The sequence below is a fragment of the Mastigoproctus giganteus genome, chromosome 4, assembly GCF_048544385.1.
Source record: "Mastigoproctus giganteus isolate SK-2022 chromosome 4, ASM4854438v1, whole genome shotgun sequence".
In the NCBI taxonomy this organism is placed as follows: Eukaryota; Metazoa; Arthropoda; class Arachnida; order Uropygi; family Thelyphonidae; genus Mastigoproctus; species Mastigoproctus giganteus.
The window spans coordinates 240,059,254-240,125,940 of NC_143578.1; the positions used below are offsets into that span (position 1 = coordinate 240,059,254).

The following is a 66,687-nucleotide window of genomic DNA, read 5'->3' on the forward strand; positions in this document are numbered from 1 at the left end:
AGAGAAAACGGGATAACCAATTACAAAAAACAGTTGGCAAACCATAAGACGGAAACTTGTTCAGAAGACCTTTATGCCAAACACGACCAAAAGCCTTTGAGATGTCAAGAGCAACTACTTGTGTTTCACCGAACCGTTCCATTGAATTAGTCCATAAATGGTAACATAAGCCAGAATATCACCAGTGGATCGACACTGACGGAATCCATACTGGCGATCGTTGATCAGACGGAAGGTTTCTAGGTAGTTTAAGAGTTGGCGGTTAATTGATTTCTCCATTATTTAGAAAGAGTAGAAGTAATTGCAATGGGACGATAATTGGATGGGAGGGATTTGTCACCCTTTTTTAGGAACTGGATGGATATGGGCAAATTTTCAAGCAGAAGGAAAAACACCTTTGGAATAAGAAAGTGAAAAAAAGGCGGCAAAGAATAGCAGTAAGTTCAGGAGGCACAGGTTTTGAGAAGAAGTGGAGAAATACCATCGGTACCTGGAACTTTCTTAGCATCAAGATTCGTCAAAATCCTTCTGACATCCTTTTGACGGAAGAGTACAGGAGGCATTGAATGGAGCGTGTTGGGAATGGTGGGAGGTGTTTTACCAAGATCATTAATACATGAGTTGGAAGAAAAACGGGATCCTATGGGATTATATCTACCCATATATTTATTATGTGGCAAATCGTATTATTATGATTTGCCTGTTTTGCTGTACGAAAAAACCCCAGTTCTTGTGGAGAAAAACCTTGCTATCTACGCCTGAGACCGGCTAAATCAGCCACGGAGCGAAAAAAGCCCATTAAAGTTCCTCGCTTCATCGACGGGATTCGAACCCGGGATTTTTCTACCCGGTGTGGGGATGACGGTGACGATACCACTGTACTACCGCGCCATGGTTGGTTGGTTGTTATATCCAACTGGTATTATTATTACCGTTGGAGGAACTCTCAGACTATCCTACAGTTATTCATGATCGCTGCTTACTGGAATAACTTTTTGGTATTCTCTGCGAGGCCTATTGTTGCTAGTTTCTAATGTAGGCTCATTGGCACAATATCCTTTGTTGACTACGATAATGGGGATAGTCGTTTCTTGTTTCATGTGCCATATTCTTTTGATTTCTATCTAAGGTTTGTGTGCTTCTTGAATTTTAGGGTCCGTAGTCTAACGAAGGATCCTTATAATGTCACTCGGTTGTCTGTCTGACCGTCCGTCTGTCATAACATTGTATCTCTGGAACCACTCAACCTACTGACTTGAAATTTTGGTATTTTCTCGCTAGCTTCTGATGTATTATCCTGGCTACCTGGTCGTGTCTATGAGTGTACTCAGTCTGGGTGATCACTTGCACACCGCGGTGATGTGTTGGATTGATTCTAAGGCCAGGTGTCATCCTCGACACGTGTCATCTGACATTCCGGGCTCCTTTGAGATGTATTTTCTATAGTTTCTGGTGTTGATTACCTGGTCTTGGATGGCCAGCATGAATCCTTCAGTCTCAGACAAGAGCGTTCCACTTGTGAGCCATGCATTGGAAACAATGTTATCGATGTGATCTTGATGGAGGTCATTGTAGTATCTGCCATGGAGTGTCTTCTTTGCCCATCTTTCTAACTTCGTTTCTTGTACCGTTTGTGCGGGAGGTTTCCTCGCTTAGGTTGACGGGGATATACCACTTATCTATCTTCCTTATGGACATGTGGAGTGGTGCTGTGTTGTTCTAGAAGTAATCCTTCAAGTTAACTATCACTGTTTTCTGTTGTTCTATCAGGTCTGGAGGCCTCATTTCAAGAAGGATGTAGAGCTGCTGGAACGAGTACAGAGAAGGGCAACAAGATTAGTGAATGTAACAAAGGGTTGCTCTTATGAAGAAAGGCTTAAGTTGTGCAAATTACAGTGTCTGGAGACTAGACACCTGCGAAGTGATCTGATTGAGGTGTAAAGCCTTGAATGGTTTGAGCATGTTCAATGCTGATGGGATTCTTCCTCTTGCTCATAATAATCACCTGAGAGGGCATAAATTCAAATTGAGAAAAGACAGATGTAGGATAGACATGAGGAAATTTGCCTTTAGCCAGCTGGTGGTTGGTTGGTGGAACAGACTTCCATCCCTTGTCGTGGAAGTTGATAGCCTAAATAAGTTTAAGGCTCAGCTGGACAGGTATTTCGAACGAACAGAGGGGTGAAGTGGTAGTGGTTATTTTTTATTTATTTATTTTATTATTATTATTTTTTTTTTTTTGCTGATGCTGCGTAAGCTTGCTTTCTTGCATCAAATGCTTCTACTAATGCTAATGCTAATGCTAAAAGGTCTATCAGGTCCCTTCCTCCCTCTTTTCGAGGTATTGTTATTCTCTTCACTGCTGACTTCGGGTGGGTGGCATTGGCGACTTTTGGTCATCATTGTCCTGGTCTTTCACATGATATCTTCTATCTCGGTGTTAGTCCAATCTATGATACCGAATGTGTATGTTATTACTGGAGCTGCATAGGTGTTTATGGCTTTAACTGTGTTCTCTCCGTTCAATTTTGCTTTCTGCAGGCTTCTGAGTCTCTGAAGATATTTTTCGGTCAGGCACTTCTTGATTTCCTTGTGTTCTAACTGCTGAGCCTGCATCATCCCTAGGTATTTCTAGGTCTCTCCTTCTGTCATAGATCTCTTTACTAGTCAGCAGCTGGTAGTTTCAGCCAACCAATTTTCCCTGGTGCAGTGTGTGGGTCTTGCATTTTTCTAGACCAAATTCCATCCTGATGTACTTGCTGAATTCTTCGGTGTTCCTGGGTAGTTGCTGGAGCTGCTTCTTGGTTGCCGCGTAGAGCTTGATGTCATCCATGTACATCAGGTGGGTGAGGGTGTACAGGTTCTTTCTTCCTTCTTTGAAGTTATATCCATACTTGCTGCCGTTGAGCATGGTGGATAGCAGGTTGAGTGCTAGACAGAACCATTGTGGGCTCAGAGCATCTCCCTGAAAGATTCCTCTTCTAATGGGGGATTGGCCTCGTTGTGACGTTGTCGACCTTAATTTCCATTAAGGTAGTCCATTTCGCCATTGTTGTTCCTAGGAAGTTTGTCACTATCGGATTGGCCTTGTAGATCTTCAGGGTCTCTATTAGCCAGCTATGAGGTACGGAGTCGAAGGCCTTGCGGTAATCGATGTAGGCCGTGTATAGGTTGCGGTGCTTCTTGAAGGTTTGTTCCATAACTGTGGCATCTACGGTTGATTGTTCTTTGCATCCTTTGCTCATCCGCTTGCATCCTTTCTGCTGTTCGATCATTATGTTCTGAGTCTCTAAGTGGTCTGATACCTTCTCAGTTATGCAGCTGGTCAGGATCTTGTACATCATTGGGAGGCACGTGACTGGCCTGTATTTCGCCGGGTTTCTTGCGTCTTCATCTTTAGGCTTCAGATATGTGACTCCTTCAGTGAGAAACTTCGGGATTGTCTCCGGATATCTTATCATTCGAGTGAACTGCTCTCCTAGATGCTTGTGTGTGCAGGTTAGTTTCCTGTACCAGTAGTTGTGGATGTTATCAATTCCCGGGGTTCGCCAGTTGTGGGTGTTCCTGATCGACTGTTTTACTTCTTCTCGAATCTCCCACTCTCTCATCTTTTGTATGTTCTTTGTTTTCTTCCCTTCTACTTCTATCCAGGGTGCTTTGCTGTTATGTCTTACCTCACTGCTGCAGATATTTCTCCAGAATTCTTCGATCGTCTTCTGCTCGGGTGGTCCGTTTCTTGCTTTCTCATGTTCACCCAGTTTCCTGTAGAAGGCTCTTTGATCCTCATCGAAAATTCGGTTGTATAAGTATAGTGCGAAAGCATCAATAATATATAGCCAAATCTGAATGAACAGAATATTAGCAAAGCGGCATCGTTTTAAGTTACATCTCATATTGTGAATACCTTCACAACGAGTTGCCCTAAATGCTTTATAGTCTAAATACATCATACACCATCAGGCAGCTCTCATATTGTGGAGTTATACTTCATAACTGTTTTGCCATCATTGCATCACTCGGGTACCTACCCACCCACCGAAGAAGGGCCAAATAGCCCTGAAACGGTGCCGTCTGGGTGGTGGTATCCATCTGAGAATAAGTAACATTAGTCTTCTCCTCAGGTGAAGCGTTACTTATTCGGAATAGTGCAATATCATGGCAACTCGTTGTGAAGGTATTCACAATATGAGATATAACTTAAAACGATGCCGCTTTGCTAATATTCTGTTCATTCAGATTTGGCTATGTATTATTGATGCTTTCGCACTATACTTATGCATAGTCTCTAGACTATGCATAAGTATAGTGCATAGTCTAGAGACTAAAGTTTATTATTATTATTATAGTCTAGTATAGACTTTTCCATAGCTTGAGGCTTACGCCCTAAATGCTTTATAAATTCGGTTGTTTATTTCCCTCTGGTTGTTTATTTCCCTCTGGGAAATAAACAACCAAAGCTCTCTTTGTATCGGTGTAATCTCTTGCTGATTGCGAGGAGGTTCTGCTTCAGAGTGTCCAAGTATTCTCCTATTATCTGATTTCTGGTCTCATGTTTGCTGTGGACGCTGTCTCTCTTGAGGATGCTCTTCACCTTTCCAATCAATTTCTTACTTCTATTACCCTGTTGGTACTGGGTCAACTGACCTATCTTGACTCTTAATTCTTCTATCTTCTATCTTCAAGCTGGCTGTTCCTTCTGTTTTCGGTTCTTCTGCTGCTGGCGTCTTGTTTCTTTTCCATTAATCCTAGTGGCTGCTATGGCAGCACAGTATACGGCTTTGTGGATAGCCTCCAGCGTTGCACCATTCTTGTAATGTGGCATTATTTGCCGATTGATGTGGTCTGTTACTCTCCACAGGATTTTATTTGGCCTCTGCTTAGGTATCACATGGGTCCTTGTGCGGTTCATCCCTTCGAATTCTGTTAGGGCTTTCTTCCACTCGTCTTCTGTTAGGGCTTTCTTCCACTCGTCTTCTGTTCTGGATAGCATGAGTTCATCTTTTTCCACTTCAGCTACTCTGGGTTGTATTTCTTCTTGCTGTTCCTCCTCCGGTTCCATGGTACGCTGTTCCTCCTCTGGTTCCATATTGATCATATTCTTTGTGGTTTGTAGCAGATCGCTGACATCCTGCTTGATTTTTTCCAGATGACAGGATCTATTAGGTTCTTCGTGACAATGGTCCTTCTTTGGTCTGCTAATCGCTGTTCGGTGACCTGAATATCCGGATATCGTTCCAACCACTTGGTATGTATTCGCGATCTGTACATTGTCATATCGGTCTCCAGCCTGGTTATTTCACGGTATGCTCGCATGATGTACGTATTCATTTCAATGCTCCACTTCATGCGTTGGCGTTTTCTTCCTTCCTGGGTGGTCACTAGCGCAGTTGCACAGGAAACACTTCCGGTTGGTGGGGCTGGATGGTCTTGCCCTTCTCTTGTGGTAGCCTTACAGGGGACAGCGCCACTTGCTCCACTGTCTTGCTCGGGAGACTGTCTCCAACTTTTCGTACCGACCCCTCTGCCTAAGGCCTGAACGCGAGTGACTTTATCCTGCGCCACACTCGATGCAGTATGAATAATATTTATCTGTGACATCATCCATCTATGGAGGTGGACTTGTTTAGCTTCTGCTTATGTCCAGTGGTTTATTTAGTTTATTTAGTTCTCACGAGTAACACCAGATGACGCCACTATCTGCCTCAGCCGTCACTCCGACCTTGGGGAAGGTAAGTCCAATGGGGTAACTTTCGCGATGTTTTTTTTTTTTTTTTTTATCATTTAATATTATTATTATATCGGTCTCCCAGCGTAATAGACCCGCGTTCGCTTCCACCAATGCGGGATTCAAACCTGGGTCCTTTAGGCTGGGTCCAGTGTCTTAACCACTGGGCCATCGTGCCCTTATTATTATTATTATTGTTGTTATTATTATGATTAGCTGCATGGTGCAAGGAAGTCTGAGGCTTATGCTGCACCAGCCAAAAAATAATAATTCCCGAGTTTACCCTGAGAGGGATGGAGAGAGAAAGAGAGTTACACCATTGGAAAGAGCTTAACGAGTAGGTTTAAAATATAATTTTAAGATATTTTTAAAATTAAGAATGGCGGCGCCAGACAGGAAAATGCGAGTAAATTTCGTGTCACCCCCCCCCCTCTATTTCCATCGCTAATGGAGTTAAAAATTTAAAAATAAAATTAGCTATGCGTTATTCGATGCTTATAAAGGGAAAATTATTCCGATTGAAATCTATCATTTACTTTTTTGTGTTAAAATTAAAAAAAACAATTTTTTATTTCACTTCGATAGCCCGCTTCTTTGTACTAAGTAACTCTCCTTTTGATGACAAAAGGTTACTAAATAGTTATTTAATAAGTCTATAAAGGTCATTTATAAATTTTGCGACGAGAAGTATTTTTTAACAATTTTCAAAGCTGGAGTTGTCCGGCAAGGAGGTACTCAGAGAGCCAGTGTTGAGGCAGCATTGGTGGTGGGGAGGCGCCTGCACGGCCCTCACCTACCAGTCGGTTCTCCACCAAGACTTTAATCGCTTCTCCAGGAAGAAGTCGGTGTCGCTTCTCCCACCCTTGTCATTCACAACAAGTGGAAAGACTCAAACAGATAACGTTTTCATTAGTTCCTCAGTTTTAGACCAAGCCAGGGTATTGGAAACTTTTTTTCAGTTACCATAAAGCTCTCTATTTGAGATACTTCACTAACGACCATTCGTGACTACGGATCCTTCATCCTGCATGCCCGGCACTCAGTAGTTAACCGATTTATTCCTCTTAGGTTTTCTTGGAATTTGTCAGTTTTAGGCACTGCTATGTTGACCACGTAAGTTGTGTTTTCTTTCTTGTCAGTGCGGGTTATGTCTGGTCAGTTGTGTGGGAGTTATCTTGGACATTCTTGTAGCTCTTTCCCAGTGCAGTTTGTGGTAGGAGTCTACAAATACGGCTTGGGGTTTGTACTTGTAATATAGTATTATTTTTTTGATCAACTGGTGTATCTTCGTTACCTCCTCTGCCCATTTTATTGTCTTTGTTTCTTCCATTTGACTGGGTGGGTATCACCATTTGTCTATCTTTTTTATGGGTACATTGGCACTTTTCTGGAAGCAATCCTTCAGGTTCTCAATCGCTTTATTTTATTGTTCGATGAGGTCCGCCAAATTAATTCCTCCTTCTTTCCTAGCTAGTCAGCCTCCTCTGGTCTCATCTCGACGACAGTTCAAGGCCGGATTTTCCATTAGGCACCGTAGGCATAGTGCCTATGGCCTATGAAATTTTTAGGGCCTATGAAGGAAGGGAAAAATAAAAAAAAAACAACGCTTCACTCTTTTCACTGTGACTAACGAAGAACGAGCCGAGAAAACATGACATATGCGCAATCGACTCTAGGAGCTTCAATTCAATGCACATATGCTATCAGCGACTGTTCTCGAAACTAGAAGACTAGAAGTGATGGTTGCTCCGTCAATTGAGGCAGTTTATCATTTATTATAGTTGAAACTTGAATCACGCTAATCAATGCGATTCGCAGTCAAAGTGTTAAAATAGAAGAAACGTCCCCCCCCCCCTTTGAGCACATTTCGGAATAAAAGTGCCTAGGGCCTACAAACACCAAATTCTGGCCTAGCGACGACTGCCAGTGGATTGTGTTGGAAACCCTTGGTCATCGTGGTTCTGGTCTCGTGATCTCCCACAGCTTGATGTTAGTCCACACTTTGATCCCGAAGGAGTAAGTTAATACCGGGACTGCATAGGTGTGTATATGGTCTTAATTGTGTTCCCTCCAATTACCTTTGCTTTCAGCAGGCTTCTGAGTTTTTGATAGTATTTCTCGTCTGGTTAGTCGTCATCCAAGATACTTGTCGGTCCCTTCCTCTGTCATGGCTTCCATATATTTTGAGAATAGAAGTGAAACCGGAATTAGTTCACTATGTTTATAAAATTTCCAAGCCGCATATATTTTTATAAAATAATCAGCACATCAATAATAATAAAGAAATACTTACTTTTCTGTAATTTGAGGGAAAAAAATAATCAGATTCATTGAAACAGGAACAAAAGATGTCTGAAAATTAAAAAAAAAAAACAATTTTGACAGTAGGACAGTGTTTTATCAATTACAAGTATGACATTGGAAAACTATTAGCAGAACTCGACGTAGGTGGCGCTGTAGTGAGTGGAGTACATGTGTGATTTGGTGCAGCTGCAACATCAGTTGGGAAGCTGTTACCGGTATGTAGTGTAATCAGGAGTTCTTCGTGCCCATCTGTTTTCAGGTGATAACTTCGTTATTTATCCTTTATCCGCATCACCGTGAAAGGGGTGAAGTGTACAGCATTTGTATAACAAGGAAATGAAAGGAAAAGGGGACCATGATGATGCCATGTTCACAACGGTTCACCTTGCAAAATTTGAGAAATTACCCGAGAAACGCGCTCATCTTCACAAAAAATATGAACAAATTAACGATACACTAGAGAACACGAAAGGATTTGAAACAACCCCATACTTCTGCAGTTCTCAAAATTACTCCAGACACCCCGAAAATGTTTCATGTAAAGACGGGGATTTAAGGAAGGACTTATTGAATCAAAATGACAGTGAAACCACCGTATTGTGTTTCATTAAACTGGATCACCTAAGTTATTCTTCTAAATTTGTTGTCTGTGTGATTGTAATATTTGCTTTCTTTCTTACGTATGGTTTCTTTCAGGTAAGGTTTTGATTTAAGAATTTAAATTTTCATTTAGAAACCGTTCCTCATAGGCACAGGCAGTCGGATCTCTGGGTGATCTGATCGAAGTACTGACTACATTACCTCTAATAATCAAGATTATACTACATACAAATTATTGGAAATATATTTTATTTAAAATATTAATTAACAAAGGGGGATGCTGTTCTTTTATTTATGCATATTATTCATAACACTAACCATTGCGACTTGCACAATGATGGATGACTCTTGCCAACAGTCTCTTGTCATTTCCTGGTTCCTGTAATACATGTGCTGCAGTGCCGGACCAAGGTATTTTCGCGCCCAGGGATGAAAGATTTTTCGGTGCCCCTTTACTAAGAATATATATATATATATTTTCATGATTTGTAAAATTTGGAGCCCCTTGAAGAATGGTGCCCCAGGCAAGAGCCCTGTTAGCTCGTGCCGTAATCCGGCTCTGATGTTCAGGAATATTTCAACTGCTATCACTCTTACTATTTTCAATTACCCTCCTTCCTTTAATGCCTTTTTTTTTTTTAACTTCGATTTAGTTGAAAATATTTCAGTTTGTATTACTCTGAAGCATTGTCAACAACAGTGCTGTGTTCTTGCTGTTAAAAGTTCTTTCTCTGTCACACACACACAGTGAATGTGCATATTGCAGTTTAAGCCATTTATTATACTAAACGGGTGGGAATATGTGGAGGTATGCCATAGCAATTATTTAAGAAGAAAAAAAGATTATTTACAGTATTTGAAACTAGGGCAGGCCTAGGCAGGGGTGGATGGGACAATATAAGCCCCCCACCCCAATAACATGGTCAAAAGTAATATGAAATCGGAATTTTTTTTTACTGCTACATGGTGATTAAGCTTAATGATTCCCCGAAACACTGTTTTAGATCCCACCTCTGTTTGAAACCATACTCCTAATTCTAAAATCCCAATACGCTTGTGTCAAGTGGCTCATACCCCTAGTCCAAAAATTTCATTTCTGTCACTGTTGCTAAATGTCTAATTTACTCTTCTGTGCATTATTCTTATAAATGTGTTATTATTAAGCTTTACAAAAATTTCCATGTGCATAGTTATAAATCCTGGGATCATAGAAACAAGAAATTCTGTTTCGTTTTTGGGAATCCTCAGGAGGTACTGTAAACTTGGGCTACCCTGGAATGAAATGTGGAGAATCTGGTTTTCTCTTTTTATCAAACTTATGGTTTTCTTCTTAACATTATATTGTGTTGACTTGCCTGAGTTATGGCTGTAATCTTGTCTTTGAATCAGGACTACATAGTGGTATCTAGGACATAGTTGGTTTGCCTCCCTCCTCTTTCTTTCGATCAACTTTGTTATAACCATTTAAGAAACATTTGGGATGGGAGGGAGTTTTGTTTTATGTCAGGGCTGGTCTGAAGTGGACCATTTCCTTTAAGTTGATGGCTTTGTTGTGAAAGTATTTTATGAAGAAGGATTCTTTGAAATGCTCTGCTGTGGTAGTTGTTTTCTCTAGACATCATGAAAGTGTGTCATTGAAACCACACTCCAGCTTGCATTACAAGGCATAAGGGGTTGTGAAAGATTTTTCACCCCTTCCATGCTATGTCTTTTTTTGCATTCTTCTATTCTGGTGTAAAGGTATTTGTAGAATTCTGCAACCTATACTTGTTAGCATTTACAGACTACTATTAATATCCAGACAACTGCCTTTAGACAAAAAAGGAGCTTTTATTGTGTCATTTAATATTTTGTGCTGAAATCTTTTGCTTTTATGATAACCTTCAGTCTTCGTGGCATGCTCTTAACCAGCTTTTTATAAGTGTCAGCTGATATGTTCCTCCACTTGGCCTTTGACACAGCCTCCATTTTGACCTTGTTCTTTGGGCGATCTCAATGTGCACGTACCCGATGATCCAATTCATCCCAAGGATGCTCGATAGGATTCAGATCAGCTGTCTGGACTGGCCAGTCCAACTTTTCCATATCCATGTACTCAAACCACTCTGTTATGACCCAAGAAATATGGCATGGCACGTTGTCTTGCTGATACAGGTATGGGCCTTCCCCGAAATATTGCCATAATGTTGGAAATGCATAATTGTCCAGGCTGGCCTGGTATTGCACAGCATTCATGGTTTTGTCGATAACGACTAATGGGCCCAAGCATTACCATGAAAGGAACCCCATACCGTGACACTGCCTCCACCAAACTTCATTGTTGGGAGGATACAATCATGAAGGAACCGTTCCCCCTGGCATTCGCCACACCCAGGAATGGCCATCAGACTGGTAGAGTGCAAACCTCGATTCATCTGTCCATAGGATTGTTTTCCATTGCTCTTCAGTCCAGGATTCGTGCTCCTTACACCATTAATCGGCATCTAGCATTTGTTGAGGTGATAAATTCTGTTGAACTGTTGAGGTAATTCTGTTGAATGTGTCATCTTGCATGCCCACTTTTGCAATTGTCTGTTCGAAGCCAATTGCAAAAGTGTCAACATGTCACAGAACCTGCATATTTATAGCAGGTTCTGTGACATGTTACGTGCATAGGACCTGTTTCCCCATCCATGGAGGGGTGTTTGGATATTAATGGTAGGGCAGTGTATGTTTATGTATGGGCCTCTGATATCTCCCAAATTCTTTCTGTGGCTGTTGTATGCTCTTCACTGAGCTAAAATATGTATATGGAGATGTATTACCAGGGATGAACAAACCTGTGGCACATGTGCCACTAATGATATGTGCAGACCTTATTAGTGGAATGGCTCCCAATATGAATAAATAACATAAAAATTATACAACCAAAACTGTTTGAAAAATCAGAAATGACATCTTTTATTTCCAGCAATTATAACCGAAGTTTAAATGTAATGGGAACCGAACCAACAATTCATATTTACTGCCTTTTAGCAAAAATTTAGCAGACTAAATATGGGTTTTACTGAGTGCCTAATGACATAAATTCCACGAGGATGAACATTTATTTATTATTCTATATTACAGTAATTATACTATAAACTTAAAACTGTTAATTTTTTTATTATAGGTGCTTAGCATAAAATGTTTTTAAGTAGTTAGCAAAAATATTTGATGGTGCCAGGCACAGATCAGTAAAGATGGGTGAGTTGGGAGGAATTTGTTTCTACCCAACTCTAAATCAGTTACTGGGGGGTATGTGGTTGGCCACTCCTTTGTTCTGCTCTTTGGCTTTTTTAGCTATCTATTAGTTTAGCTTATTCTACCTACTTTATATGTTGTCCATTCCTTTTAAAGAATTTGTCTCATCCATCTTTAAATTTATTGAAACTACCCACCTCCCATAACAGTCTTTTTTTTTTTTTTTAAGGACTTAATGGTTTCTTTTATAATCTTGGTAATCAAGTTGTTGGAATATTCATTATATCAGAATCATAGCTATGAATCTGATATACTGGAATTTGCAGTTAAGATCTACTCCCTGACAGTTAATGAGGGCTCTCAATACAAAACTTCTCATTACACTTACTTTTGTGGATACGTATAGCTGATTTGAAATTTAATATGATGCCTGTATCAGTCGGTTTTCTGTAGACTGATTTTTGCTATTAGATTGTTCCCTTGCCTTCCTGTTCTCAAGCATTATATTGGGACCAACTGATGGTGTTACCAACAGCAAATTCAAAATGGGAAGCATTCAAAGAACTTATCTTGGAAGCTACTAGGCGTTACATACCAACTAAGAAATATTGTTCAAGGTTTAGGCCTAAATGGATGTCAGATGAACTAATGAGACACATGGCAGAGAAGAAAAATGCATGGGATACATATAAATTATTGACACAGAAGCCAATGATAGATATAAGCTGGTCTGTAACCAAGTCACAAAGGAGATTAGGCAGGCAAAGGCAGATTATGAGAAATCGTTGGCAAAGGATGCAAAGAAAAACAGCAAAGAGTTCTTTACTTATGTAAACTCTAGAAGGAAGGGGATGAATCAGATTGGTCCACTTGATATCGATGGTTCAACTGTTGATGATCCTGCTGAGGTAGCTAACAAACTAAATGAATATTTTGCATCGACATTCACACGTGAAGAGTTATTCAGCGAGGGGAATGCCAGAGGTGTATTCAACTCTGGCAGTAAGCTAGATAATCTTGTAATAACTGAGAGTAAAGTGGAGGAGAAACTGTCGAAGATAAACACAAGAAAGGCACCTGGGTTGGATGGGATCTATCCAGTTATATTAAAGGAGGAAGCAAAGGAAGTAAGCAAACCCTTAGCCATAATTATGAGAGCTTCCTTAGACTCAGGGGTGGTACCCATAGACTGGAGATGTGCAAATGTGATCCCAATTCACAAAGGAGGATCAAAGGCTGACACAAGTAATTATAGACCTGTGAGTTTAACTTCTGTTCCAGGAAAATTAATGGAGGCACTGGTTAAAGAAGCACTGCAGAATCATCTAGACCAGACTTCAGTTATAGCTCGGACACACAGCATGGTTTTGTTAAGGGGAAGTCTTGCTTGACCAATTTGATTAGATACTATGATGCAATCACAAAGGCGCCTCCGTAGCCAGGTGGGAAGGAGCAGCAGTGCGTAGCACACGCTTCTTGATTAGACCGAGGTTCCAGCCCGTCACCACCAAATACGGAGGATGTGAAAAGGTCAGGGAATGACCACCGCATATCCCGGAGCAATATGGCCTTAGTTGCTAATGCTCCTCAAAACATTACCAAAACACAATAAATTATCGTAATAAAATACATAAGTATTTTATTACGACTATTACGTAATAAAATATTGCTAATGCTTTTGCTTCTATCGTAAGCAAACTTTTTTTTTGTTTGGTTTTCTATCCAAACAGATGACAGCCGTTCCATCTCTTCCAATTCTTTGTGTCTTGATCTGATGGATTTTAATTACACTTTGAGTTGTTCCTGCTGTGAAAGTTGTTTTTATGCATCTTTCTAATTCTCGGCGTTGCCTCATTTAGGGCTGTAGCACGTGCAATATCACATGGTCTTTCATTTTGCTCAAAGCGTTTCACAATTTCATATTTTTTCTCTATCGACAGAGGCAGACTGGCCTTACTGGGGAAACTTCGGTGGGCCGGAGGCCGGTGTGATTTTGGCCATAAACCATAGTATGAGGCCACTACAAATTTTCCTGGGTAAGAATTTTTGATCCAGTCCGCCTCTGTTTATCGATATTGCTTTTCTTTTTCTCTCTGAATCTGCAGTGTCTTCACCAGGACACTTCCTTTTCACACCTTTTAAGAATATTATTCATTTTTAGGGAATAAAGCACAATACAAAATGAGGAGGCACGCTTGATACACGTAAACAAAGCTGCGTGTGTGTATCAACTGAATAAACAACACCGTAAATGCAGAGATACACTATTAACACCTCACATTTCTAGGAGTTACTACCATAAAACAATAAAAATCCAGTTGTGTTTCTGCTAGTGAAATCTGTTATAAACTGGTAGTAAACTCGATCTAATTGCATTTGTGATAATCCACTGTCAAGCTGAGCTTCTTCAGAGAGACCTAGATAGACTTCAAGAATGGTCAGAAAAATGGCAGCTGTGCTTTAATCCAACAAAGTGTAAGGTATTACACCTGGGAAACAGTAATCCCAAAATAACTTATTCACTTGGTGGAGCTCAACTAAACCCAGTACTGGAGGAAAGGGACTTGGGTGTTACGATACGGTCAGACATGAAATTCTCTGAGCATTGTAAACAGGTTGCAAGGAAGGCCCATGGTGTCCTATCGATGATCTATCGAACTTTTGCAAGTAGAGATAGGGACGTGATAATCCCATTATATAAGGCCTATGTTAGACCACACTTGGAATACTGTGTTCAAGTATGGAGACCGCACCTAAAGAAAGACATCGAGCTTCTTGAAAGGGTGCAAAGAAGGGTAACTCGCCTGGTGAGATCGGCAAAAGGGCGTCCTTATGAAGAAAGACTTTGAATATGTGGGTTGCAGAGTTTGGAAACTAGACACCTTAGAGGAGATTTGATTGAGGTGTTTAAGGCTCTGAGAGGCATCAGTAAAATGAATGAGGACAAAATTTTCAAGATTATAAATGAAGCTAGAACTAGGGGACATAAATTCAAGTTACACGGGGAAATGTTTAGATTGGACTGCAGGAAGTTTTATTTTAGCCAGCGAGTTATAAATTACTGGAATAAGTTGCCTTCATGGGTGGTAGAGGCCGACAGTTTGGGGAAATTCAAAGGTCATCTGGATAGTACTTTCGGGTAAGGGAAGCGCATAGGATGATAGGATTAATTTCCTTTTTATTTAATTTTTAATTTCATTTTATTATTTTTATTTATTTATTAATTATTATTATTTATTTATTTAATTTTTGTTTTTATCATTGTTTTGTTCGGATTTTTTTTTTTTTTTTTTTTGGCTGGTGCAGCATAAGCCATAGGCTTTCTTGCACCATACGGCCGTTACTAATACTAAATACTAAATACTAGATAGCTGGACTTGTGTTGGTTTTTACGTTATGGTGAAATGTGTTTCCTCTTCACTGATATAAAAAAACATAAATACATTTTAAAAATCTTCTCTTCATTCCTATCGTGTTGCGTTCAGTTGGGGTGATTCCACATTCGATTGCCATTTCTTGTAAACAGAAAGGCGAATCGTGCATAAGCGAATTCGGTTTGTGTTATATACGATATCGTTCCCCTATTTATAAATCGTGTATGATCGAATTCGTGTAGTGTAAACACGTGTTATACGAGGACTGACTGTACTTCCTTTTCTTCAACATTTCAACTTAAATTTGGTCTGTAACAAATGTTAAATAATTAATGTAAACCTAATTAATGCAATATTAGCAACTAAGAAAGACATATACGAAGACTGTATGCATCGACAGACACACGGTGGGCGTGCATACACGCACATAGCAGCGAAAAGGTCAAATTACACACTTCAACTGTTATCTAAACTGTAGGACATGTTTGAACATACCTGGTTTACACTCGTAGTCAGCATGTCTGTTCATGTTAAAAGTGGCCTACTAGGCGCTGATTTGCTGGATAGTTTGCCAACTACTTTGCACAATAGTCTGTCCACAGCAGGACTGTGATCGAGTGCGATCTAGCGACAGGTCTAATAACTGCCGTAATTTCAAAGTAACGATGAGCTTAAGTGATTTTTCGAGATATGCAATAACTATAATATGATATGAAAATATCTGTTATTTCTATTGGTAACTACAGATACAATTGTAATTTATTACATGCATTCATAAGTGAAGGAAATTAATGAGTTGATTTTTTTCCCATCCAAGCTCACGGACCCCCTGAAATCCTTCCACGGACCCCTGGTTAAGAAACCCTGATATACAGGAATTTTCTAGCAGGGATAAGGTGATTATTCCTTGTATAAGGCAATGGTCAGGCCACACCTTGAGTACTGTATACAGGTCTGGAGGCCTCATTTCAAGAAGGATGTAGAGCTGCTGGAACGAGTACAGAGGACAACAAGATTAGTGAATGGAACAAAGGGTTGGTCTTACGAAGAAAGGCTTAAATTTTGCAAATTACAGTGTCTGGAGACTAAGCACCGGCGAGGTGATCTGATAGAGGTGTATAAAGCCTTGAATGGTTTGAGCATTCTCAATACTGATGGGATTCTCCCTCTTTCCCAGAATAATCATCTGAGAGGGTATAAATTTGAATTGAGGAAAGACAGATGTAGGATAGACGTGCGGAAAGTTGCCTTTAACCAGTGGGTAGTTGGTTGGTGGAACAGACTTCCATCCCTTGTTGTGGAAGTTGATAGCCTAAATAAATTTAAGGCTCAGCTGGACAGGTATTTCGAACGAACTGAGGGGTGAAGTGGAAGTGTTTTTTTTTTTGTTTTTTTTTGGCTGATTCTGCATAAGCTTGCTTTCTTGCATCATATGCCTCTACTAATGCTAATACTTTTCTTTTTTTTTTTTTAAGGACTTAATGGTTTCTTTTATAATCTTGGTAATCAAGTTGTTGGAAATATTCATTATATCAGATTCATAGCTATGAATCTGATATACTGGAATTTGCAGTTAAGGTCTACTCTCTGACAGTTTATGAGGGCTCTCAATACAAAACTTCTCATTACACTTACTTTTGTGGATACATGTAGCTGATTTGAAATTTAATATGATGCCTGTATCAGTCGGTTTTCTGTAGACTGATTTTTGCTATTAGATTGTTCTCTTGCCTTCCTGTTCTCAAGCATTATATGGCTAGTTAATAACACTGGGTTGTTAGCTACTGTAACAAATTTATTAGAGTAATTTGTACACAAATGCTGTCATGATGTTACAATTTAGTTATGTTAGATGCCATTCAAAATGGCTTCTGTGCACATCTTTGCATATTTCCAGACTTTGCTGCCTTTTAGATTTTTAAAAAAATTTTTTTTTGTTTTTTTCCAATGTTTTACCACTACTAATAATAATACTAAATTTCAGCATTTCCCCTTATATATGTATCTAGAATCTATGATTCAGTTCTTCCTCCCCAAATGTTATTTATTTATTTTTTTTTTTTCTTACACTCAGATCCTTCATATGTTTCCACAGTTGGCAATACATATGTCAGTACCACAATCTGTGGCTGACAGATGTTATATTCAGCATAATTGAACAGTGCAACTTTATATGTGCTGTCATATATAAAGTACAAATTCTCTCATACAACAAGCACAGAATTTGTTTAATGGACAATTTTTGGTATACATGTGCACTCAAATTTAGCAGGTCTGCACACAAACTCACTGCTAAAAATCAACAGGTTGTATATGCTAACCATTTCCACATTCACACTGAAATGTTATAAATGTGTACGAAGTTAATATTCAGATAAACTCACATTGCTACTAAGATATAAGGAATTGCACTTGATGTTTTTGTAGGCTTTTTTGTGAATTTATTTATTGTTGCATTATTTTTGTAGGAGCTAATATTCCGCTTGGATGGCTTTAAACCATTTGGCATGTATTTAACTCTAGTCCAGTTTTCATTTTATATTCTTCTATCCTCCTTGGAAAGATATTTCAAAAGCGATTACCAAAGACGGTAAGTATTTACTTAATATTAATTAAGATAATTTGGTGTACTTTGTTGTTCCCTTTTTTTTTTTTTTTTTCTAAACAATAGCAGTGAGAAGCATTATGGGCAGACAAAAAAGGATACCCTCAGAATGGAAAAGAATATATGTTAAAGGTACTCTTGCATGCTGTTCGGCTGTATAATCAAGAGAACATAATTCATTATTTTGATTATACTATGGCATAATCAAATCAAATGATATCCTGTTTGATTATGTCATTTGAACGATATCATTCAATTATGATTTAAATTATCACTTTCAATTGTTTCTTCTGATTATATAATTTTAATGATTTCTTTTGAATATTTCATTTGAATGATTCCATTTGAATTATCTATCTGTCTATGTTCGACTTAATACGGCAGATCACCACCTTGTTGTTCCCATTTTCCAAAGTTGCCGGACGTGAGCATCTTCAGCTTTCAAATTTCTCTTTCTCATGACTGATAGTGCACTTTCCTGCCATGTTTTTCTGGGACATCCTTGCTTTCTCTTCCCTTGTGGTATCTATATAATAGATATATAATTTTAGGCCATTTCACTTCATTCATGTGTAGCAGATATGTCCAAACCATCTCAACCTCCTATTTTCTATTCGTTCTATAATATCTTCATCTGTGTGCATACGTCTTCTTGTTTCCTTATTCATTATCCTCTCTAGCCTAGAAACCCTAGCACTCTGATGTAGGTAATACAACTCTAGGGCTCTAAGCTTCTTTTTGTCACCCTCTTTCAGTGTCCACACCTCACATCCGTAGCAAAGTACCAATACCACTAACAAATTCCACTAACGACTGTCCAATAGGTTTTTTAGTTCTACAGGAGATATTGTTGTATCACCATATAGAGTGTAGGGCACTAAGAATTTTCCTACTTTGATGAATTCTTGTGTAAACTTCCTCTTTCCCCAATCCTTCTTTAGTTAATCTACATCCAAGATATTTGAAAAAGTCAACAGGTTTTATATATATATAGACTGTGTAACTTTCAATTCATCAGGATGTTCTGCTGTGCTTAGGTATTCTGTCTTTGTAAAATTTATATTGAGGCCCCATTGGTCATATGGTAATCGATGGACGCTGCTCTTCGTGGATTAATGTTTTTAGTGGAGTCCCTCGGGGTTCAGTGTTGGGTCCATTGTTGTTTTCTGTATTATTAATGATATTGATGATGGTATGTCAGGCTTAATGTCCAAGTTTTCAGATGATACTAAGGTTGGCAGGGTTGTTAATAACTAATCACAGTATGCTGCTGAAACAGGATCTAGAAAAGTTGAGCAGATGGGCTGAGAGGTGGCAATTGAAGTTTAACATTGACAATTGTAAAGTACTGCATATGGAAAGCAGTAACCCCAGAGTAATGTATCAACTCTGTGGTGCTCCACTGACAGTGGTAGAGAATGAAAAGGACCTGGGGGTAATTGTGCAGACAGATATGAATTTTTTTTGAGCAGTGCAGATGGTCTGCAAGAGTAGCTCATGGTGTCTTGTCAATGATATACAGGAATTTTTTTTAGCAGGGATAAGGTGATTATCCCCTTGTAAAAGGCATTGGTTTGGCCACAACTTGATTACTGTATACAGGTCTGGAGGCCTTATTTTAGGAAGGATGTAGTGCAGCTGGAGTGAGTTCAGAGAAGGGCAACAAGATTAGTGATTGGAACAAAGGCTTGCTCTTACAAAGAAAGGCTAAAGTTTTGCAAATTACAGTGTCTGGAGACTAGGCACCTGCAAGGTGATCTGCTGATTGAGGTGTAAGAAGCCTTGAATGGTTTGAGCATGCTCAGTGCTGATGGGATTCTTCCTCTTGATCAGAATAATTGCTTGAGAGGGCATAAATTCAAATTGAGGAAAGACGGTTGTAGGTTAGATGTGCAGAAGTTTGCCTTTAGCCAGCGGGTGGTTGATTGCTGGAACAAACTTCTGTCTGTCGTTGCAGAAATTGATAGCTTAAATAGATTCAAGGCAGACCTAGACAAACATTTGGAGCAAATGGATGGATGAAATTAGATGATTTTTTTTTTTTTTTTGACTGATGCTATATAAGCTTGCTTTCTTGCATCTTGTGCCTTTACTAATTCTAATGCTGATATGTAAGATGCAATTTTCTCAACATGTATATTCTAAATTATAAGGTTCTTATGCAGTGACAACCTGATCATCGACAAAATTTAGACTCCAAAGATATCTTTCATTAATTAGTACTCCCATTCCATAACAGCTTCTTTTCCATACTTGTAAAGCACACTCCAAGAAAACATTAAACAATAAAGGTGTTAGGCTACATCTTTGTCTCAGCCCTTTGTTGGATAGATTGGGTTAGATAAAGTATTTCCAACTTTAATATATGCCATATCTTGTTATCATACAATTCCGTAATCAGTTCCACAAACTCTGGATCAACTGACATATTTTGAAGGGCTTTCCATAATTCCTTTCTTGGAATGGAATCATAAGCCTTTTCTAAATCGATGAAGGCAAAGAAGGTATCTTTATTCTTTGCTTTTCTTTTCTCCACCAGCTGTTGTAGAACAAAAAGATTGCCCACACAAGAGCAACCTGACCTAAATCCACTTTGTTCTTTACTTATCTTATCCTTTTCCTCCTCTCATAATTTTAACTGAAATACTTTAGAGTATAGTCTGGATATAGTGCAATTAACACTTAAGCCTCTATAGTTTCCCCGATCCTGCTTATTTCCTTTTTTTTTTTTTTTTTTTATTTGAATTATATCATTTAAATCATTAGTAGCTAGTAACAATTAATCATTCAGTTATTTTGATTATTATTATTCTTATTATAATTAGCCATGTGGTGCAAGGAAGCCTGCAGCTTATGCCGCACCAACCAAAAAAATTCACGATGAGAGAGAGCGCGAGCTATCTCTTGATTACTAATCATTCAATTATGCCCATCACTAATTTTACCTAAGGCATGTATAATACATAGCTGGGATTGAGATTGCATTGGGAAGCAATAGTGTGCTGGCCATCATGCTGGTACTACACTTAGGGAGGTAGAGAATGAAAAAGACCTGGAGGTAATTGTGCAGTCAGATATAAAGTTCTCTGAGCAGTGCAGATGGGCTGCCACAGAAGGTCATGGAGTTTTGTCAATTATCATATAGGAATTTTGCCAGCAGAGACAAAGAGGTGATTATTAGCATTAGTAAAGGCACGTGATGCAAGAAAGAAAGCTTATATAGCATCAGCCAAAAAAAAAAAAAAAAAATCTAATTTCACCCATCCACTCACTCCTAATGTTTGTCTAATTCTTCCTTGAATCTATTTAAGCAATCAACATCTACAATAACAGATATACTAACGGAGGGGTGAAGTGGAAGTTTTTTTTTTTTTTTTTTTTTGGCTGATGCTGCATAAGCTTGCTTTTTTGCATCATGTGTCTCTACAACTAATGCTAAGTTGTGCATCATTTGGAGACTAGGCCCCTGCGAAGTGATCTGATTGAAGCGTTCAAGGCCTTTGAATATTTTGAGCAGGCCCAATACTGATGGGATACTTCCGCTTGCTCAGATTAAGGACCTGAGGGGGCATAGATTCAAATTGAGGAAAGACAGTTGTAGAATAGATGTGTGGAAGCTTGCCTTTCACCAGTGGGTAGTTGATTAGCATTAGTAGAGGTATATGATGCAAGAAAGCAATCTTATGCAGCATCAGCCAAAAAAAAAAAAACTTCCACTTCACCCCTCCGTTAGTTCGAAAAATACCTGTCCAGCTGAGCCTTAAATTTATTTAGGCTATCAACCTCCACAACAATGGATGGAAGTCTCGTCCACCAACCAATTACCCACTGGCTAAAGGCAAATTTCTGCACATCTATCCTACATCTGTCTTTCCTCAATTTGAATTTATGCCCTCTCAGGTGATAATTCTGAGCAAGAGGAAGAATCCCATCAGAATTGAGCATGCTCAAACTATTCAAGGCTTTATACACCTCTATCAGATCACCTCGCCAGTGCCTAGTCTCCAGACACTGTAATTTGCAAAACTTAAGCCTTTCTTCGTAAGAGCAACACTTTGTTCCATTCACTAATCTTGTTTCCCTTCTCTGTACTCGTTCCAGCAGCTCTACATCCTTCTTGAAATGAGGCCTCCAGACCTGTATACAGTACTCAAGGTGTGGCCTGACCATTTCCTTATACAAGGGAATAATCACCTCCTTATCCCTGCTAGAAAAATTCCTGTATATCATTGACAAGACACCATGAGCTACTCTTGCAGCCCATTTGCACTGCTCAGAGAACTTCATATCTGCCTGCACAGTTACCCCCAGGTCCTTTTCATTATCTACCACTGTCAGTGTAGTACCACACAGTTGATACGTTGCTCTGGAGTTACTGTTTCTCATATGTAGTACTTTACATTTGTCAATGTTAAACTTCATTTGCCACCTCTCAGCCCATCTGCTCAACCTTTCCAGATCCTGTTGCAGCGGCATAGCGTCAGTAGTGTCCTTAACAACCCTGCCAACCTTTGTATCGCCTGCAAACTTGGACATTAAGCTTGATATACCATCATCAATATTATTTATAAATACAGAAAACAATAATGGACCCAACACTGAACCCCGAGGGACTCCACTAAAAACATTAGTCCACGATGAACAGTGTCCATTGATTACCACTCTGTCTTCTCCCCCTTAACCACCCCTTTATCTATAGCAGCAATTTGCCTCCAATGCCACACTGCTCCAATTTGTGCAGCAGTCTTCCATGTGCAACAGTATCAAAAGCCTTTCTAAAACCAAGTATATAATATCAAAGTTATTCCCTGCATCCAGCTTTTTTGTGACTGCATCATAGTATCCAACAAATTGGTCAAGCAAGACTTCTCCTTAACAAAACCATGCTGTGTCCGAGCTATAACTGAAGTCTTGTCTAGATGATCCTGCAGCGCTTCTTTAACCAGTGCCTCCATTAATTTTCCTGGAACAGAAGTTAAATTCACAGGTCTATAATTAATTGTGTCAGCCTTTGATCCTCCTTTGTGAATTGGGGTCACATTTGCACATCTCCAGTCTATGGGTACCTCCCCTGAATCCAAGGAAGCTCTCATAATTATGGCTAAGGGTTTGCTTGCTTCCTTTACTGCTTCCTTTAATATAACTGCATAGATCCCATCCACCCCAGGTGCCTTTCTTGTGTTTATCTTCAACAATTTCTCCTCCACTTTACTCTCAGTTAATACAAGATTATCTAACTTACTGCCACAGTTGAACACACCTCTGGCATTCCCCTCGCTGAATAACTCCTCATGTGTGAATGTCGATGCAAAATATTCATTTAGTTTGTTAGCTACCTCAGCAGGATCATCAACAGTTGAACCATCGATATCAGGTGGACCAATCTGATTCATCCCCTTCCTTCTAGAGTTTACATAAGTAAAGAACTCTTCGCTGTTTTTCTTTGCATACTTTGCCAAAGATTTCTCATAATCAGTCTTTGCCTGCCTAACCTCCTTTGTGACTTGGTTACAGACCAGCTTATATCTATCATAGGCTTCTGTGTCACGTGTTAATTTATATGTATTCCATGCATGTTTTTTTCTCTGCCATGTGCGTCATTAGTTCATCTAACATCCATTTATGCCTAAACCTTTAACAATATTTCTTAGTTGCTATGTAAAGCCTAATAGCTTCCAAGATAAGTTCTTTGAATGCTTCCCATTTTGAATTTGCTGTTGGTAACATCATCAGTTGGTCCCACTGTATAGAATTTAAATATTGTCTCAGACCATCGTAGTCACCTTTACGAAAGCAATAACCCTTCCCTTTACCTCTGATGGTAGTTACCTCTTTGAGTAAATCCCTCTTCAGCACACTGTGATCACTGCCACCTAGTGGTTTATCTGCAGATTCTTAATGCATTAAGAATCACTTCTGATAATCAAATCAGGTATATTACTCCCTCTAGTTGCCTCCCGAACATGCTTATGTAGAAAACAATCATCCAAAAAATCCACAAAATCCTTGCTAGTGTGTGAGTGACCAACCCACAAATTCCAAACAATATCTGGAAAATTAAAATCCCCCATTATAAGACACTCTGATTTACTGGCCCACTCTATTTCCTGTACATTTTCTTATTATACTCATCACAGTCATTAGGCCTATAGCACACTCCTACTCTCAATTTTGATCTCCCAATGCTTATGTCACACCAAACTGACTTGACATTGCACTGTCCGGCGATGGCGACTGACTTCACTTCCTTGGATTTTATGTGTTTCTTAACTAATAGCATAACCCCCCCTCCTCCCTTCCTATCCTGTCTATCCTTTCTGTAGACGTTGTACTCCCCAAATTCCAGTTCTGCATTCCTTATATCTGTGCGCCACCACATCTCTGATATCCCAACAATATCCGCCTTTGAGGCTTTGAGCAATACCTCAAATTCATCAAATTTATTTACCAAACTCCTAGCATTGGTGTACACGCAAGTATATTATTATTATTTGCCATATGGTGCAAGGAAGCCTGAGGCTTATACTGCACCAGTCAAAAGAAAAGTATACATGCACCTGGTCCTATTCTTAGCTACTCTAACACAACCCGTGTGTTTATTTGTACTGCAATTACTCCCAGCAGTCTCTGAAACATCCTGCATCTTGTTTTCCAGGCTTCTGCTCATTCCAATAGAAGCAGTTCAAGAATCACTTTCACCTCTGCCAGTGGCTACTGTTAATCTATTAGTCCTTGTATCCCCCCAAGCTAGCAGTTTTCCGACCCACCTAATACTGCCTCGATAGCATCAGAAAATATTCTTACACCCTTTCTATTTAAATGTATCCCATCCCTGTAGAAGCAGTCTCTCCTGTTAACAAGTACAGACCAGGCAGAAAAAAATTCTACCCCTTGAGCCTTGCACAGTATTTCCAGGGCCAAATTGATCGACAAGGCTCTCATCATATACTCCCTCCTATCCTGTCTGGGCAGAATTGCAGACACTTTCAAATTCAACCCTAATTCATGGCTTTTTTTCAACAGTGATCTAAACTTTGATTGCTGGAACAGACTTCCATCTGTTGTTGTGGAAGTTCATAGTTAAATAAATTTAATTCTGAACTAGACAAACATTTTGAGTGATCGGCTGGGTGAAAAGGGAAGGGTTTTTTTTTTGTTTTTTTTTTTAGCTGATGCTGTATAAGCTTGCTTTCTTGCATCATATGCCTCAACTATTGCTAATGCTAATATGTCTTTCTTTGTCAATGAAAGATGCCTACAAAGGCCTCATGTTTTGACAATTTTGTATAACCTATCATAATGCTCCTTGGGCTCCTCTTTTGGCATTCGTAGTCTCTAACTATGCATCATTCTGAGGCCTCACTATATTATGTCAAGCATGTTAAAATTCCCTTGTGTTAAAGCAAATTTTTTTTGTTTTAAAAAATATTCAAAAGCATTTCTATAACTTTGGTTTTGAAGTTATTTCCAGAACACTTATTCCAGCACTAACTTACTTGCAATACAAACTTTAACAACATTGATAATGATTTTGACAGAAAAAGTCAACGAAAGAATTTATTTCAGAAATCTGTCTTTAAAAATTATTTTGTAAAATTTTATTCTTGGAATAAAATTATTGAATTATATATTAATTTGGTTCTCTGTTTGTCTGTAGACCCAAAACACAGTGCCGAAATTTTCTGATGGAAAAGATGGCCCTGATACTGAATGAACATATAACTGTAGTTTAACTCTGCCTTAAATATATCATGGGAAGTAAAATGTAGAGTGTATCAGAAGTCTAGACCCATTGGAAATATAAACAGCATTTTCTTAACAAAAACCCACTTCTAATATCTGTTTACATACTTCAAGAATTGAAATAGCCTAATAGCTTTCCTGGAGGTTCGATGGTTTTCAGTCCCAAAATCCAGAGAGTATTACAGTACTGATAGAAAGCATTCGGAATGCATACCTCAGTCAGTATTTCTGTCTCAAGAAATGATCAAGAAAATATTCGTAAGAGAATGCATATGTATTTGGATGTTAATGACAGTCAATTTGAATTAATAAATGAATTAAGTGTATATTGTTGCATTCAACTTATCAGCCCCGACTTCTGATGCACCCTATATATTACAGTATATTTGCTATGTTATGATGTTGTAATGAACTTTATGTCATTTCTTTTTTATACTCCAGTACAGCTGTACCAGTCTTTCAGTGGTATGTGTATTGTGCAGAAAATCTGTGCGCCACCACAAAAATACAAGGCTCATTATTATTTGGGCACTATTATATTGACTGCCACAGAACAGTAAAGTTTCAGCTCCTCTTGCAACTTGTAACGTAGTAGAAATTTTATATTTCCACTATGTACTATATTACAGTATTTCACTAGAAAAATGGGATATCTTGGACACCTGATAAGGAACAACAAATATGCAATTCCAAGGCTAATTATTGAGGGGAGAATGGAAGGAAGAAGAAAACCTGTGAGAAGACGTACATTGTGGCTTGATAACATTAAGAATTGGACAGGACTGAACACCAAGCAGCTGTTCAGAGCTACCAGAGAAAGAGAGATGTATGCCGAGGTGGTCGCCGACCTTCGTTAGGAGATGGCATACAGAGAAGAAGACTACATTGTTTTTTCTAATTATTTACTAATTGTATGATCAGTATAATTTAGTATTTAATTTTTTTTTTAATAAATACTATACATTGATATGATGTGAACTCTAGAGACTTATGGAATAGAATTAATAATTAATTAGTGACCTTTTTTTGGGTACCTTCAAATAATCTTTTTAAAAAGTAATATAATAAATGTTTACCATTTCTATTTGTATACATTACTAATTTTAAAAATTTCTTTAGTAAAATTTTGTGTGTGTGTTTGCTTTTTTTTGTAAAATGTACAGTGACATAATTCTCTACCAACAGGATTCCATTACGCACATATAGTTTACTTGGAATATTAACTGTAGGCACAATGGGACTTTCTAATTCATCAGTGGGATATTTAAATTATCCAACCCAAGTGGTGTTCAAATGTTGCAAGTTAATTCCTGTTTTGATTGGCGGAATTATTATTCAGGGTATGTTATTTTTGATTGTTTGCCATTTACTATTGATAACATTGTATTAGAATAATGAATTTACTTTTATGGCGATAATTTGAATTGAGGCAGGAGAAACGAGTTTAAAAAGAAAAGAAATAGATAAGACATGCAAGGAATCCAAATTGGAATAATGAAATTATGTAAAATGGTCTCTTATTGTTTCTAAAATTTAATGCCTAAGGATTTTATTCTTGGTAATTTTTTTTTTTTTAAATTTTTAATGTAGTATAGTTCTGACACAAATATGAATGTTTCCCAGTGATGCTGGTTGTTTCTAGTGACTTAAATACGGTGGGTTGAGAAAATCATAACAGCAAATTTAGCAAAAACACCTCATGCTACGAAAGCTATAAATTATTGTATAAGTAGGGCATAGCCTTGTTTTATATTTAGCAGTGAGATGCCATCTATTCAAAACACTGATCCACAAATTCAGACTGACAGGCAGATACATGGGAAATTCATTTAATTACAGATGAGTCATTGAACATATGGTAATAAGGTACAACTCATTAAAATGCTACAATTTCTAGATACAAAATCATTCCCTGAACCTTTTGATCGCACCTCGTATATATTGATTTATTTAAAGTGTATGTTGTGACCAATACCATGATTTTGACTCTTTTGGGGTCTCATCAGTGGATAAATAACAAAAGTGAATTGTCCAGTAATAAATAGTTTATTTCACCTGCTGTGTCTTCAGACATGAACAACCCAGTAATGAGATATCCACAATGTGGATATCTCATTACTGGGTTTTCAGGTCTTTATAGTAACTACTTGCTACCAGTGAGGCCAACTAGTGCCAAAACTGCAATATAGGGAATTTCATACACTTTAAATAAAAAACAGTATATATATTCTTCATTGGAGTAATGTAATAACAAGGCAATAACGTGGCAAATTGCCTCCATAAGAGGAAATCAATACTAAGTGGGAAACCTAGCTTTCCCATTGCGGCACACAAAATGAGCCCTACTTGTACAATAATGTTTCATTAGCATAGTTAAATTACTTACCCTTTTCACAGTTTTCCAGCTTGTAATAAGATTTTCATAAGAAATTTTGTACTTTAACTAAGATGGCTTTATGTATTAAGTGATTTGGTTTAAATATTCAGTCTTGCTGGCTTCGCTGTATAGCAATATACTAAAATGAATTGCAAAATAAATGTATGGTTCTCTTTGTTTTTGTTTGTTATAATAAAAATGGGGATTTTTGAGTTATTCACATTCCTGTTTGTATTTTTTCAGACTATTAAAAAGAATTATGCTATGGAATGAAACCAACTAATGTCCTTATGATATATACAAAATTATTCTGTTCATTTGTTTAATATATTTACCATATCACATGTATTTCATGCAATATTCGTTTCAGCATTGGTGAAGCGGTTAATGCTTGTATAATACTTGATGCTAAAGTGAATTTTCCAAAATTTCTTTAATATGAGTGCTGAAATTTCTCCTTTTTAGGAAAGAAATTTGGAGTTTTGGACTTTTTAGCTGCTATCTGCATGAGCTTAGGATTAGCATTTTTTACACTGGCTGACAGTCAGGTATCTCCTAGCTTTAACCCTGTGGGTAAGGGCTTTATTCTATATTTTGCTCTTTAATGTATTCTTAATATATTAATAGTCTCTTTATTTTTTTACTAACCAGTTAATCATAAATTAACATGGTTAAGGTGCAAAGTATGATTATCTTTTTCTAATCTAACAATCTTTTTAAAGCAATTTAATATAAGTAAATTGTTTATCAAACCAATAAAATCTGCTGCTATTTAAGAATATTTTAAGACATTTTTCCAACTTCTCCAATAAGTCTGTTTTTATATACTTATATACAAAGGTGGTCCTAAGTCTAGTCTAGTCTAGTCTTGTGTAAATACAACTTTAACCCTTTTGTTTTTGTTGCAGGTAGAATAAAACAATGGAATAACATAATTGCTTTATTTCTTCAAATTCAGTTAAAATTATAACTTTAGAGTTATTTAAAATAGTTTCTGTAGGACATGTTAAATGCAGCAATACAAATTTGAAGAATTACATGATAGCATGTACAAGATTGAATTTAATATAAAGATTGGCATCTACCTGGCTAAATATTTTAGAGAGCTATTCACGTTCTGCTCAGTGGTCATTAAATAGCATTAATTAATAAAATAACTACTTACATGTCAACTGGACCATGAGTAAATAGTAAAACAGCAGAACTAGCATAGCAAAGTCTATTTAAATAGGTACTACAAAGGCCCTGTAGTGATATGCTTGAAGACTGGGCTTCCAAATTCTAGTTTGTTACTTCTGTACAGCAGAATAACACTACTATTCCATTTACTACTTGGAGAAAGGAAAGTTTTCAGAAAAAAAATTGAACTTATAACATTAAGCCTCAAAAAATATAAAATTAAGTTTGAAGAAATAATATTAGAACTACTGGCTGGCTGGCTGGCTGGGCTTACATTGGCCAGCACAATAACAGTATTCTTAAAAAAATTTGTGATTTTTTTTTTTTTTTTTTTTCAGGAATAATTGTGATATGAAATTCACAATATTTTCAAGAAGTTAGTGTGCTTAATTAAAGTTCATTAATTTTTTTTTTCCTGAAAACTTTCCTTTCTCCGTGTAGTAAAAGGAATAGTAGTGTTATTACTCTTTTAAAGCCATAGGAAATGCCTTTTGTGTGCTTTACATGCAAAAAGAGTATAAGATTGAGTGAAAATTCAGTGTTTTGATGGGCAAATTTGAGTTCTTGAAGAAAAGAGTTGATGCCCTTGAATAAATTGAAATAAAAAACACATCACATGCTAGATAATGCCTGTGCTGCACATGAGAGCATTCTCTGGCATTGAGTTGAAATTATTTTTGGGCAACACAGTAGAATGGAAGGTACTGATCAACAGGAAGTAGCTATTGTTGGTGACGTTTGCTTGGAACCACACTATAGAAATTGGATAGGTGTAATAGGACCAGGGCATGTCTGCCAGGAGCAAAAGTTGATGATGTTGTAGAACAGTTATAATCTTTTAAGAGCACAGTAAATGATGTTGTACATGCTTTTACTGATGAAAGTCTGCTGACTAGGCTAGTGGGAGTCAGAAGTGTTCAAAGCCGCTAAGTGGATTTTCTTATTTATTGATTTGAAATTATTGTTTTTCTAAAACTGATTTAAATTTAGTAGTATAGCATTATGTTGTGATTTTCTGATTAACCTGGTGTATTTATTCTTTACTTGGCCTTTTAATTGCATAAAAGTATCAGTAAGTAAGAGTACAGAGAAGGGGAATTTTTCTAGCAGGGATAAGGAGGTGATTATTCCCTTGTATAAGGCAATGGTCAGGCCACACCTTGAGTACTGTACAGGTTTGGAGGCCTCATTTCAAGAAGGATGTAGAGCTGCTGGAATGAGTACAGAGAAGGGCAACAAGATTAGTGAATGGAACAAAGGGTTGCTCTTATGAAGAAAGGCTTAAATTTTGCAAATTACAGTGTCTGGAGACTAGGCACCGGCGAGTTAATCTGATAGAGGTGTATAAAGCCTTGAATGGTTTGAGCATGCTCAATGCCAATGGGATTCTTCCTCTTGCTCAGAATAATCACCTGAGAGGGCATAAATTCAAATTGAGGAAAGATGGATGTAGGATACACGTGCGGAAATTTGCCTTTAGCCAGCGGATAGTTGGTTGGTGGAACAGATTTCCACCCCTTGTCATGGAAGTTGATAGCCTAAATAAATTTAAGGCTCAGTTGGATAGGTATTTCGAACGAACGGAGGGGTGAAGTGGAAGTGGTTTTTTTTTTTTTTTTTTTTTTTGGCTGATTCTGCATAAGCTTGCTTTCTTGCATCATATGCCTCTACTAATGCTAATGATATTAAACATGATTGATCAGAGGACTTACTTTATAAATATGAGGAATGTTGTGAAAAACTGTTAAGGCTAAATATTTTTCTAGAATTTTGCCAGGCATCATAGGAGGCAGTTCATAATGAGAGCTTGGTCAGTTTGGCCATGGAGAAACTGTACAAGGCTCATGAGTTAGAATTTTTTCCTGCATGGCCTGTACCTATCTGCCAATAGGAGGTACTGTTTTCAGGGGATGGAATACACTTAAATAGGAGGGTGTGAAAGCATATTTAATGATGTTATGAAGGCAACATTAGGAATGTCAGGAAACTGCTAGTTTGGGGTGGGGGAATATATTGACTAACCATTTAATGACAGCCATAAGCAGAGGCAAAATTTATTCTTGCTGTGCTTCTATTGGGATGTGCAGCAGCCTAGAAGGAAAGTTGAAGTTATTACAAGGCTACTGGGGATACTTATGAGACAAGCAAATACAAGGGTGGGCCATAAATAAGGAAACTATTTTGAATACCTGCTGATGTAAATATACAAATATATATATATATAAGCTATCTGAAAAATATTTATAATCTTTGCTTTGTTTCAAAAAATTTGAACATAGGTAAAGTACTATGAGCCTTACAGTGAAGGAAAGGATTGAAATTGTAAAGTGGCATGCAAAATATGAAAATGCTGCAAAATTTGCACAGCAGTTCAAGATACGTTTTGGACATAAATCACCCACAGTAAAGACCATAAAGCAAATTGTGAAATTTGAAATGGGAATGGTGCACAATCTACCAGAACTTCATAGACTCTGTGAGATATCTGCCCATTTAGAACGAGAGAGGATATTGAAAGAAGTCGGAGAAAAAAAAAACTCAAACAAAAGGAAAGTTCAGAACTTAAATACTAAAGTAAGCTTAAATAGAATCCCATATTGCTACAAAGTTTGAATGAGGAAAACCCAGATAGAATATTAGAATTTACCAAATGGTTTTCGGCCATGACTGCACTACACTGCCCTGTAGTCCACGGTAGTATATAAATAAAAATAAAATAAATTCTGCTTATACTTGAATAGTATCACAATGGATTTGCAAGAAATTTACTTTATTTGTAGCATCCCATAGATTTGAACACACAAACAGATCTACATCCTGACCATGCAGCTGTGTTTATACCTTATGTTCTCACTGGTATGCAGGTTATTACAGAAGGATAGTTGCAGGATAAATGTGTAGAAGTTTTCCTTCAGCCAGTGGGTGGTTGATTGTTGAAACAGGCTTCCATCTGTTGGGTGAATTGAATAAATTCAAGGAAGAACTAGACAAATTCTTGAAAGGTACAGATGGGTGAACTGTATAGGCAGTTGTTTTTTTTTTTTTCCTGATGTTATATATATAAGCTTGCTTTCTTGCATCATTTGCCATTGCTACTGCTAATGCTTAAGTCTCTGAGAGGCATAAGTAAAATGAATAAGGACAAAATTTTCATTGTTATAAATGATTCTAGAACTAGGAGCCATAATTTAAAGTTACAGAGGCGGGGGGGGGGGAGTGTTTAGACTGGATTGCAGGAAGTTTTATTTTACCAGTGAGTTAATTACTTACATGAGAAGGGAAATGCATAGGTTGTCTATTTCCTTTTCTCTTATTAATTTTTTTTTTCAAGCCTGAGCCTGGCTAACTTTATCAAGTTAGCCAGGCTCAGGCAGAGGTTTGGAGCTTTTCATCCCACAAATAGGCAAATCACAATGACACAACACAGTTTGCAGACACAATACATTGATGCCTTATTGGACTGATTGTGCCAGCACCAATTCAAAGTAACCCCAACTGAATTCTTGAACAGAAAAGTTGAAAGTTTGATTCAACATTATAGAAATACATGTATTGTAAGATATGGCAAGCTGTTCATGTACTAATATTATGAGTGGTGCCATAGGGTGTAGTGTTGGACTCCTTTCTGTTTTTATTATTTATTAATATTGTTATAGATATTTCAAGTTTAATGATGGTACAGAGGTAGGAAAGGTGGTTATTAACATTAATCAGTGTATACTACTTCAAGATTTAAACTAGCCAGATGAGCTGAAAAATGGCAGTTGAGATTTAACATTTATAAATGCAAGACGAACACATTTGATAATTCTAGAATTAGATACTATTTGAGTGGTACCAAACTGAAAAAGACCTGGGGTACTTGTCATTCTGACATGAACCTCTCCTGAGCAGTGCAGACAGGCTGGGCAGCTCATTGGTTTCTGTCCAGGAATTGTTCCAGCAGGGACGAAATGCTGATTGTCCCATTGTATAAGGCAGTAGTTAGGCTACATTTTGAATACTGCATACAGGTTTGATGTTGGTATTTGGCTTAACGACACAAGGGCTACTGAGGCCAAATTGTATCTGCTCATAGTTTATTCAGTCAAAATATACTGGTGTAGATGTTAAATTAAATTATCCTATGGTATATAGGTTTGAAAGCCTCATTTTAGGAAGGATGTCAGTCTGTGGGAATGGGTGCAGAAAAGTGCAACATGACTAGTTGAAAGCATAAAAGGGTACTCTTACAAAGAATGACTTTAATTCTGTTATTGCTGTGTCTAGAAACTTGGCATCTGCATAGTGGTCTAATTGAAGAGTTTAAAGATTTAAAACAGTTGAATAATAACCTTAAATGCTTGGTTTTAGTACATTATAACCCTAGTTGCTGATGTGCCATTAAAACCCAAACAAACAAACCTAAATGCTAATGGCACTTTCACTCTTTCTCAGCTGCCACACACACACACACACACATGGGGGAATAAGTTTTAATTGAAAAAGAGTAGTTGCAGAATGAATGTTCAGCTAGTATTGTGGAAGTGGGCAGTTGAATAGTTTTAAATTAGGATTGGGCAAATTATTAGAAAGAATTTGAAGTGAATTGGATAAAATATTTATTTTTTTTATTTTCATAAGTTTTCATGATTTTGCCAATACTATTAAAATTTAAAAAAAAAATCAAATCAAAATAGAGTCACTGGCACAGACTATCAAATGCATAGACAGAATGAGAAATTGAGTGTCTACTTGGGTCTTTAAGAATTTTTTACCAGACATTGATTTATTTCACTTTGAAACAGTGCTAATGAATTTAGTATCTAATAATTAATAATTCTAAAATCATTATACATATCAATTTTGTAGGTGTAATGCTAATTTCAGCAGCACTTGCTTCAGATGCCATAATAGGTAATGTCCAGGAAAAGGTGATAAAACAGTATTCTGCTTCAATTAATGAAGTGGTAAGTATAAGACATTTTATGGCATTATTTTTTATTATTTTTTTTTTTTTGTTGAGTCCAGTAATGTAGTGTAAATTAGCAGTTTTTAAGAGAATTAAGTCTGCTACTCAAAATACTCATTTGCAACAGAAGGGATAAGAGATCGTGTCTTTTACTTTTGTCTCTATGGATGCTGCTGTCACCCTTCAGTTTTTGACATTTATAAAGTTTGGACCTTTTGCATAAGTTGCGTTGCATTTTATTTTATTATTATTATTATTGCACTGTCACTTGCTGATCTGTGCTTTCATTGGGGTTTTATAACCATTGTGTACTTTTCAAAATAAGTATAGTGTTTTGGTGGAGGAAAAAAAATGCAAATCCATGGAGTAATATTAGAAGATTATTTGAAGTGGAAGTGAGTATGTCCAATTCTTTGCTGAAACAAATTTCGTTGTTATGTTTTCTCTTCTAACTACCAAATATGCTTAATGATGCCTAATATTAAACATCCGCATTAACGCATTTAATACCAGAATGCAAACTTGCATAAAAACAAACTGCACTTTTTGTGCCTTGATGCACTTATGCATCCATTCAATTGCAGTCAATAAATGAATGCTATAAAAGGAAAGGCACATGAAATGAACAACTGTTTGATAGAGCACACTGGTTGAAACATGGACTATTTGCATTATTATGGCTGGGATTTTGCTTATCATCAATCGCACTGTCTAGAGATCACTATAAAAGTTGTATATTTGGCTCGCAGTTTCATATTTCTTTACTTATGCTGAAGTTACTTTATCTAGTTTAATATTTTCCTGAAGAAGAAAAGGTAAAATTTTTTTGAAGATGATGCTTACTGAATTTTAATTCTTTAGTTTGTAAGGCTGCTTTGGTATGGTGTTGGCAACTCTTCATTATCATTGTCCTAGTCCTCCTCGTGACCTCCAAAAGCACTATAAAAGCTGTATACTTGGTTCAGAGTTTCATATGTTCTTTGCCTATGTCAAAGTTATTTTATTTAGTTTATATTTTACTTAAGAAAAAGAGGTAATTTTTTGAAGATTATGCTTGTCTTTTTAAGTTTGTGTGTCTACTGATAAAATTTTTGTATAAAAAGTATTTTCCTATAAAATTTTACCCTAAAAGGGTTATTATAATGGATCCACAGACTGAAGAGGAAGAGGGATGAATGTTTTGTTAGGGTAACTAAGAGTAGAAACAGGTGCATGTATACTTGCATGTACACCAATGCTAGGAGTATAGTTAATAAATTTGGTGAGCTTGAAGTGCTAGTCAAGACATCAAAGGCAGATATTGTCGGGATATCAGAGATGTGGTGTCATGCAAACATAAGCAGTGCAGAATTGGAATTTGGGGAGTACAATGTGTACAGAAAGGATGGATAGGACAGGAAGGGAGGAGAGGTTATGCTGTTAGTTAAGAAAACCATAAAACATAAGGAAGTGCATCCAATTAATGCACTTCCTTATGTTTCAACTGGGAAAGAAAAAATTAGAGTAGGTGTGTGTTATAGGTCTGACGAGTATAATGGGCCAAATGAATTGAATCTGATGAGTATAATGAGCAATTGTGCAGAGAAATGCTTCCTCTGCATCTAAAAAACTTGGTTTTCTCTTTCGCTCTTGCCTTTACTTTTCTTCCAAACAGCTGTTCACTCTGTATAAATCGCAAATCCGCCCTGCCATGGAATATTGTTCCCACATCTGGGGTGGTACCCCCAAAACCTCTCTCAGGCTTCTTGATTCCATTCAGAAGAGGGCAGTTAGGTTAATTAATGATTCATCTCTAACAGAGTCTCTCCACTCGCTTTCTCATAGACGTACTGTTTCTGCTGCATGCCTCTTCTACAGATACTTCCATGGGCACTGTTCTTCTGAATTGGCTTCTATAATTCCTGCTCTCTCTTTCAAAACAGTCCGAACACATGCTGCCACCAACCAACATCCATTTACTGTCCAACTTCAAACCCACAGAACCAACTTTTCATCTTCCTCATTTATTCATTAAACTGCCATTTTCTGGAACAACCTTCCTTCATATGTATTTCCTGAAAATTACAATCTACAGAAGTTCAAGTCCAATGTCAACAAATATCTTCTTTCGTCTTCTCAACCTCCAACCCAAGCACGGTACTAAGTACTATAGGTTCTAATACCTCTTGTGTTTGGGGTTCACATAAAAAAAAAAAAAAAGTAGCTGTGGAATTACTGCAACTATCAAACTAATCAGAGTGCAGCACACTCTTATGCATTACTCAAATCTGTAATAGATTTGAGTAATGGTGACCTTTATGCAGTGAAATATTAACACTGTAGCTCACAGAATTTACAATTACACACACACACACACACACACATATGTTTATATTACGATATATTAGGGAAGGATGCAGTGTTGAGTACATAGGTTGCCAAGCCTAGAAGATGCTAAAAAATCAGGAAGTAGTAGGAGTGCAGAATAAGAAAAGTATTTCTAAATTAGAAATAATAATCTAATTTAGAAATAATAAAAATAGTTCTATTTTTAGAAATATTTTTATTTTTTTCTTATTCTGTACTTTATTTCCGTCTTTTCTTTTTATCCTTCCTACTTTCTTTAAGTTAGTCCAGTGGTTTTCAACCGGTGTGCCGCACCACCTTAGGGTGCCATAACAACATTCCAGGGATGCCGTGTAATTTGGGTTTAAGTTACTTAAACTTATTTTTTTTTTTAAATTTATGTTTATTTCATTATAAAAAGGTATACAGTATCTTTTTAATTTTTTAGTGATCTATAATTGATGTTTACTGAGTACCTCTATATAAAGAATAAAATTATATACTGTATATATATATATATAATTTGTATTATGAAATGTAATTTTTATAATTATATTATTGTAATAAATGTCATATAACATATGTTTTAATATTATATATATATATACACACACACACAGGCCTCAATTAACGCGATTAATTCATCCCGCGAGTGCATCGCGCAAAACGGAAACACGTTAATCGAATATAATAATCAATAGGAAAAAATTATAATTGGTCCTTGACCTTCTAGAATGTCTATAAAGAATTTTAAAAATACCTTTTAAATAACTTTTTAACTGTATACAATGTAAAATATAATGAAAATAATTATGGATTTAATGTTTATTGCATAAAACAGCGGTTCCCAAACTGTGCACCACAGAATATTTAAAATTTTCGATGGAAGCACAGTGATACTTGACATCTGTCGGACACTGCGCGAACCACTAGCTTGAGGTTGTTCACAGTTTCAACATTTCTTATTAAGTTGTTTGGACCTAACTACTAAACGGAACTATTAGGTATTTCTTTTGGTCTATGTGTGCCGCGAAAAAATTACTGAGACACTAAGGGCGCAGTGAACCAAAAAAGTTTGGGAACCTCTGACATAAAATACACAATGAAGAAATGACTGTTGCGGAAATATTTGAACAGTGTTGACTTTCTCTTTTCATCAATCAATTTCCGATAGCCAGCAATCTTCCTGGCGAAATAAATATCGCAGAGAACCTCACACCTTTTGTTTGAGGTTCTCTGCGATATGAAAGATTTCATCTAGTTCTTTTAATGTTATCTCCTTTGCAGTAACATTTTCATCTGGCTCATTTAATTAAAAATTAGAATTTTTAAATGCAAGTCTGCATTTACTTTATTAGCAGATGGAACACACCGAGGCGGGCAGCAGGCAAACTTTTGTTTATTGTCTGTCCGACGCGCAGTAAGCTTAACACGCGATTCAAATCTTTTTCAACTATCGCATAAAAAAAAAGATTGCGTTAACTGGAAATTTGCATCGTGTAAAGTGAAAAGTGGTATAATTTTTTCAAATAGCGGTAACTGAAACACGTGTTAATCGAACTCGCATTATGCGAGGCCTGGCTGTATATATTTGAGAGAGAGAATCAGATCTAACAGGCAGAAAACAGTAGGGGTGCCGCAAAACAAAATAAATTACTTAGGGTTGCCGTTATTAAAAAAGGTTGAAAACCACTGAGTCAGTCTCACACCTTGAGTCAATCTCACACCTTGAGTACTGTATACAGGTCTGGAGGCCTCATTTTAAGAAGGATGTAGAGCTGTTGGAACAAGTACAGAGAAGGGCAACAAGATTAGTGAATGGAACAAAGGGTTGCTCTTACAAAGAAGAAAGTTTTGCAAATTACAGTATCTGGAGACTAAGCACCTGCGAGGTGATCTGATTGAGGTGTAATCTGTCATTGTAGAAGTTAATAAGTTGATAGCTTAAATAGATTCAAGGCAGAACTAGACAAACATTTGGAGCAAGTGGATGGGTGAAATGAGAAAGGGGTGTTTTTTTTTTTTGGCTGATGCTATATAAGTTTGCTTTCTTTCATCATATGCCTTTACTAATGCTAATGTCTTGGTTCAAACCCTTACATCCATACTATTTTTTTATATTATATTAAATAGTTTTCCTTTCTACTTATGTTGTTTTACACACACAGCATACACACACACGATAACACAATAGTGCACTCAGAAAATTTTTTTGTGGGGAAAGAGACTGAGGATGAGCCCCTGCTTTAATGTAAAGAAAATTTCTGTGTTCTTTTATTTTATTTATTTTTTTTTTATTTTACATTTTAATTGCATCACTTTGGGAGGGACTAAAGCCCTGTACCTATCCATCTTGTGCACCCCTGTATATAACTATTTGCCTCTTATTTTTCTACTTATTTAACGCTGGTTTTAATTAGTGGTTTGGCTTTGCATTTTAAGTACTCTTAGGTATTATATTTTAATCTCTCACTGCATAAGGATTATTTTTAGTCAAATCTACTGCATTGGCATGCTGATTAATTTATCTGTCAGTTAAACTGATGCACTGATTTGTTTAACATTTGAAATGTGATGTTGTGACTATTGCTGCCTTATGGCCTTCTGGCAAGGTGGGGGTTCAATGATCAGTCTGTTTTAATTTAATATTGTTCATAATATTGATCATATTTTTGTGGTTGGTCTTTCAGTTTCCTTTGATAGTCATTTTTCATATTTTTTGGCTGCAGTGCCATCTACAGAGCACTGTTCTAAATATTTTAATTGGCTTTTAATTTTGCTATAATGACCTTTAATTTATTCTAAATTATGTTTAGGAACGTATTCCTTCTACAACACCTTTCCTAATTTAGTTTCACACCCCTTCTCCCTTGTTTGCTATATATGTAATAGTGGTTTTCTTTACATTTGTTTCTTACTTGCCTTAGGTACTACTAACGTATTCTTATTAGAAAAAAAAAAAACTTTTTTATAAAAATTAAGAAAAGTTGTAAATAAAGACATATGTTACAGATAGGAAATTAACATATGTCATTTAAATAAGCTATTAGATTAAAATGTTTTATTTGGAACTGTGTAGTAAAATTGTCCTTTTTTTTTTTTTTTTTTTTTTTTTTTTTTTTGCAGATATTCTATTCATATTTAATAGGGTTCTTCTACATTTTGATAGCCCTTATAGCTCTTGGACAGTTGATACCTGCTTTTACATTTTGTGCAAATGTAAGTACATATTAACTTTATCATTTTATTTAATGAAAATTTGTGATATGAAATTTGGTGTATTGTACATACATACATATACACTACATTTTATAAACTCTGCTTTAATGCACTTTATGGGATAAGATTTATCTGCTAATTCCAATTATCTGTTAAACTCAAAAGAAATAGATGTAGTTGCTAGAATATTATGAAAGAGTGCTACTATTACAAAAAAAAAAAAAAAAACATTAAATGTTGCAATACTCTTACGTTATTGTTGCATTTTTGAATTTGAAGAAGAGCTTGAAATTTTGGTATATCATATATTGGCAGTGACAACTCTGACTAAAGCTTACTTGGGTTCTGCAGGTGCTCAAGCTCCCCACCTCCAAAGAAAATTTTGTTTTATAGCACTGTTATGTATTAATGCTATCAGTGTGGAACATATTAGCTCTTTTCTCTCCCCCCCCCACAGGAACAAACATTTTTGTTAATAATGATTAACACCTGCCAGTTAATCATTTTGACAATTTCATTCGTTGAAGTTATAAATTCATTTTGGGAATTCTCCCCGACCCCTGTGACTGCTTGGAAATACTTAAATTCATACTGCGAGTTCTTACGATTCTGTCTTCTGGCCATGGTACTATGATTTCATGAATGGTGGGAGGAAATTATAATGCATAGTATATTAAATGCTGTATAAATGACATACATAAATTTTACTTATGCAAACTGCTGTTCCATATCCTTGGAACAGCAGTTTCGATATGGAAACTGCTGTTCCATATTTATCAGAAGGGTCAACAACACTCAGAATCCCTGCGAATCATCAAATATTTTAAGTGCCTCATGTTTGCTATCGTATAAAGATGGCACCGATTCCCACTGTGAAGAAGTGATTTTTGAATTATACTCATTAAATGTCACTGCAAATGCCAACACACTATGCTCACGTGAAAAATGATACAACACTGCACCCATTTGTTCCTTATTTTTAAGTTAGTGGTAAATAACATTAGTGCATTTGTTTCATTATTGCATAGTTGAATTTTGTAGACAGACATTTTTGTTTGTCTACAAACAAAAATGTTTGTACATTGTCATCATTGTCAGTTAAACTGATAATTTGTACATTGACAGTGTAACATCTTATATTGTGAAATCACTCACAACGAGTTGCCCTCCTTGTGTTTCAAATAAGTAATACTTCCCTTAGAGAAGACTACTATTACTTATTTATGGCTGCCATAGCCGAGTGGTAATGTGTCAGGGTTGCATAAGTACATGTGCATTGAGTGACCGGGATTCAAGCCTGTGACTGCTAAATATGGTGCTGTTTCTCTCGTATTCTCTGTATCTTGTGAACTCCTCTGACTGTGTGGTCATCCCAGAGTATAAACATAAAATTTATTTAAATTTATTTTCAGTTGATTACTACCACTCAGACAGCACTGTTTCAAAGCTATTTGGCTTCTCATCAGTGAGCGGGTAGGTACCCAAAAGGTATAAAGGTTAAAAACCCAGTTATAACTTATTTACACAATATGAGAGACACTGAATGGCATGCTTCTTACACTAATAATATTTTAGGGTAGTAATGTAAGTCAGTGCATTTGCATCATTACTATACACATCATTATATTTTCAACTATGTAATAATGATGCAAAAGCACTAACTAATGTCGTAGTTTGAATTTTACATAGTTTGAGGCTTTCTACCCTAAAATATTATTGGTCTAAGAAGCACACTTTTTGGCATCTCATATTATGTAAATAAATCACAACTGGGTTGTCTAACCACTCACTGATGAGAAGCCAGATAGCTTTGAAACAGTGCTGTCTGAGTGGTGGTTTTTTACAACTGAAAATAAGTAATTCAAGTATAAGATAACTCATTGTGAAAGATTTTGCAATTTGATGTGTTACAATAATGATGCAAATGCACTAATTAATGTCATAGTTTGAATTTTACATAGTTTGAGGCTTTCTGCCCTGAAATATTATTAGTTAGTAAATGCAATGGTATGCACCTTCCTTTGTTTTCAGCCAAAAACATCTTAAAAAGGGGTAAGAGAGAGAGAGATAGAGAGCAAGCGACAGTATTAAGTTTAATGAAGGTCATCTGAACTCACTACATTAGTTATTAAGAGAAAGATCATATCCAGAGCTCACTAGTTGCAGAATATGAAGCATATGAATAAAAAATTAATTATTAATACATAAATTTTTTATGTATTAATAATTAATTATAATTCCAATCAATGAATTAAATCATTGATAAGAATTAAAATCAATGAATTAAATTATTGATTAGAAATGAAATGAAAGGAAATAGTTTCATTTATTTGCCAAAATGTAGTGAAACACTTTTGGGATACAATGTGAAACCCTCCAAGGTATCATGTCACCTAATTTTTTAAACAGTCGAATCATTGTTTTGTGAAAATAACAAATGAAATCATGGAATAATCTTACTTATATTACACTTAAAAAAGGTTTTCTCGGCACATTTTAAATTAGCCACTATAAAAATTGTCTTGAAAAAATTAGAAGTGGGGGAAAAGTTCTCAAATTTTATACATATAGGATTAAATGCATCATATGGATTAGTTGTTTTCACTAACTGTTTTGTTTTTCCCAGCATCCACTACAGACTTATGGATATGGAGCCCTCTTTTCTATTTCTGGTTACTGTGGAATTCAAGTGATTTTAATCCTTATTAGAACCTATGGAGTTTTTATAACTGTAACTGTTACTACATGCAGAAAAGCAGTCACTATAGCTCTATCCTTCATTCTTTTCTCAAAACCATTTAGCATTCAGTAAGTATATTCTTAATGTTCATAATCTGTTGTTAGGTATTAAGTTTAATTTTATTAGCTTTTGAAGTCATAAATTTTTAACAAATTAAATATTTGTCAAAAATTATAAATTTTTAACAAATATAAAGGTTATTCAGAGGAAATAGATTTTTGGAATAAACAGTCAGAGACATACTTTGTTAAAAGTAAGTACCCATAACATTGAGTCTCCAACAAGACATGCCCTTGGCATAGACTCGTGAATCTAACATAGGGTAATCTTCTTTACTTCATCACCCAAGTAAAAGCAATGAGCTTTTAATGCCTTCGTCACGTAGTTAAAACTGTGTAAGTCAGAGGGTAACAGATGAAGTCTACAAGCTGGGTATTACAGCTGAGCTTCAATGTCAAGAGCTGTGCGAGTTTCATGTTTTTGTGGAACAATACAAAATTATGCTACATATTAAGCTTTCAACTGCTTTGCCTGTACACCTTCTGTAGCAGTAGGCACATCTGTGTCTGTGACATCTTGGGGTAACCAGACTTAGTGGCAGTTGGTATTAATTGAAAAATAATGCAAACCTCACCTTAATTTGTTTCATTAATGGCTTTTGAGTGCTTAACCTGACAAGTCCTTAGTTTATTGTCATCCTTATGTGAGTTTTTTACACCTTTGGAAGGTTGTAACACATTTCTAACAGTTTCCCCATACACAGCTAGCTACTCTGCAGAAATAAATGTTTGCTAGTCACTCACATTTTGCACTCAAAAATGCCAGGAACATTTGACCATGTTTGCAATATCAAACTGCAACTAGCATTATCCAAAATTTCTATTTGTACACCAGACCTAGAGGGATCTATCTGTTTTGTGTGTGTATTCCAAAAGTCCATATTTTGTTTGGATAACTCTTTTGTTATTGCTCGATGCAACTACTACAAGAGAAATATGCACTATAATATATGGCAGCAATCTACAATCGTAATGCAAGAGCCATGCAATTAAAATATATAGTGATTGAGAACTGCATAATTTAAAAGCTATAACTTTGCAAACCCGTCTTCTGGCCTACTTTTGTACACAGAATAGGAAATTAGCGTGACACATTATTACATGCCAGTTTGAAGTGGCTTAAGCCCAGAAGACAGAATTCATTACATATGTAATTTTAAAATTGATTTTCAATTTTAAAAATACAATATTTGCATTTTGATTATTCACAAGCCTGTTACATTTCCAACTTGCATATACATAATTGTCTCTGTAGTTTTGCCACAGAGTACTGTAAATGTAACTGTGATCAGTTAGTTGGAACAAGGACTGGCTAACCATCCCTGCCTCCCCCCCTAACTCATTAATTGCACTACAGTGTGGTTTTTCTTTTTTTTTTTTTTTTTTTTTACATTAAATTGTGATGCATGATTTTCGTGAAATTTATAAAGTTTAATGTAACCTGCCTCCATTTATCTAAATTAAATGCATTATTGATTTCACCAAGTCAAATCAAACTTTAGCATTAGTAGAGGCATACAATGCAAGAAAGCGAGCTTATGCAGCATCAGCCAAAAAAAAAAAAAAAATCTTCCCATTTCACCCCTCCATTCATTATGAATGCCTGTCCAGCTCAGCCTTAAATTTATTTAGGCTATAACTTCAACAAGAGATAGAAATCTGTTCCACCAATCAACTACCCACTGGCTAAAGGCAAATTTCCACACATCTGTCCTACAACTGTCTTTCCTCAGTTTGAATATACGCTCTCTCAGGTTCTTAATCTGAGCATGAGGAAGAATCCCATCAGCATTCAGCTTGCTCAACCCATTCAAGGCCTTATACACCTCAATCAAATCACCTCGCATGTGCCTACTCTCCAGGCACTGCAATTTGCAGAATTTAAGCCTTTCTTGATAAAAGCACCCCTTTGTTCCCCTCACCAATCTTGTTGCCCTCCTTTGTACTCTTCTAGCAACTCTACATCCTTCCTAAAATGAGGCCTCCAGACCTGTAGACAGTACTCAAGCTGTGGCCTGACCATTGCCTTGTACAACGGGATGATCACCTCCCTGTCTCTGCTAGCAAAATTCCTATATATCATTAACACGACTCCATGACTTGCCCTGGCAGCCCATCTGCACTGCTCAGCAAACTTCATATCTGACTGCACGTTACCCCCAGGTCTTTTTCATTTTCGACTTCCCTGAGTGTAATACCATACAGTTGATATGTTTCTCTTCTGTTATTGCTACCCATATGCAGTACTTTCCATTTGTCAATGTTAAAATTCAATTGCCACTTCTTAGCCCATTTGCCCAACTTATCTAGATCCAGTTGGAGTAGAATACTGTCTTTACTGTCAATTAACAACCCTGCCAACCTTTGTATCATCTGCAAACTTGGATACTAAGCCTAATATACCTTCATCAGTATCATTGATGAATACACAAAACAACCGGGGTTCAAGCCCGTGAGCCACCAAATATGGAGGATGCGGAAAGGTCAGGGAATGACCACCGCATATCCCTGGAGCAAAAGGCCTTTGTTGCTAATGCTCCTAAAAACCAAATAACATAACAAAATAACAACGGGCCCAGCACCGAACCCTGGGGAACTCCACTAATAACATTTTGTCCACAAAGAGTTTGAGCACGAGAGTTTCCTGTGCGGACGTGCCTTTCTGCCGCTACTGGAACAGAGAAGTTTTTTCTGATTTATATTCTGCTTTATTAGTTTAAATTGACATATTAACTTATTTCTAGAGTAGCTTTATATTCCTATTTACGGTACTTAAAGTTAAAGTAACTTAGATAGAGATTTGTAGGTATTACTTAGTATCGGGAAGGGTATCAAATACACGAGTTTACCGTTCATAGACAGCCGCCATAGTTACGTGAAAATTAATCAGTAAATCTATTAATCTTGTCGAACTTCATTGGCAATTAAATTGTACTTTTAACTATACATATAACCACATAGGTTACGGAACATAAATAATTAGTAAAAATAAATAATTAATACATAACTTGATACGGAAGTTATATAAAGGGACTTCGTAGATAACACTCGTTACTGAAACGCGACACAGCATATCCGGAATTCGATAGCATTAGCTTTGTCTGGTATAGTGCATAATATAATATTGTCAATTAATCAGTAGATCTATTAATCTTGTTAAACTTCATTGTCAATTAAATTGTTCTTTTAACTATATATATATAACGATTTAGAGTACAAACGTAACAAATAATTAATACATACTTGATACTCGTTCGTGAATTCCCGCCATTTTTACACGATAGCATAAGCTTAGTGTAGTATAGTGCATAATATAATATTGTCAATTATTCAGTAAATCTATTAATCTTGATAAACTTTATTGTCAATTAAATTGTATTTTAAACTCTATAAATATATATAACGACTTAATTGTAACAAATAATTAATACATAACTATAGTGGTACACGTGATACGCAAGTTGTATAAAGGGAACACTAGATACCGAAAAAAAAAAAAAAAAAAAAAAAACAATATATATATATCCATATATATATATATATAATATAACTTAAGGATTTAATTTTTGTTTTAAATTTTATTGAATTACATTGGAATCATGACTCTAACCAGAGCAGCAAAGCAAAAGGCTCAAGCTAATGGGAGTGCTGTGGTTCAGGGGAGAACTGAGGGGGCCAGTTGCCCTCTGAATCACAGTCTATTAAAATGCACTGTTTGCTTGATGTTTGCGGAGCAGTTGGGTACGGGACATGATACTGCCAAGGGGGATGTCTTTGTGTGTGCACGATGTAAAGAGTGCAAGGAAATCAGGCGACAACTCAGCGTTGTTATGGGCCTTTATGAGAGCTTGAAGGACAGGGTGGATGCCCTCGAAGGAAATAAATTGAGGGGCCCATCAAGCTCTCAGCTGCCCACATCAACGCCAGAGCTTGCACTTGGTCATCAGGAAACACAGAAGCAGCCCCCTAGGCAGAATGCGCTGGTCCCACAGGAACTAGTAGTTGTTGGTGACTCTATTGTCAGGGAAACGGGGAACATGCTTTGTAAAAAGGATAGGTGGAATAGGACCAGGGTATGTCTGCCAGGGGCAAAGGTTGATGACATTGTAGAGCGGATATCATCTTTTAAGGGCACAAAAGGTGATATAGTTGTACACGTTGGCACGAATGATATTAAGAGTAGGAGACCGGCGGAATTACTTAGCAAGTACAGGTCACTGCTGAAAAAAAGCCGTGAATTAGGGTTGAACTTGAAAGTGTCTGCAATTCTGCCCAGACACGATAGGAGGGAGTATATGATGAGAGCCTTGTCGATCAATTCGGCCCTGGAGGGATTGTGCAAGGCTCAAGGGGTAGAATTTTTTTCAGCCTGGACTGTACTTGTTAACAGGAGAGATTGCTTCTACAGGGATGGGATACACTTAAATAGAAAGGGTGCAAGAATTTTTGCTGATGCTGTCGAGGCAGTGTTAGGTGGGTCGGAAAACTGCTAGTTGGGGGGGATACAAGGACTAATAGATTAACAGTAGCCACTGGCAGAGGTGGAAGTGATTCTTGCACTGCTTCTATTGAAATGAGCAGAAGTCTGAAAAACAAGATGCAGGATATTTCAGAGACTGCTGGTAGTCATTGCGTTACAAGTAAACACATGGGTTGTGTTAGGGTAGCTAAGAATAGAAACAGGTGCATGTATACCTGCGTGTACACCAATGCTAGGAGTTTGGTAAATAAATTTGATGAATTTGAGGTATTGCTCAAAACATCAAAGGCAGATATTGTTGGGATATCAGAGACGTGGTGTCACACAGATATAAGTAATGCGGAACTGGAATTTGGGGAATACAATGTGTATAGAAAGGATAGACAGGACAGGAGGGGAGGAGGGGTTATGCTATTAATTAAGAAACACATAAAGTCCAAGGAAGTGAAGCCAGTCGACATCGATGGACAGGGCAGTGCCGAATCAGTTTGGTGTGACATAAGCATAGGGAAATCAAAATTGAGAGTAGGAGTGTGCTATAGGCCTAATGACTCTGATGAGTATAATAAGATATTGTACAGGGAAATAGTGTGCCAGTAAATCAGAGAGTCTTATAATGGGGGATTTTAATTTCCCAGATATTGACTGGAATTTGTGGGTTGGTCACTCGCACACTAGCAAGGCTTTTGTGGATTTATTGGATGATTGTTTTCTACACCAGCATGTTCGTGAGGCAACAAGAGGGAGCAATACTCTTGATCTGATTATCAGTAGTGACTCTTCATGCATTAAGAACCTGCAGATAAATGAACCACTAGGTGGCAGTGATCACAGTGTGTTGAAGTGGGATTTACTCAAGGAGGTAACTACCATCAGAGGTAAAGGGAAGGGTTTTTGTTTTCGTAAAGGCGACTATGATGGTCTGAGACAGTATTTAAATTCTATACAGTGGGACCAACTGATGATGTTACCAATAGCAAACTCAAAATGGGAAGCATTCAAGGAACTAATCTTGGAGGCTACCAGGCTTTACATACCAACTAAGAAATATTGTTCAAGGTTTAGGCCTAAATGGTTGTCAGATGAACTAATGAGACATGTGGCAGAGAAGAAAAATGCATGGGATACATATAAATTAATGGGTGACATGGAAGCCTATGATAGATATAAGTTGGTCTGTAACCAAGTCACAAAGGAGATTAGGCAGGCAAAGGCAGACTACGAAAAATCCTTGGCAAAGGATGCAAAGAAAAACAGAAAAGAGTTCTTTACATACTTGAACTCGAGAAGGAAAGGGATGAATCAGATTGGTCCACTGGATATTGATGGTTCAACAGTTGAGGATCCTGCTCAGGTGGCTAACAATCTAAACGAGTATTTTGCATCTACATTCACGCATGAGGAGTTATTCAGGAAGGAGAATGATGTAGGTAAAGTAAACATTGGCAGTGAGCTGGATGATTTTGTAATAACTGAGAGGAAAGTGGAGGAGAGATTGTTGAGGATAAACATAAAAAAGGCACCTGGGGTGGATGGGATCTATCCAGTTATATTAAAGGAGGCAGCAAAGGAAGTATGCAAACCCCTAGCCATAATTATGAGAGCTTCTTTGGACTCAGGGGAGGTACCCATAGACTGGAGATGTGCAAATGTAACCCCAATTCACAAAGGAGGATCAAAGGCTGACACAAGTAATTATAGACCTGTTAGTTTAACTTCTGTTCCAGGTAAATTAATGGAGGCACTGGTTAAAGAAGCACTGCAGGATCATCTAGACAAGAATTCAGTTATAGCTCAGACGCAGCATGGTTTTGTTAAGGGCAGGTCTTGCCTGACCAATTTGATTGGATACTATGATGTAGTCACAAAAGAACTGGATGCAGGGAATAACTTTGATATTATATATTTGGATCTTAGAAAGGCTTTTGATACTGTTGCACATGGAAGACTGCTGCACAAATTGGAGCAGTGTGGCATTGGAGGCAAATTGCTGCTATGGATAAGGGGATGGTTGAGTGGCAGAAGACAGAGAGTGGTAATCAATGGACACTGCTCAACGTGGACTAATGTTATTAGTGGAGTTCCTCAAGGTTCAGTGTTGGGTCCGTTGTTGTTTTCGGTGTTTATGAATGATATTGATGATGGGATATCAAGTTTAATGTCCAAGTTTGCAGATGATACAAAGGTTGGCAGGGTCGTCAAGGACACTACTGACGCTATGCTGCTGCAACAGGATCTGGAAAGGTTGAACAGATGGGCTGAGAGGTGGCAAATGAAGTTTAACATTGACAAATGTAAAGTACTGCATATGGGAAACAGTAACTCCAGAGCAACGTATCAACTCTGCGGTACCACACTGACAGTGGTGGAGAATGAAAAGGACCTGGGGGTAATTGTGCAGGGAGATATGAAGTTCTCTGAGCAGTGCAGACGAGCTGCAAGAGTAGCTCATGGTGTCTTGTCAATGATATACAGGAATTTTTCTAGCAGGGATAAGGAGGTGATTATTCCCTTGTATAAGGCAATGGTTAGGCCACATCTTGAGTACTGTATACAGGTCTGGAGGCCTCATTTCAAGAAGGATGTAGAGCTGGTGGAACGGGTACAGAGAAGGGCAACAAGATTAGTAAATGGAACAAAGGGTTGCTCTTACGAAGAAAGGCTTAAGTTTTGCAAATTACAGAGTCTGGAGACTAGGCACCGGCGAGGTGATCTGATAGAGGTGTATAAGGCCTTGAATGGTTTGAGCATGCTCAATGCCAATGGGATTCTTCATCTTTCTCAGAATAATCACCTCAGAGGGCATAAATTCAAATTGAGGAAGGACGGATGTCGGATAGATGTGCGGAAATTTGCCTTTGGCCAGCGGGTGGTTGGTTGGTGGAACCGACTTCCATCACTTGTTGTTGAAGTTGATAGCCTAAACAAATTTAAAGCTCAACTGGACAGGTATTTCGAACGAACGGAGGGGTGAAATGGGAGAGGGTTTTTTTTTTTTTTTTTGGGCTGATGCTGAATAAGCTTGCTTTCTTGCATCGTATGCCTCTACTAATGCTAATGCTAATGCTAAAAGAGCAGTGTCCGTTGATTACCACTCTGTCGTCTCCTATTCAACCATCCTTTTATCCAAATTAGTAACTTACTCTTAATGCCATACTGCTCCAATTTGTACAGCAGTCTCCCATGTGCAACAGTATCAAAAGTTTTCCTAAGATCCAAGTATATGATATCAAAATTATTTTTTGCATCCAGTTCCTTTATGACCACATCATAGTATCCAATCAGATTGGTCAGACAAGACCTCCCTTTAACAAACCCCTGATGCTATTGAGGCAGTGTTAGGTGGGTTGGAAAACTGCTAACTTGAGGGGAATACACAGACTAAAAGGTTAATGGTGGCCGCAGGCCACCATTAACCTTTGTCTGTGTATCTCAATGTTCTTCTGTTCTCTCACTGAGAATAGGCAAGCATATGTTTATACTCATCTATACTGGATGATAAATTTTTCACTAATACGGAAAGGTCTGTGTCCAATTCTTGTCAATGACTGGAGGAATTTCAAACTCCTCTTCAAGCAAGGCTGTAGTTATCCAATCTCAGATGGAAGTTACTGATGTTGTTGGGTTTTAAGTGACTTAAACCATGTTGCACCATTGTGTATTTTCTCTGCAAATATGTATTCATTGGCAGATCTGCCTGTTTTGTAAGCTGAAAAATCCAGAATAACTCATGAAGAAAACTCTACACTCTCCACCTGAGACAAACTAAGTGAAGTCCCTAAATTGAGGAAGCCTTTAGAAATTCCTCCAGTCTATGATGAGACTCAAACCCAGACCTCTCCAAACAAGTGACGAAGCCAGATGATTGTCACAGAGGACTCAGATGGGGGGAGTAGGGTCCCCCAAGTTATTCCAGGTTTTTCAATACAAATATGAGTGACAATCCCTGATGGCATTAAAATAATTTGAAATTTTGGTTCTCAGAACTCATTAGCATTAGTGGGATTTGAGCCCAGGTCTCAGGGCTTAGAAGCAACTGCTTCAACCATTGCAATACTCACAGTTAATGGAAGGAAGGATTTAATTCTGACATCTGTTCCTGTCTTACTGCTGTTTGATCATGAAATTCTTGGGCAATTAACTTGCTGTATGCAAAACTGAAATGCCATTAGTTGGCAAACATTACTGCTTCTCCCTCTTTTTTACACACTTCACCTCCAAACAATCTGATTTTCATACTAACTTTTAAAAAAACTCTAACATTTGTAAAATAATAAGAGGAGTTTACCTCAATATAGTAAGTAAAACACTTCTGTATGATACTCTCCAGAAATTAAAACAAAAAAATCAAAAACTTACATTAGAGTGAAAAATAAATAATTAAAAATCAATTTAACGCAGTTAAAAAGAAGCTAACGAAAATATTCAAAACGATTTTCCTTCCTGAAGCTGACAACGCTTTTTGACCATATATCGTGATCACAGGAATGAAAATTACCAAATAGGGTTGAACCTGAAACTTAAATAGTGATTATTTGTCTTCACGCATCAGAGATCAAATATGGCCGCCGAACATTAACAGAATTCTCATGTAATTTAATTTCTATGGTTTCTGCAATTAATAGTTGCATATAATTACGTTCAACATTAAGTAGTTTGGCCTCGTTAAATAAAAAAAGTGTTTTTCGTTAATGGCATGAAAGGCTAATTCTGATGCTGCTGAACGAGAAGTACAAACTGAGGCTTCATGTTGATTTACATGAATCCTCAGCAACACGAATATATTCGTGTAAATCAACATGAAGCCTCAGTTCGTGCTTCTCGTTCAGCAGCGTCAGAATTAGCCTTTCATGCCATTAATGAAAAACATACTTTTTTAATGAGACCAAAATACTTAATGTTCAATGTAATTATACGCTACTATTAATTGAAGAAACCATAGAAATTAAATTACACGAGAATTCTGTTAATGTGTGGCAGTCATATTTGATCTCCGATGCATGACCTCCGATGCCATGGACACGCATGCATGAAGACAAATAATCACTATTTAAGTTTCAGGTTCAAAGCTATTCGGTAATTTTCATTCCTGTGATCACGACATGCGGCCGAAAAGCGTTGTCAGCTTCAGGAAGGAAAATTGTTTTGAATATTTTCGTTAGATTCTTTTTCATTTTTAATTGCGTTACATTGATTTTTAATTATTTATTTTTTACTCTAATGTAAGTTTTTGATTTTTTCGTTTTAATTTCTGGAGAGTATCATACAGAAGTGTTCTACGTACTGTATTGAAGTAAACTCCTCTTATTATTTTACAAATATTAACAACGTAGAACGTATTGAGTATTACAGCTCTAATTCACACGATCTAACAAACTCTAACACAAGCTAACGTTCAAAAGGCTTCAAATGGGATCCCATGAAAGTGTAATTTAAGTAATGGAACAATTCTTTCTTTAAATGAATAACACTAAGAAATAAATTGAGATGTACTATCTACAATTTATTTATTGATTAAATTTTTTAATTAAAATTTTAAATTTTTGGTTTAATAATTATGCTTCAAGAATATATACCAATATACATACAGTGGATTCTGGTTATTTGGACCAACCATTAATCGGGGCAGCTGTTTATTTGGGGCAAATCAAAAAACAGAACTCAATCGAGAAAAGCCAGGGTTTACTTTGCTTAATTGGGACAACATGCCGTTTAATCGGGCAGGAAACCGCAGCACTGGAGATTACCCTACGATTGTCTCCGACTGTACCACGTGGTTCAGTCGAATTTCCAGAGGTCACAACCATAAAGTAATAAAACAATTAGCCATCACCTGTTTATTGAGCTTTTTTGTTAGTGCAATCTATCATAAACGGATAGTAAACTCGATCTTATTGAATTTGCGATAATACTGACAGCTGGAACTCTGTGGGTTATTATGGTGAAGTGTGTTTACACTTCCATGAAATCTTCAATCATATAAAATTAATTTTCAGAATCTTCTCTTCATTCCTATTTTTAAAGCTTCATAACTTGTTACTCTGTTCTCACTTGTGTGTGCCGTGTTCTTTGTTATTGATTGCATATCTTTTTACTGTTTTAAATTTTAACCCCCCACCCACAAATGTGAGTGAACAGAAATGTCAACTAGTTATTATGTACATATTACAGTATGTATTAATTATTCCAATATCACATATATTCTTCCAATTTTCACATATTTAATTTTTTAATTGGTAAGGTAATAAAGCATAAATTTGTGCTTAATATATCTTTACTTTTATAGCCTGTGGATAATATTCCTCATATTTTCCCTAATTAGAATTGCTGTTTAATAGAATTAAAATTCAATTCACAAACGTGATCACAATGAGCAGCGCTTACTACACATCGTATAGTGAACAGTTAGTTTGTTTGTTATTTGGATTTTAGGAGCATTAGCAACTAAAGCCATATTACTCCGGGATATGCGATGGTCATTCCCTGACCTTTCTGCATCCTCCGTATTTGGTGGTGACTGGTTCGAACCCCCGTCTAATCAAGAAGCGTGTGCTACGCACTGCTGCTCCTTCCCACCTGGCTACGGATGCGCCATAGTGAACAGTACTTTACTGTGGTGAGTCCATCGTAACGTGATTTGATTGTACAGTGAACCAATTGTAAAGCGGGGGTCCACTGTCTTTTTAACTGTTTACATGAAACTTTGGATAATTGGGGCAGCCGCTTAATTGAGCCAAAATGCACTAATCCTGATGTATCCCGAATAACTGGCTGTTATTTGGGATAAATAATCGACTATATATATATATATATATATATACCTTTATGCTGAGGGCGGAAAAATGCAGAGAATATATGGCAGACCATAACATAGAACAACCCATACCTCAACAAATCTGGCTGTATCAACAGTTTAATATAGATACTGAACTATCGATAGAACTTATCCATTTGTATTTTAGCTGAGTGCAAAAAATATTTGAAGGCTTGTTTTCATTATCATGGAAACATGCTGTTTACCTTAGAGCTTTTTAGTGATATATTATGGTCATAAGAGATTTGTAATGTAAGGAATGACCAGTCATTTATCATATCAAGTGGGTTTTCATTGCACTGTATTAATGAAATTATCATTTATAATTTAACATAGAAATTAAAGTTAATCACTTAATTTAAAAGCTTTTAATTTCACAGGGTTTAAATGGCTCATCCAATATCATTGCCTGAATTTTATTGATATCAGCTTATTTGGAATTTTACAAATTTAATACTCACTGCAATTTTTTTTTTTTTTCTTTTTGGCATTTAGAAGTATACCATTCTCTCAGCATTCTTTGTAGAGGATTGTATTAGATGATTAATTTTCTTATATATGTATTTATTTTTACCTTTTCTGTATTTAGATACATATGGTCTGGTTTCATTGTCTTTCTGGGCATTTACTTGAATGTACTTGGTAAACACAATTTCAGCTATTTTCCATTCTACTTCCTGAAGCAAAAATTAAAACAGTGCTTATACCAGTCAGGACTGTTGAAACAATGCCAGCTATCTCCTAGTCATGTTTAGTGCAGCCAAATGGACACTGCATACAGTAACAAGTCATTTAAGATGTATACTATATCTCCTCCCTCACTTCCCTCCCTCTAATGAGTAGTCACATGGTCGACAGGTTCGGCTATATTTTAATCTGTGATTTATGAAAGTTTATATTTTTGTAAATTATGTATATTCTGCAGAATTGTACAGCCTTGTTGTTTGATGCACTTCAGAAACTCTCAAGTTCATCTAAACAAATATAATCTCTATGATGTGAACACATGAAATACAGAAGCTTAATGATGTGAATTTTCAAATGTGCATTTATAAAAGTATGAATCATGGCAGTTTAGAAAAAAAATAATTTTTTTTCTAAACTGAAAAAATGAAACATTTCAATTCTACTTACATATAAAAGAAAATTGAATAAATGAAACTGAACTTCAGTGTTTCTGAGTGCTTTAAAAAGAACCAAATTATTGCAAAAAAAAGTACAAAAGTTCTACAACCTCTTCCTGTTTTTTTTTAATATTGTTTTATTATTGCTGAAAATATACACGATGGAGTAAGTTGTATGTGTAGATTGACGTTTGAAGGAACATTCCTTATTTTATGCAAATATTATACACAATTTGTTTTTAAAATCTTATTAAATAGAAATATTAATAAAATCTTTCAAAAATTTGTAGTCCTGGTTGCATTATTTGATAAACTTATATGAGAGTTGCTACCTATTCATAAAATTTAAGTTTGTTTTTCTCTATCAAAGATTGAAACAAAATTGCCATGATAATGGATAAATCAGAACTTGGGGAAATCTGGCATATGTTAAACTTTGTTTTTAAGAGAGAGAGAGAGAGAGATGTTTCAGAGTAGTTTCATTTTCCATCTTCATAATAGTTATTACAAAACAGGACATTTGAAACTAACAAAAATCATGCTGAACTACTTGCACACTGGTGGAGAATAAGCAGAGTGATATCTGTGGCTGCTGAGACACTCACAAATCTTATTAGCTACTATGAGGGTTGTCACAAAGGAACTAAAAACTTTGTGGAATAATGTGATGAGGGGGTTCTACAGAGGTTGATGTTGGGCCTTTACTGTTTTTAATATTTATTAAAAATACTGATCTTTCAAATTTTATGTATAAGTTTGCTGATGATATAAAGGTGGGTATTAATAATAATTTCCAGAAAAGCAGATGAGCTGGAAAATGGCAACTGAGATTTAACAGTGATAACTTCAAGGTGCTATATTTGGGTAGCAGCAATCCCAGAATAACATGTCATTTAGGTGGTACAAACTTAAAGTAGTGGAGCATGAAAAAAGAAATCCAAGGGTAATTGTACAGTCTGACATGTAATTCTCCAAGAAGTGCAAACAAGCTGCTAGAACAGCCCTTTTTTTTTTTTTTTTTTTTTTTTTGGCTGGTGCAGCCAAAAAAAAAAAATTCCCACATTACCCTGAGAGAGGGAGAGAGAAAAGTAGAAGAGAATCACCAACAAAGCAAGAAAGAGAAGAATGATGATATCCAGCTCAGGACCCTGGGTTTGCCAAGCCCATACTCACCAGATGTGAGCCCCTGGGGTTACCTACCCATGTATCAATATTTACTTCTGCTGACATTAGACTTTGCATTTTTGCCTTCTCTCTATTTGACCTATAACTAAATTTGCCCGCACATATCTGATGACAGTTCCACCACTTTCTATTTTATTTGATTTTACTTTATCTTGTTTAATCATTTGTATTAATAATTTTACTATACAGTTCCTTCACCTCCAATTTGGCTTTGCAAATTCAGCCCATAATTTTCTTAATTCATCACAACCTTTAGGATATTAACATTCTTTTGCCTTTTTTCATATCTACATTACTTTTTTATACTATCCTTACCCTTCTAGTCCCTGGTAATTCTCACCTCCATCTATACAAACTTTTTTCAGATTTATTTACACTTTACATGCTTATATATATATATATCTCCAATAATTCAAAATAAAACATAAGCGAATAGTATGGCAAAAAATTAACATAAAAATAAAAAATAAAATAAACCAAATAGGAAGGGGGGAAGTAAAGGTAATACAACATAAACAGTAGCCGATAGTCCTCTATATAATTGAGCACTTTAAATCCAATTAATAAAACTGATATAAAATTTAAAATAATGCCAATTATAATGATTTAGCGGTACCCCACCCCCTCGAAGGTACCAGTTCCGAAAAACGTGAAATATCACCAAAAAAGGGGTTAAAAGAAAAACAAAATATCAAAATAATAGACTGACCATTATGCCCCATATCGACAGAGGACCATGAGGCCAATAATGGTCATGGAATCGCTGCATTTCAATCGCTATACAAATCATCACAAAGGCGAAAAGATCGAAGAACCAAACCACCCATTCCTCCTCCGATCGATCCACCAATGCAGAGGATTTGCACGGCGGTGGTCCTTATGCAGCGAGAAATAATTGGGTTGATATGCTAAATAAGCATATCAAAAAAAAAGGTAGTAGTGGGTTGATATGCTAAATAAGCAGTGCCTGTGCTGCAATCTATTTCTTTCTTTTCTTTTATAAAAGCTAGCTGTCTAAGCTTACATTATGTCAGTGGTGTGGCTCTGATCTAGAGTGCTGTCTGTTCTATAAATTATTTCTCGCTGCATAAGGACCACTGCCGTGCAAATCCTCTGCATTGGTGGATCGATCGGAGGAGGAATGGGTGGTTTGGTTCTTCGATCTTTTCACCTTTGCGATGATTTATATAGCGATTGAAATGCAGCGATTCCATGACCATCATTGGCCTCGTGGTCCTCTGTCGATATGGGGCATAATGGTCAGTCTATTATTTTGATATTTTGTTTTTCTTTCAGTAGTTCTTTTAACCCCTTTTTTTTGGTGATATTTCACGTTTTTCAGAACTGGTACCTTCGAGGGGGTACCGCTAAATCATATTATAATTGGCATTATTTTAAATTTTACATCGGTTTGATTAATTGGATTTAAAGTGCTAAATTATATAGGGGACTATCGGCTACTGTTTATGTCGTATTACCTTTACTTCCCCTTCCCTGTTTGGTTTATTTTATTTTTCGTTATTTTTATGTTAATTTTTTGCTCTACATTTTTTGCCATACTACTGGCTTATGTTTTATTTTGAATTATTGGATATATCTGGGCTTCATGTGGAGGATGTGCATTTTGCTGCCTCTAATGATAGCTTAATATTTATTTATTTTCTTATTTTATGTTAAACTTTTAAACCATTATTTAAATATATATATATATACACTGCCAATCAGTGTGTTTGTGTAAAATTTAATGAAAATCTATTCACTAGGAGTTGAGTTGTTATATGAAAATGGCTGAACATGAAAATTTAGGTATTTTACACATTTGCAAAAGGAAAAGTTTCATCTGATATATATTTAAATAGCTAGTTCATGACAATCAAATTTCATAGAAAATGTCCGAAAGACAACAGCAAGTCATTATTTTTCAGAAGTGTTTACTTCTGAAAGTTGGCATTCCTCGGGACAACTTCATCAGCTTTGTTATGTGTACAATTCTATTCCTCATACAGATATTATTGTTAATATTCTATTTAATTTTAAAATGTTATCAGGCAAAGTTAAATTATTCTCTTCTAATTAAAATGTTTTAAAATTTGTACTTTCTTTAGTTTATCAGTACTCCAATTACTCTCATAGTTTGTCTTAAGTTTGTCTTTCATTCTTGATCAGGTTATTTTTTTGTCCTTGGCCTGTGAATTACATAAAATTTCTAAATGAAAAGCATCATAATAAACTGCAATTTTGTATCCATGTCAGCATATTTGAAAGAGGCTCTTAACAGATTTATGCCATGAAAATTAATTTGTCTTGTTTCAAAGGAAAACAATCTTTAATGTCTTTTCTTCTGTTCCATATATATATATATATATATATATATTTTTTTTTTTTTTTTTTTTTGTGGTCCTTCAACTGAGCACCACAGTTTTTGGATGCTTACCTCATAATATTAAAGCTTATTTACCTTACACTCAGTTTCATCCAATCTCTGCTGCACTCCAGTTTTCCATTATTGGAAGTTCCTATTTAGTTGCATATTTTGTGAACTTCTCACTAAATTTGAATTACACTAACCTTTTGTAATTAGAGTTGGAGAATTCCATCTCTTACTCTGAGAAATTGTTCCTATCTTTTACCAAGCTTCAAAGATTGAAACTTTTTTATTATTGCAGTCTCAAGACAAAATTTGTTTTATAGAAATGTGTTACCAGTGCTTAGTATTTCAAAGTTATTAGAAAAAAATCAACCCACTTTTGAAAGGATACTGAATAATAGTTCTCAAATTGTAGCTGTACTAAAAAAAGTGCTTACTTTAGTTTTACAACTTTTATTGGAAACATTTTTGTTCCATCAAGAAATGAAGATATTCATTACAGATGATTGTTAAAAGAAATCATTGTTATTATTTCAAAAATGTTATATGAAAATCTTAAATTGAATTTCATCAAAATTGGTCGAATCGTTTAGGCATTCATATTAGGTCATAACCTCCACATAAGGCATTTTTTTTTAAAACAGTCAATCCAATAAATAACCCAGTATTCTTTTACATTTTGCAGGCAAAGCTTTCAGATGGCTTTTGCAGTCTGGCATCTCATCTTCTCTGCATAACAGAATAAATGAGATGCTGGCTGTTTAACATTGTTCTTGCCACTATCTCCAATGAGCAAAACAATGGTACTGTGCCAGGTAATGAAAGTCATTTACCACTTAATATTGCATAGCGTTACAGAGGCTAAGCCATTCCTCTATGTGGTGTGGATGACACTTTAAATTCACACCAAAATAATTGAGTAGGCATTTGTAATATTTTTAAAAATTGGTAGGCTGGTGTTTGACCAGTTACAGATGAAAAACAAAGAATTAACCTTGCAGGTTGGCAGACTATGTCCAAAATTAAAAAAATTTTAAATGTTTCTTTGTCAAAGAAGGTAAACCCAATCATTTTACAACTGGATGGCAGGCAACATGGGCACCACACTGAAACAGTGGAAACACTAACATACTAATGTTCAACAAACTTTTTTTGGATGCAACAATTCTAATATATAATAAATATCCCCTTAAAAATAAAAAAAAATACTCTGATTAAATATTTTTAGAACAGAATGCTTTGTATAAATTACTAATGACTACTGTGTGTTTGCTTTTTTCTGCTTTTCAAGCACTTTGAAGAACTAAATAATTCTAAATCTGTTTATAACTAATTGATATAGTAGCAATAATGCTTTGTGTTGATTTAAAAATGGACAAAAATTTTCTTGAAAGGTATATTTCCTACTTTATTTCTAAAATACAGTTTTCACTTTCTGGAATGTATTTGTATAAACAGACTATTTTATTCTACAATATACATTTTTTTTTAAATTCCATCACCATATTTACATTTGTAATCACACCATATACACCACTGCTAAACAGAAGAGTAAGGAAGAGGACCATCAGCTCTTGTTTGTTAGAATTTTTATGACAAATCGACCCACCATTGCAAAGCTAAGGAATTAAAAAATAAGTATACACATTTTAAAAATAAAAGAATCAGGTAAAGTAAGTATTCAAATGCACTCTTGATACGTTCAATATACAGAGTATTCCCATTAAAAAGGATCTAATCTCATTAATTTTCAGGTTTAGGCCATTTGTCATCCAGCTTTCTTTTTTGTCCAGGCTAAAATTTTTGAAATTTGATATTAAAATTGAACTAAATATTACCGTTTACATTTTAAAAATGACTTTAAATTATGCCTAGTCAACTACTTTTTTCTCAAAGCGAAAAGTTTCCCATCCTTGGTTTAGTCCAAAAACATCAATAATTCTGAAACAAACAAAGTACTTTTATTTGGTGGGGAGGGGTTGAACTGTTTCAGTATGGCACAAATGGTCCCCATCTAGTAAGCAGTACTATAACTAAATGCACATACTGAAGAGTGAATATCATATAGAACCAGTTTTCTTCTTCCCTCACCCCAAATAAAATTAGTTTACATTCATTTCAGAAGTTCCGAGACTAAACCAAAAATGGGGAACAACTTTCCCACTAAAAAGAGAACAGTTAAACAAAATTTAAATTCTGAAATCTTAAAATCTAAATGGTAATACTTAGTCCAATTTTAACATAAAACTTACTGCCAAAACACAACAAAAAAAACTATACAATCGCCATAATAGCTTATGTCTAAAAATAAGTGAGATAGATTCTGATGTCTTTTAATTGATACACACACTGACCAAAAATTGTAATTCAAACTATAACAGCAATTTATTTAAAATATATATTTTGTCAATTTTAAAATTGGCTATATGTGTGGCAAGAGGAGTTCATTTGGAAATGCTCTCTGACAAGACTGCATCACGATAACCAGCAATCATTTTATCAAAACATCATGAAAATTTGCTCATTTGTAAAGTAATTCTCTGCAAAATTGCAGAATTCTCTGCAAAGTTGATAGCCTAAATAAGTTTAAGGCTCAGCTGGACAGGTATTTTGAACGAAGAGAGGGGTGAAGTGGAAGTGGGTTTTTTTTTTTTTTTTGTTTTTGGCTGATGCTGCATAAGCTTGCTTTCTTGCATCAAATACCTCTACTAATGCTAAAATCTTGGCTGTCAATATAGAGGAAAAGATCAGTTTGGCTGATATTTCCAACTATAACTCATGTTCCGATTCTTTTCATCCTAGAAAACCTAACACTTCATGTCTCCTTTCTCAAATGAATAAGATTTTTGGACTTGACTGGTAGTCTGAACAGGCATTGTGACTTCTTAACTGACACACTTTCTCATTACTGATCAACATCTATAGTATATACATATTCAGCTTTCAGAATGCCAAACATGACAATAGTTTCCACAACACTGTCACCATGAGTGTCAAAATTTGCATAATCAGGTCACAAATATGATGGGTGTTTGAACTATCATGGACTCTGGGTATTATCTTGTGTTCGTATCAAAAGCAGCAGAAAATTTACAAGATTCCACATGTTGAGAGCATCAGAAATACACTGAGTTGTCTTTGCATCAGCAACACTCCCTTGGTAAGAAATGGATTGCTTTGTGATGAAGGCTCAAAGTTGAGAGTGGCTGATATATGATTGTAGTTCACACACATACCGATCAGTTTTTGAGTGTCTGCAAGGAAGACTTGAGTTGGCTTCAAGATATTTCCAACTCCAAACATGGAATTATTGTGTATGCGGAACGTGCCCTGATCCCATTCTGTGGTGTTACAAGCCTACTGTGACTATTTAACAAGCAACCGGCCAAAGGTCACATTTGTGACAACCATGTGTAGTCGATGTCTGTGGTGAGCACCACATCTTGTCTTATAACACAGTGGCCCAGCTAACCACCCAATAACAACATAGGAATAGCAAGCCCGATATCTGCACGGACTTTTGTCTTTTGCGTATTCTGTCAAGTGGCACCAGGAATTCCCCAAATCCATGTGTACTATATGCCAGAAATTAGTTTGTATAGGCTGTGGCAGTTGATGGCCATCACAGATACCCAATGCCTTCACTGCAAGATAAGAAATTGCATGGTGCGCAACCATGTCAGTACCAACACTGGACCACTGATATGTAGAAAGCTGTCACTCAGTCTGATGACTCCTATTTCTAACTCTATCATGATGAGAATATCTGCATTTTGAGAAAGAAACACGAGGTCATGGCATCTATACACTGTTGGTGTTCGACAGACTGAAGGAAGTAGTGTTATGGTTTGGGGATTGGTTTTGTGGCATGGTTTTTTTAATCAATACTGGCATTGGTACTGGCAGCTGAAATTTTGCACAGAATTATTACTTGAAATGATCTATAAATGAGCAAATTTTACAATGAGTTTGATTGTTCCTTTTCAGTAATTAGCTTTTTAAATGCTAGAGGAGGAAAGCCTTCACCTTCAAAAAACTATAAAAGAATGAAGCAGCAACCTTTCACAAACCTTTTTTCAGTATCACACATAAGTTTAGGTAAGCCAAGTGTGAGTATGAGAAAGCACTGGCTAAAAGAGAAAAGAATGGAGACAAGGAGTTTTCTGTGTATGTGCATACAAAAAAAAAAAGAATCAGATCAGACCCTTGTACTATGTGTGGGAAAGTCTTAGATAACTGATGTTGCTGAGGAATTGAGTAGGTATTTCACATCAGTCTTTACTGATGAAAATCATTTCATGATAAGGAGAGGCTAAGCCATATGAAATTAGTAATTTCAAAATTACCGATGACTGTTTATTACAAAGACTTTAGAAGCAAGTTAAGACTCCTGGGGTTTGATGGCAGATACCCAATAATTTAGAGGTAGGCAGCCAGAGAATGTGTTGAATTACTGAGATTAATTATGAGGGCATCATTGGACTCTGGAGAGATCCCTTTGGATTTTAGAAGTGTCAAAGTATCATCAGTACATCCAGGCAGTTCTAAGAGTGAAGTCAATAACTACAGACCAGGTAGTCTCACTTCAGTGGTAGGAGAAAAAAATGCAATCCAGGAACATTTAAAAAGAAATGGCATTCTGAAGGATGCACAACATGGTTTTGTTAAGGGAAAATCAAATTTAACTAACCTGTTGACATAGTTACTAATAAGCTGAATGTAGAGAATAATCTAAACAGTTTATCTGGATTTTAGCAAGGCAATTGACTCAGTCTCTCATGAGAGGTTACTGTATAAGCTGAAACATGTTGGGATTGCTGGAAACAAATTTCATAATCAGTAGCACCAATGGTCATAAATTCCACATCAGGAAGTGGAAATTTATGTTATGGCCGTGCAATAACCAACCACAAAGGGTTAATATGGAATACACTGGAAGAGCATAAACCAATTGATATGAAGTCTCATTATATATAAAACTCAAAAAACATACTGTGCTAATTTTACATTAAACTATCCTTACCTGAGAATTGTTAGAAGACCAGCTGGCATAAATTTTCCAATATTATAAAATCTGATTCCCATTAGGCAACCAAGAAATGCAGAAACGGCTGAAATAAATATTTTCATGGTTAGTTTCATGTTATCATGAACTATAACCATAATATACAGAAAAAATATACCATCTGTAACAAAAATTAATTTGCTATTCAATTTGGATATAGGCAGTGTGACAGGAAAAAAAGTCAATGATGTGCAATCTGGTGATAATGATCCTTCTGTGGGTCAAATATATTTAGGTTGGGGACAGCAAAATCATGAAAAAATTTCTACTAGCACAGTCATTAAACAAAATCTGAAAAGAAGTGTGCCAAGAGCAAGTCCACACAAACACTCAACAACTACTCCATATCTCCCTATCCACTCCCACTCAATTATGTTAATTTTCCTCAATCTCCCTCAACTTTTCCCTTCATCAGCCTCTTTCCCTCAACTTTTCCCTTCATCAGCCTCTTACCTCACAACAGATCCAATTCAATTTCTCTTCAGCCTTCTGATTATTTCATTCAAACATCTCTTTCAGCCACCATTCTCAAAACCTCATTTCTCACTTTATCAACCCATCCTATCTTATCTTTTCCATCCTCCTCCATGTTCGTATCTCAAAATGTCCCAATTTTCTAATATCTTCCATTCTTATTGTCCATGTCTCTGCTCCAGAAAGTACCACACTCCATACAAAACATCATACCAATCTTTTCTTTAAACTAATTCCTAACTTCTACATAATATTCTCCTTTGCTTCTCATTAGCTTTTTATCCATTGCTGTTCTCATTTCTCTGCCTATCTTTGCTTCTTCTACCATTAGAAGAAGCAAAGTATAGGCCTTTTGGCTTCCCAAAAACCTATACTTGCTCACCTGTTCCATTCTCTAACTCCTCCTATTTCAATATTTGACTCGCATCTTTCTCTTCCCACTCTCATAACCTTTGTCTACTCGACATTTATTCTCAATGCAAACCTATCACAACTTTCCTTTATCCCGTTAACCAATTTCTGCAATCCTTCCTCAGAATCTGCCACCTTGACGCATTATCTGCAAATCTAACTCTCAATAACCTTTTCTCCACCTTCACCTCCTACAATTCTCCATCATCAATATTTCTCTTTAACCATCTCTTCTATGTATACATTAAATAAAATTGGTGACAGATAACAACCCCTATCGGTTCTAAGAGTGAAGTGGGAACTTACCGGCCAGTCAGTCTAACTTCAGTATTAGGTAAAATCGTGGACACAATGATCAAGGGTGGAATTCAGGATCATTTGGACAGAAATGGAATTTTGAAGGATATTCAGCATGGTTTTATAAATGGAAAATCATGTTTAACTAATCTGATTAGCTATTTTGACAGGGTCACTCAAGAGCCGGACTTAGGGAATAATTTCGACATAGTTTATTTGGATTTCAGCAAAGCATTTGCTCAGTCCCACATGAGCAGTTACCCTATAAGCTGGAGCAGGTTGGAATCACAAGAAAATTCCTTAGATGGATAGCTGGATAGCTTCAGGGAAGGAGGCTGTGATAAATGGTTATTCCTCAGATTGAGTTGATGTAAGAAGTGGGGTTCCCCAAGGATCAGTATTAGGACCACTGTTGTCTTTGATTTTCATAAATGACATTGATGAAGGGATAGAGGGCGTGATGTCTAAATTTGCAGATAACGTAAAGATTGGTAGAGTAGTTAATGATCACCGCCAAACAGAGCTTCTTCAGAGTGACCTAGACAGACTTCAGGGATGGTCAGAAAAATGTCAGCTATGCTTTAATTCAGCAAAATGTCAAGTATTACACCTGAGGAACAGTAACCCCAAAATAACTTATACACTTGGTGGAGTTGAACTAAAGCCGGTAGTGGAGGAAAGGGACTTGGGTGTTATGATATAGTCAGACATGAAGTTCTCCAAGGATTGTAGACAAGCTGCAAGAAAGGCCCACAGTGTCCTATCAATTTGTCAAACAATTGCTAGTAGAAATAAGGATGTTATAGTCCCACTATATAAGGTTTATAAGGCCACCCTTGGAATATTGTGTTCACGTATGGAGACTGCACCTAAAGAAAGACATTGTGCTTCTTGAAAGGGTCCAAAGACGGGTAACTCACCTGGTGAGATTGGCAAAAAGTTGTCCATATAAGGACAGACTTTGAATATGTGGGTTGCAGAGCTTGGAAACTAGGCACCATAGAGGAGACTTGAATGAGGTGTTTAAGGCTCTGAGAGGCATAAGCAAAATGAATGAGGATGAAATTTCAAGTTACAGGGGGAGATGTTTAGGCTGGATTGCAGGAAGTTTTATTTTAGCCAGCAAGTTATACAGGTTATCTATTTCCTTTTCTCTTATTATTATTTTATTTTTTTTTTTTTAATTTTCTTCTTCTTATTATTTTATTTATTCTTTTTTTTTATTATTATTATTATTTTATTTTTTTAATTTTTTTTGGCTGGTGCAGTATAAGCCATGCCGACCGGGCTAGCCGAGTGGGTAAAGTACCTGCCCGGCAACCCAAAGGTCGCGGGTTCGATTCCCGCCTCGGGCTTGGATCAAAGTACTGCAAAAACCTTGGGAGGTGCAATATGGCCACAGAAGCCGATGCGCCAATAACTACCAAATCAAAAAAAAAAAAAAAAATCAGTATAAGCCATAGGCTTCCTTGCACCATGTGGCCATTGCTAATACTAGTACCTCTTCCTGTCTCTACACTTACAGCATTACCTTGCCCTACTCTATTACTTTTTGTCCCCAATGTAATCTACTAATTATTCTTCTGTCGTTTCCTATTCCTGCCTTTTCCAATATATTCAATAATTTAACAAAGTCTACCTGATTAAAAACCTTTGCAAAATCTATAAAATATAATATATACATATTTTTTTCACTTCCAGATGTCTTTCTGTCGGCATTCTCATCATGCCTATTGCATCCCTTGTTCCCACCCCCCCACCTGAAAACGGAACTGTCCTCTTCCCACATTTTCCTCCATCCTTCTATTTAATATTCTTAACATCACCTTTGTCACAGGCAGTACCAAATTTATAATTATAAAATCTCTGCATTTTACTGCATGACTTTTCTTTTATACTGATGTCATTACTGTGGTCTTGAAATCTATGTTAATGCTAATTATTAACATAATTCTGTTAATTGTCTTAAGTTCACTTCCCTTAGTAATAATCTTATAAACTTTCTAATATTGCATCAATATACCTTATTTACTTTAATGCTGTGAT

The 66,687-nt window shown here is 36.4% G+C and overlaps 2 protein-coding genes across 2 annotated transcripts in view; one reads left to right on the plus strand and one right to left on the minus strand.

Annotated features, from left to right (window-relative positions):
• The first annotated feature begins 8,316 nt into the window (after positions 1-8,316).
• Papst2 (adenosine 3'-phospho 5'-phosphosulfate transporter 2) lies at positions 8,317-54,677 on the plus strand. The gene is made up of 8 exons (XM_090372117.1): positions 8,317-8,725; positions 17,694-17,815; positions 26,759-26,913; positions 28,416-28,523; positions 33,981-34,078; positions 39,532-39,624; positions 42,251-42,432; positions 54,307-54,677. Exons 1-8 carry the CDS (start codon positions 8,366-8,368, stop codon positions 54,470-54,472), a joined length of 1,284 nt encoding a protein of 427 aa, XP_090228243.1. The 5' UTR covers positions 8,317-8,365; the 3' UTR covers positions 54,473-54,677.
• An 11,501-nt stretch (positions 54,678-66,178) lies between these two features.
• The window catches only part of LOC150087555 (transmembrane protein 14C-like), a 17,731-nt gene continuing 17,222 nt past the window's right edge, over positions 66,179-66,687 (minus strand). Inside the window, exon 3 of the mRNA XM_090372534.1 lies at positions 66,179-66,303. Coding sequence (XP_090228660.1) covers positions 66,179-66,303 — 125 coding nt within the window. The remainder of the gene's footprint in view (positions 66,304-66,687) is intronic.

Coding starts and splice junctions, on each gene's coding strand:
- Papst2 (XM_090372117.1), top strand. CDS start 8,366: ATGAAAGGAAAAGGGGACCATGATGATGCCATGTTCACAACGGTTCAC. Junction 26,914..28,415: donor TGGCGGAATTATTATTCAGG/GTATGTTATTTT, acceptor TCTCCTTTTTAG/GAAAGAAATTTGGAGTTTTG. Junction 34,079..39,531: donor CTGCTTCAATTAATGAAGTG/GTAAGTATAAGA, acceptor TTTTTTTTGCAG/ATATTCTATTCATATTTAAT.